The sequence below is a fragment of the Furipterus horrens genome, unplaced genomic scaffold (assembly GCF_987537825.1).
Source record: "Furipterus horrens unplaced genomic scaffold, mFurHor1.1.pri manual_scaffold_10, whole genome shotgun sequence".
Taxonomy (NCBI): Eukaryota; Metazoa; Chordata; class Mammalia; order Chiroptera; family Furipteridae; genus Furipterus; species Furipterus horrens.
In genome coordinates, this window is record NW_028327180.1 from 87,731,263 (window position 1) to 87,792,210 (window position 60,948).

General features: G+C 42.2%; 1 protein-coding gene across 1 annotated transcript; it reads left to right on the forward strand.

The window, feature by feature from the left end:
• The first annotated feature begins 6,526 nt into the window (after positions 1 to 6,526).
• On the forward strand, positions 6,527 to 60,604 carry ITK (IL2 inducible T cell kinase). The gene is made up of 17 exons (XM_090288490.1): positions 6,527 to 6,722; positions 24,630 to 24,734; positions 26,214 to 26,295; positions 27,827 to 27,955; positions 31,393 to 31,433; positions 34,140 to 34,291; positions 36,457 to 36,522; positions 38,890 to 38,944; positions 46,240 to 46,322; positions 48,131 to 48,264; positions 48,613 to 48,687; positions 50,329 to 50,500; positions 51,569 to 51,785; positions 52,731 to 52,795; positions 52,889 to 53,007; positions 55,654 to 55,811; positions 58,959 to 60,604. Exons 1-17 carry the CDS (start codon positions 6,585 to 6,587, stop codon positions 59,028 to 59,030), a joined length of 1,863 nt encoding a protein of 620 aa, XP_090144616.1. The 5' UTR covers positions 6,527 to 6,584; the 3' UTR covers positions 59,031 to 60,604.
• Positions 60,605 to 60,948: the final 344 nt, after the last annotated feature.

A 60,948-nucleotide genomic window follows, 5' to 3' on the forward strand; every position in this document is an offset into this window, starting at 1 on the left:
AGATTTCTAATTTCTTGCTCTTTCTCTCCTCCTTCTGGCACCCCTATGATGTGAATGTTAGACTTCTTGAAGTTGTCCCAGAGACTGCTTATACTGTCCTCGTTTTCTGGGGGGGGGGGGGGGGAATCTTTTTTCTTTCCATTATTCTGATTGGTTTTCTGCTTCTTCTTCTTCTTCTTCTTCTTTTTTTTTTTTTTTAGAAACAAACAAAAATATTAGTTTAATTACTGGTAAACTAGATTGAAAAGCTGTATTGCAGAACATCTGGAAAACTGCAATTTATCTTCAGATTAAGAGCCTGAAAAGTGACATATTTAAATTTTAATATCAATCAGTTAAAGATAATCTAATAAAATAGAAACAATTGAACAGGGTAGCAAGATGTATATGCACATATTGAAATGAATTGACTGCGTGGTAGTTGTGATAGCTTGTAGTGCTGTGAGCAAATATTTTGTTTTCTCTCCCTTTTGTGCCCCTCCTTGATGGAGTTTATACACCACTGTCCTACTAAACTTAGGAGCAAGGACACAGATAATATTGACAATGAAGTATGGTGAAAGTGGTATGTGTTACTTGCCGAAGGAAGCTTTAAAAGCTTGTGTGTGGTTTTCCATGTCTCTCTTCCCTCTGCCACCAGATAAAGGCTGCTTTACAAGTTTGGATCTTGAAGTGAAAATCATGTAGAGCAGAGCAGTGACTGACCCTTGATACACAGGCACCTGTCTGGACGAGTACATCTTCTTTATATCTTTATTTGCTGAACTTCCATGCAGTTTGATTTTCTGGAACTTCTGGTGGTTTCTAGTTTTGAGGTAGTTGTATTCCTTCTTAGTTGTGGAGGGAGATGCAGTGTATCTGTCTATGCCTCCATCTTGGCCAGAAGTCGATTTTTTGCTTCTTTATGTTCCATATCATTGATTGGATTCTTGGCTTCATCCACTCTATTGTTGTTTCCTTGTAAATTGTTCTTTATTTCAATTAGTGTATCCTTTGTTTCTAACTGGATCTATTTCATGCTGTTGAGGTCCTCAATAAGTTCATTGAGCATCCTTATAACCAGTGTTTTGAATTCTGCATATGAAAGATTGCTTATCTCCATTTCATTTAACTATTTTTCTGGAGTTTTAATCTGTTCCTTCATTTGGGCCATCTTTATTTGTCTCCTCATTTTGGCAGCCTCCCTGTGTTTGTTTCTATGTATTAGGTGGAGCTGCTTTGACTCCATGTCTTGGTCGTGTGGCCTAATGTAGTAGGTGTCCTGTAGGGTCCAGTGACACAGCCTCCCCTATCACCAAAGCTCAGTAATCAAAGTACACCCTTTGTGTGGGATGAGTACTCCCTCCTCTTGTACTGAGCCTTGGTTGCTATAGGCAGATCAATGGGAGGGATTTACCCAGGCCAATCAGCTGCAAGGACTGGCTGTGACCACTGACCACCAACCTCTGCCCTCTGCGGAGGATCAGTTGTGCAGGGTGAGGGTGGTGGTGCTCCAACATGGTCTGTAGCTATCCACTGGGTGCGCTGGCCCTGGGGTTTCCTGGGTGGTGTAGGCCAAGGTCAGCCCCCACCTGTGTTTTGCCCAGGGCCACCCTGCCTGAGCTATAACACAATCTGAGATGGCTGCTACTTGTGCTGGGCTTGGAGATTCCCAGGCAAAGCCAAGCTGGGAATCTAGGTTAGCTTCTGCTAGTGCCAGGCCTGGGGCTCACTGAGGCCAGCTGTTGCTTGTTTGAGAGGTTTTAGGAAGTTGTGTAGTATGAACCAAGACCACCCATTCAAAAACAGCTTGGGTGGGTCCATAAGTTGCATGGGGTAGGATCTCTGGGAGTTTCCAAGGTGGGTCAAACAGTGTGAGCCAGGTCGATGGAGTCTCAGATACGGCACCAGCTTGTCAGTTCTGTGGCTCTATGGGGGAAGGGTTTAGAAAAGGGACCATGGGCTATTCTGATTTGATGCCAGACACTTCAGTTTCTCCCAGTATGCCACTGGTCCCTTTCAAGGTGCTACCCCAGTGCTGGAGCTCAGAGGGAGTGAATCTGAGTCAGGGAGTCCATGTGTCGGTTCTTTAAGAAGAACTGCTTGGGGCTTCAGCAGTTTCTTCAACTGATTCAATCCCTGCTGGTTTTTGCAGCCAGAAGTTGTGGGGACTTATCTTCCTGGTACTGGAACCCTGGGCTAAGGGGCCTGGTGTAGGGCTGGAACACCTCACTCCCAAGATATTCCTCCTGAATTTTTATCCATCACACATGGGTGAGGGACCAGCCTGTTCCATGTCTGTGCCCCTCCTACCCGTCTGGATGGTTGTGGTTTCTTTAATTCTGTAGTTGTCAGACTTTCCTTCAACTCAATTTCTGTCAATTCTGAGTGATGGTTGTTCTATATTTTAGTTGTAATTTTGATGTGGTTTTGTGAAGAGGTGAGCCATGTCTTCCCACACTGTCTTGACCAGAAGATCCCAGCTTCAACTTTCAACTCATGGACAAAAAGTTTTCACCCCCTTCCCTACCTATTTCTCCCTCTCCACTGAATTCTAACAAAGCAAATATAAGACAATTTTATTATTTTATCAATACTTATTTCAGTATGTTTCTGTGCAAAATAAAGGCTCCTTTATCATAGTAACAATGCCATTACTACACCTTTAAAAATAACAATCAAATATTGATTAATAAATAATGATGATAACTAATCATCAAATAAGCAGTGTTCTGATTTTCTAATGGTCTCATAATGTCTTTATACAATTAATTTCTTTGACTCTACATTGAAACAAAATTATTCTATGCTTGACATGTCTCTTAATCTATAGGTTCTCCCTCTGACTTATTTGTGGCAGACATGGGTTATTTGTGTATTTTGGTTTATCCACTTCCATCTCCATGTATCTGTTATGTTCCTCTGTCTCTTGTATTTCCTGCAAAATTGGACATAGATCTGGAGGTTTAATGAGATTCATGTTTGATTTTTTTTTGCAAGACCTCTGCGTAGGTAGTTTCCTGTGTTTCCTATTGCATCATATCAGGAAGCAGAATGACAGAATGTCTAGTTGTCGCTCTTTGTATGATGTTAAGATTGAGCAATGTGTTACAGTGTTATCAGTCTAATATATAAATTATAAATTTTCCTAGTGGCTTTTTACATAATGATTTTAGTACTTACTGATGCTGGTTGCCCAGATCCATTATATCATCAGGATTGCAAAGTGGTGATAGTCTGTCACTTCTTTATTTATCTGCTGGAATTCTCTCTAAAGGACTTTCTCTTAGTAAATATTTGATTACTAAACTGAGATAAAGTTCCTCAGGAAAAACAGAAATAGAGTTTATTCATTTCTTTTATTTCCTAGCTTTCAGAATAATAAGTTGGTTCTTCAGGATCTTCCAAAAGTGATCGATGGGTTGGGATGTTTCTTCAAATATCTTATTAACTCATGATTTTACCATTTTGGCTGTTATTCAGTTCATTGCCATTATTGTTCCTTTTGATGCCCAAATTCTTCCATCTTTGATGAGTAGGAGCTACTTGAATTTGGCTCCTGTGAATTGAACTTTAAACCAAAGTAATGGGAGTATTTATCTTTATGTATATTTTCCTGAAAGTAAGACGGAAAATATTGGGACCTTAAGGTTACATTTAAGTGAGGACAAAGACAAATCCTAGTGAGTAAATTTGAAGGTACTATGAGAGGGAGAATAAAATTACTTACGACTGAACTCCATGGAGACTTGCCAAATGAAAGGTTCCTATCCCAATACCTACTGATGATATTTTGCTTTCCCCATAAGATACTTTATGAAGTCTGTAAGTCTTTCAACCTGAACGAACCATGTACAAATCTTCCCTTCTCAAAGGAGTTTATAGTCTAGTTTGGACTATAGCATTGCATTAGTTGGAATTAGGTTTGTTGCTTATGATAGAACTTCAAAATAACAGAAGCATAGAAAATAGAATTTTATTCCTTTGTATGCTTAAAAAAAATAAGTGTTCCCAGGCTGAGATAGAAGATTCAAGGTCATCAGGACCCCAGGCTCCTTCTACCTTGTATGTCATTGATCTCAATTTATAATTTCTACCTCATGATATAATATAGCTGCTCCAGCTGCAACCATCACATCTGTATCTTAGTCAGGATACATAAGGAAAAAGAGAATGAAAGTGATATGATGATTACCCTTAAGGAAAATTTCTTAGAAGCCAGGCTCATCACTTCTGCTATGTTCCATTAGCTAGAAAACAATTACATGGCTGAAAAATGTAACCTTTATTCTGGCTGGCCAGATGTCCAGGTAACCTTTAAGGAGTCAGTAACCTGGGAAAGAGGGGAGAGTAGATACTGTCTCAGGCCCATATTAAGAAGAAAGAAAAAAAAAACCACAAAAATAAAATAACAACAACAATAACAACAAAATCTACCTCTTTTGGGAATATGTCTTAAAACCATAGAATGGGGGAGGAGGGCTCATTTAAAATGTCCCCTCCCCCACCACCCTGAGTACCTTGATTATGCTGGGGCATCCAGTATATGAAACAAAATTAAGTTGTCATCTGCTCACCAATCATTCACATTTTAAAATAAATTTTAGATGAGTGCACTCCTGTACAGCAATAATGGTTGTTTTGTTTCATTATTCATCTCTGTGCAATATATGTCATCTCTGCTTACGCTGAGATTTCTTGGTCACTCATACTAGAATTAGGACTCACACTCTATACTTCAAACATGTACTAATTCTAAGGCAAGATATCTAGCATCCACCACTCACAGAGTTTATGGGATTTGGTTCTCAAAAGGACCCTCACAAGGAGGCGAAGGATAAGAGAGGGTAGTAGCTCACTCCAATAGAAACAGCTTGGTGCAAGACAGAATCGTGATTCCAACATACCTTTGTGTTTGGAGCCCATACTTGCCATTCTGGAGGGTTCACTTATTTTCTGCTTTTCCACTAAGTTTTGGGATAGAAAAGCAACTATCTATAGCTTAGAGAGATTTCTACAGGCTTTTACTTAACTTCTTAAAAATAATAAACTTCAATATATTTTTCTTAAGTGTTTTATGGTCCTTGTCTCTTTTAATTGTCCCATCATGTGTTTGGTGATGCACTCAATGCATTCTTCTTAACATCCTTTTTATGTGCTAGGCACTGTGAGGGTTGCTGAGTACATAATGGTGAGCCAAACCACAAATAATCCTGACCATCATGGACATTCTAGACTAGCTGTGGAGACAGACACTAATCCAAAAGTCACCCTTCGAAATGTACAATTACAACTGTCATAAGTGGTGTGGAGAGAAACCTACAAAGTGCCATCTGTGTATAATCGGTGGATTTGACTTAGGAAAGCCAGGAAGACTTCCCTGAGGAAGTGACATGTAGGCTGAGACTTGCAGTATAATTTAGAGTTAATCAGGCCAAGTAGGGAGAAAGGATGTTTTTAAGCAAAATGAACAGATGTCGGAAGCAGCGTAAGAAGCTTGGATGGGGGCTGGAGTGAGACTGGGTGAACAGGTGTGAGGTAAGGCTGGGAGCAGTGCTGCAGTGCCTTGTGTAGGAGCTCTGTTATTCCTTTTTAGAGATGAGAAAAATGGGGCTCAGAGCTCTTGAGTACATTGCCTACAGTCTCACAGCTAGTTAGGTGATGGAGCCAGAATTTGAGCTGCGGCAGGTAGAATAATGGCTCCCCTACAGGTACCCATGTCCCGATCCCAGGAACCTGTGAATATGTTAGGTTATATGGTAAAGAGGAATTAAGAAATAAAATGCAATTAAGGTTGCTAATAACTGACCTTAAAACAGAAGGGTAATTTTATATCATCCAGCAGTCTTAGGGTAATCTCAAAGGTCCTTAAGTACAGGAGAGGGACGCAGAGGAAGGGCTTATAGCTGTATGAGATGAGAGGACTTGGCCTGCTGTTTGTTGTTGGTTTTGAGAGGGGGGAGAGGGCCATGAGCCAAGGAATGTGGGTGGTCCTAGAAGCTGGAAAGGGCAAGGAAACAGATGCTACCCTGGAGATCCTCCAGGAAGAATCCCAGCCCTGCTGACATCTTGATTTTAGACCAGCGAGACCCATTTTGGACTCTGACCTACAGAATGGTAAAATAATAAATTTGTGAGCCACTGAGTTTGTGGTCATTTGTTACAGCAGCAAGGGGAAACTAATACACAAACTACGTCCACTGGCTGCAGAGCCCACGTTCCTACCCCTGGTGCTCCATGCCTTGACTGTCACATGGGCTAAACCAGGAACTATAAAGATTAAACTCTAATCCTCATATCATTTTGAGCCTAAGGTTTTTCAAGTATCATTTTCAAACTATATAGCCAAGAGTATGTGTATTTTTTTACATATGCCTCTTAGTTTCATGAATTTCGAAAGGATGTGGTTATGGCTTTGACATCAGAGAAGAAGCTCAGTGATGTTGACTGAACATTGATAGACAGATAACGCTGGAGGCAAGTTGCCTTTGGCCAACTCTCTCAAGATCAACTGCCTCCCCACTGCATTCCTTGCTCCAAAGCTGTTTCTTCTGCTTGTGCTGAGGGCTGATGCTCAAGAGGCACCACTTTTCAAGATCTGGATCATGAACAACTTTATCATCCTAGAAGAACAGCTCATCAAGAAATCCCAACAGAAGAGAAGAACTTCTCCCTCAAACTTTAAAGTCCGCTTCTTTGTTTTAACTAAAACCAGCCTGGCATACTTTGAGGACCGTCATGGGGTATGTGAGAACTTGGTTGTTTTTGCCTTTTTTGTAAACAGTATTTTCTATTTCCATGGGGCTGAATCATGGAATGAAATTAGGACACCAGGGGACACAGACATGCTTGTTATAACAACCTAGAAAGTCCAACGAGAGTGATCTGAAAGAGAATGTGGAGAAAAGTCAAGAGGTGGTTTGTTTGTATTAGGTGATTTCAGTTCTAAAAACTATACAAGAGTAAATTTAATATTTATTAGCTTCTTTCCCCTTCCAGTTTGAGTTTAATGTTTAAATTATAATACTTCATGTGGTAAATTTATGATTAGATAGAATTTAAACTTCATTTGAAATATGTTACATTTTATGAGACAGAGATTAATAAACTACCAGCACCCATTGGGACCTGAGTGATGATCTTGCCCAGTTTCCTTAGTGTTATACTGGGTAAAACTAGTATTTGGAATGGTTAAGTGATGAATTTGGTGTCAACATTTTTCTGAATTCACTTCTGTTTGTCTCAATGGTCATCACTCACCTGAGAGCTTGGGAAAATATTTTCTGGGCATTTAATTGTCTAAAATTTGCAAGGCACAGTGGTAAACCTTTTTGTCCCTGAAAAACTACTCAGGAGACTAGGATTATCGTACACAAAGTGTTATGCAGTACAGACCAGCAGTTCTTATCCAGAAGATTACAGCTCTTAGCTAAGTCACTCTTTTTATATATCTAAAGACATCCTTATATTCCATAACATCAATAATAACAAAAGCAACATGAATGATCAAAACTGTAGTTTGGTACAAAAAGCACCTGGCAGGGGATCAGGAGACCAAACTTGACCTCCCTCTAGGTAGGTAAGCACGGGCAGATGTCTCTTCCTTCTGTGTCAGGTTCCTTTCCTACAAAATTAAAGGACTGGAAACACCACCTACAAACACTGCTTTCCTCTTTAAAAATCCTTTGTTTCTGTGAAGTAGCACTTCTGTAGCCTTCTTCAGCAATTTTTTAAGCATGTTTGATTTTTTACTTTATCATTGTATTGTTTTTCTGTAATGAGGGAAGAAGACATGTGTTTTCCACCTATTTTTTACTGAAAGGGAAATTACATTAGGAGGTCACTTAGAGACCAAGGTGCTCCAATTTTTTGTTGGGACCAGACTTAGTAGGTGTAGGCATGATTTGGGATTATTTTGAAGTGTTCGATGAAATACAATCCTGAGTGAGGCAGGACTGTCATAAAGTTTCGGGTGAAATAATACTGCCTCTTTTTAAAGGGGAAAACACATGCTTACTTTCAGCAGATTCTTACTAATAACAATCAACAATTAATCAGAAAACATATGGAGTTTCTTATGTGCAAGGCTCCTTGTGTAGGTATTCAGTAAATATTTGTTGATTAAATTACTAGAGAGCCAGTCAGAAAGTTTTTTGCTTGGAGGATTCATCATATCGAGCTGATAAAACATATGCCATCGGTCAATTTCTTATTGTACATAGGATATTAGAAGTTCTTGTTTCATATTGAAAGTGCAGTCATTTGCCTTTAAATATTTTTAAAGCCCGCTTTACAGTTTTCATCCATTTGTTTTCAGACTCAAAGGAGCATCATCTTATTGTGTTAGTGTAAATTATTTCTGAGCAGCATCGCTGTTTGTGAACTCTTTAATTGCAAATTCAAGACAATATTAATTGCAAATAATCTCACAATCAGAAGGTTTTGATTCAAAATTGCCTTGGTTGTAATTTGTATGACAACAATGTTGTAAAATCACTCTGCTTTTTCATTTGATCATTATGAAATATCACAGGGCAATTAATTCATTCTGGGGAGCCCTGAGCTCTAGTTTCTAACATTTCTGTGTGAAATATAGCAGATATATGATGCACAATCATCAAATTTCTTGTTTTTAATGTCTATGGCTTATATTCATGCCTTAGATATGTGCCATTGTGTAGTGCCCTTGATCTACACACAAGAGTGCCTTGTGCATTATCAGTAAATAAGAATAGCACTTACACTTGTGGGAAGAAGTGTTTTGTTTTTATTTGTTATTTTTAAATGTTTATTTATTGATTTTGAGAGAGAGAGAGAGAGAGAGAGAGAGACATTGATTTGTTGTTCCACTTATTTATGCATTCATTGGTTGATTCTTGTATGCGCCCTGACCACGGTTCAAACCCACGATCTTATCTTATCAGGACAATGCTCTCGCCAACTGAGCTACCCATCCAGGACGAAACTTTCTGTCTTTAAATTAAAGCTTTGTTCTTCCCATAAAATGGGTATGATAATAGTATTCACTTCATGGGATGATGGTAAAGATTAACAGAGAGAATGTATTTAGACTGAACTATTTGAAATCACCCTTTGGTAGATCAAAAAAGGTCTGCTATTAACAGTTTTATGTAGCTCAACCTAACATATAAAGTGCTTAAATAAGTCCTGTCACCTAGTAAACACATAATTAAAAATTATCTATTTGTGACATCATCATGTCTCTGAAGGAACCAGCAGACTGGAATAACATATTTATTTTCAAATGAACAGAAACAACAGAGGATTCTTTAAAGTCAAGCTTATTATCAGGATTCTGGAGTCCTTCTATTCTGTGGCTAAATTCAAGTTTGTTAGGGAGAAATAGACATGCATCACGAGATATGTGATGCTGAGCTAATCATTGACCCTCTCAAGGTTTCAGCTTCTTTCTCTCTTTTCTCAGTTGTAAAATTATGTTCCTAAGTTTGCAGCTCTAAAATCCTAGATTTATGACATTCTATGAAAAATAGTCCTTCTGCCTCTTCAGCGACAAATTTTGTAGTTTTTTAAGTGAAGTATGGTTTTCTCTAACTTTAAATATCAGTGTCTACTGTCATTAAAATACTGGCTGAGCATTTTACTTTAACGTGGATTTAGTTCTGGTGTCTGTTCCCTCTACTGAGATGTGCAGGCATTTGCAGCAGGGCCAGAAGGCCCCTCCGTCCTGCTACAGCAGTGGCCCAGAAAGAAGCATAGAGCTGGCAGGTGGTCTCACTGGCCGGCATGGTATCAGCTGCTCCCCTGTGCTTGCCCATTTCTTTGCTAAGTGCTCCCTGATGCTGGACATGTTTTAACAGAAGACAATGAAAAATTAGGGCCTGGTGGTGTGTTGGTAAATGTTCAACAGCCATGGTAGTGGTAGTGACAGTAGAGTATTGGGGAGCCCCGATTCACAGTGTTTGCTGCTTTCTCTGGTGTAAATACTCCCATCACAGCCAATGGCAAACTACTGATGTGATGTCTACTGGCTCACAAAATTCCTGAAAATTAACAGTCAGCTCTCATGAGCCACTAACAAGCCATTTCCAGCACACCATTGGCCGCTAAATACAAATAATCTCTGGAGAGGTAGGCATTGACTGAGCAACATGCATAGCTGCACATGACCAGCACCAGGTCCTTTTCAGGAGTCAAAGAGAGGGCCTTGGGTACTCTGAGTCAGCACAGGCCAGAAGGGGCAGCATGGATGCAAACAAGCTCAGCCTGGTGAGGCCAGTCTAGACAACCAGACCTAGATTCAAGTCCTGCCTCTATCACTTTCTTGATATGGGCAAAATATTTAACATTGGAAAGCCTCTGTTTCCTATTTATAAGAGCCCCGATACTACCTACCTCAAGTGATGTGAGTATTTCATGACAAAAGTATGTCGTAAACTTGGCATGATAATAGTACCATCTCAATCTTCTGCAAGGTCCTCAGGAGAACTGGAAAGTTTTCCCTGTTTTCATGACTCTGCATCTGGCTCACTATGTCACTGAAGCCATTACCATTTACGTGGGATGAGATGAACCATCAGGATCACCATTGTAGTCGCTGTCTGAATAAGGGTCACCACTCCTCATGGACTCTTCCCTTTAGCCTACAGTCTGATCTAGCAGCAGAACCAGCTCTTGTAACATGCATCCATCCTGAACTTAAAATGACAGGAGGGGATGACTGTATCGTGGTCAAAACCACATACAGCTCCTGGTGTTAGACAGCTGTCAAAGACCAGCTTCGCCACTTTAAAGAGCTATGTGTCTTAATGTAAGTTGCTTAATGCTGTGTGACCCTCCAGAAAGCTATTGGCATGTTTTAAAATGATTAAACGGCCCTTCTTGATCTTGTTTTCTTTTCATGAGATGGGGAGTCACCCATTATTTTAATAATAATAATAATAACTAATATTTACTGAGCACTGACCACTTGTCAGTCACTGTGCTAAATGTGGGTTATTTCACTTAATTCTTACAATCACCCTGAAAAGTAAGCACTATTATTACTTCTGTTTGCAGATCAGGCAACTGAGGCAAAGCAAATTTAAATAACTTGCCTGAGGTTCCATATGTCTCCAGAGCCTACACAGCCTCCCTGTTTAACAGAGCCTCTTACTATTAGCAGTTGCTACGTGTAGGTGTCTCAGGACTCCCCTGGGCTATTACAAAGTGGGCAGTGCCTTCTTGCTCTGAGGTCCACGAAGTAAGAACACTCCCATGCCACAGGGTTCTTCTGCCATGAAGTATGTTATGAGCGTTATCATTTCCACATAGACTCCACAGCACACCTTTGTCTTCATTCACTTCAAGGAGCGCCCTCCTTTGTGCCCACAAAGAAATGAGAGCCTCCTAATTTCCTCTAGACTCTGTCCACTTCTCTCCATTTCCTCCAGTTACCTTCCTCATGGAAGAGGCCAGAGCTCTTACCTGGGACCACAGCCACCTCCCGTGTCCTTGTGCACACTCCACACCACCCCCCACTCCATTCTCTGCACAGTAGCCAGTGTGAGCATTTAACACGTTGACAGTGACCATGTCCTGATGCCCATCATCAGAAGGTGACTTGTCCTTTCAGTGGTTCTCTCCTTTGCCCTAACAGTGAACACCAGAATCTATAACATGGTCTCCTTTAACTCAGTTCATGTCCCTCTTCCTCCCGCCTTTCTGGGCTACAGCCAGACAAGATTTTCTTCAACTTTAAGGCCTCCATTTTAAATGTCACTTGCTTGGGAACACCTTCTTTGATTCCCCTAGACTAGATCATCTCCTTTTGTTAGGCTCTGCCATAGCAACATATACATACCCTTTCTTCAGCGCACATGCAAAAGTTGTAGTCACCCACTTATTAATATGACCATTGTATTAATGTCATTCCCCCACCCTACCCTCTGTTAGGTAATAAGCTTTATGAGGGCAGGTACCCAATTTGCTAAAGATGGCACCAACAATGTCTAGGACTATGCCTGACACATATTATTTATTCACTAATTATTTGTGGAAGGAAGAAAAGGAGGGAGGGACGGAGGGACTAAAGAAAGGAGAAAGGACATGAGGTATAGATACAGTGGGAGATGTCAGGGTTACACCAATGAACCTTAACAAAACCAGGCTCAATGACAAAGAGTAGAGAGCAAAGCAAGTGATATAGGACTTTACACAGGAAATCCCTGAGTATAGGAGTAAGTAAATAAGACCCTGCAGAGGTAGCAGTTCATGGCCTAGCCTTGGACTGAGGAACAGGAGGATCAGGAGACTGGAATTTTCAAAGCCGGGTCAGAGAGCTAGGTGAAGGAACCAGGAGGTAGGCCAGCCACACTTACCCCAACTCTTTTTAAGAGAACCCAAGAACTTTGTTCTTTTCTGTCCTTAACCTCATCTTCCCCTTGCCTTTTACAGCTAAACCCTTTGTAGATAATACTCTTAAAGTCACCTGAGCATTTTGCTTGAGACTTTCACCAGCCATGGTCTCTCTCTACCTCCCTCCTACACGATTGACTTGCCTTCTAGCTGGGCTCTTGCTGACACTTGACACTCCATACGATCTATATCCATGCAAAACCTGGAATAAACGTTTAAAATGATAAAGCAGGTATTTTCCCCTACTTTAAAGCCCTCCATGGCTATTTTGAGTATTTAAATAAATTGTATCACCTACAAAACTCTTCATCTTGTGGTCCCTAACCACCTTTCTGATTTCACTTGACATCACACTTTCCTTTACCCATCACTCTCCTGTCCCATCGACCTTCTCTTTGAATTTTGGATACCCCAAGATAATGCTCCTCCTAGGGCCTTTATACAGGGTCAGAACTAGGGTGGCCAAGGGAGAAGTCCACTTGAGGGGGCACTCGCTCTTGGGGTCCTGCAAGTTCAGGATCTTTGCCTTAGCCTTTCTCACTATCAGGAACACCTCAAATTTTTGCAGTGCTGGTTCTTTAGTGTTTCCCATATCTTTAAATATTTTCCCAGGATTCTCTTTATTTTTTTTCTTCTAAAACAATAGATATGTCAATACATCTACTGATGTGCCTCCTTGTTTGTTTTCTGTCTGCAAACCCACTGGAAGTTGTTTTCTGAGACCAGGAATCTTGATTACCTTGCCCATCACTGCATTATCAACATGAGATACAATGGTGGTCAGCTAATACTCAGTGAGTGAATGAAGGTCACATAACTCAAACTGAATTCAGAAGAGCTTCTGGGGGCTAAAACTGTGGGCCTTGTCTAGCCAGACGAAGAAAAGTAAGAATGCAAAGCAGAGTTCTTTGCAATTCAAGCCACTTCCATGTCGGCCTTAATGGAGTTTCTTTGTGAATTGATATCTGCCTGTGTGATGTGATGTTGCTGATTTATGGAGATAGGGCTAGAGAATTTTTGTTTTGGAAGGAAATACTCCCACATTAAAATTAGACTTGATTCTCACTGCTCAGGGACTGGTGCATCCGTTAATGAGTTTCTGCAGAAAAATAGGTCACAGAGCAATACTAAAAATCTGAAGGTTTAGTTCCTGACTCATTTTAAATAGAAAGCACAAGAGTCTCCTGAAGTATGAGGTCCATGGACTACAAGACATCTTCATTTCAAACTTAGTAATGGAGCCCATAGGAAACCCTTTTAAAGTTCTTAAATTTTCATCAGCCAGATAGAAAATTCTTTCTCCCATTTTCTTAACAAACCAGTGATAAATTCTTCCACTCATCCATGAGTTATTAGGCCTGCTGAAGAAAGCTCTTCCAGGACCAAAGTTCCATCCAGACATCAGTCTGGGGTTGTCTTCATGACTCTGGGGACCTCACTTAAAGTGTTCCAGAGAAGGAAACAGAAGCCCTGAAATGGTTTACCATGCATACAAAATTCCCTTTTTAGATCAAATGTCTGCTTGGTTTCTTGAAATTCAGTAAAAATTATCAGTATGTTAATAAAATAAAAACCTGATCCCAAGTCTTATGTTGCCACTTTATCCCCATTAACCTACAGTTATTTATAAGTAGGTTTCTCACTATATTTTAATATTTGTAAATTTATAAATATAAATTTGTTTGTATTTTTATATATAAAAAGTCACAGAAATTATATCTACCTGTTAATAAAAATTCCAATAGTATAGTACTTTTTTCCCCCAAATATTACATATACAGTGTGGGGCAAAAGTAGGTTTACTGTACAGTTATTCATATGGAAAATAATACAATAACTAATAAGTAATAATATAAAAATAAACTCTGCAGGGCAACTGGATTGAGCAATAAGGGGATTGCGGCTCAAACTCAGGAGGAACAAGTTAGTGAAAGGACTCAGAACATGTGAAATACCTTAAGTAAAAATTTATTAACTTAAAAAAAAAAAGGAATAAACTCTGTTTCTTTTCCTGTACTCACAACTGTAAACCTACTTTTGCCCCACCCCGTATGGTGCCAAAGCTTTTTTATGCTTATGTATTCATTTTTACTTAACACGGTATCTAAGAAACGTTTCTGTTTTGGCATATTTAGATTTATTCATTTGTTCAGCAAACATTTCGTGAGCACCTACCAAGTGCTGAACTCTGTGTTAGATGCAAGGATTACAGTGGTTAAAAACCAAGATAAGGTGTCTGCCTTCAGAAGCTCATATGCTAGTAGAGGAGGCAGACAACATACAAGTATATAAATACATGGGGCAGATACAGACTGGTAGGTTCTGTGGAAAGAACTAAGCAGTAAGCTGGGGCCGACGGGGAAGAAGGATGGTCAGAGCAGGAATTTATATCTGACGCCTGTGGGGATGACAGATTATACAAGGGGTAAGAGTAGAAGCCGGGAAGCCGGCTGAGGCCACTGTGGTGCTCTAGATCAGCGATTTTCAACCTTTTCCCTCTCATGGCACACATAAACTATTCTAATTACTAAAATTCTGTGGCACACCAACAAATATATTTTTTACCAATCCAGCAAAAATAATTGGTATAATTCTGATTCAGTCACACCAAATGGCACTTGTTGTGTTGGTTTTTGTTTGTTTGTTTGTCTACAGTCTAAGGGAAAAGAGGTCAGTGCCCTGACTAAATAGTCAGGTATGGCATGTTTTAAAAATTCTTACAGTACACTGGTTGAAAAATCACTGGTCTATACTGATGAATTCTTCTGATCTATTGTGTAGTATGCTATGGGCATCCCTGAGTTGCCTGTCAGTTATTTTATGTTTTAACTTCATTATAGCATCCCTCTTCCTGGGGGGCACTTGGTCCAGAATCATTCCACTCCACATTTTGGTGGGAAAGCGCCTACTGGCTAACCTGCCTCAAGACCAACACTGAGCCCAGGCAGTCTAGAGCAGCGAGGACCAAAAACAAGTTAGAATCTGGTTAAATCCACTTTGATTAATCTGAAAAGACAGGGCAGCGAGCCTTCATATATTGTTTTAAAAAACGAACAAAACAATTACACACAAAATGTCCCTCATAACTCTTTTGGCTGAAGACATCAATTTTAATAATTGAGTTGGTTCACTTCAGAGACATACTTATCTATTTCACGTGTCTGAACAGATTGATGAATTTATCATCTATGGTTTGACATTTCAGGTTGTTTCCAGGTATAATGAACACATTGAAAAGTAATAGTATACCTAAAACAGGACTGTCTCCTTTTAAAAATCAGCCCCTTAAGATAGAGTACCACACATTAGATAACAGTGTCACAGGATAAGAACACTTACGGCCTCTATCATTTGCTGCTACATCCTCTTCCAAAGAGACTGAAGCAATGCAAGGGGCCACCAAAAGTTACCAGAACCATTAGAGAGTGTTTCTAAGAAGGAAGTATAATTTTAAAAAATCCATTGTTGTGGCAGTTTTCAAGTTCACTGTTTTCATAGGGTTTTAGTGTTAAGATAAAAGAGGGGGGAAATATGTAATATTTTATACATGAGTAAGATGATTTGATTTCAAGTCAGTCATGTATATGTAGATGAACCCACCACCTGTACAGTGGGACTTAAGGGGTGTGGAAAAGCCTCCTACTCTGCAAAACATTGGTCTCCCTACTTGATCATTTTGAGGGATCTGAAAGATATGTATGAATGAGCTCTTTGGGTTAGATCATCAAGTGTCTTTATTTAGAAGATAATGAAGCACAGAAAGTTATCACATAAGCCATTTTTTACTGCTCCATAGAGGTCATCTTTAATTTTTAAAAAATATTTTATGTATCTATATTTAGAGAGAAGGGAAGGCAGGAAGAACGAAGGGGAGAGAAACATCAATGCATGAGAACATTGATGGGTCGCCTCTCATGAGCGCCCCGACTGGGGACCAAGCCCGCAACCCAGGCATGTTCCCTGACTGCGAATTGAACCAGTAACTGTTCACTTTGCAGGATGATGCCCAACCAACTGAGTCACACCAACTGAGCCACACCGGTCAGCACTCAGTTCTAATTTTAGATATGGCCTAAAGGACTGAAAGTCTCAGACGTGCTGTAATTCTGTAATTTTAGAAAAGTGTGATGAAGTGACAAAGCAACCACATGGCAGGTTAATAGGCTGAACACCCGGCACTAATCAACCTGGGTGACCTTGGTCAATTCCTTATTCTATCTGGGATTTAGTTTTCTTGTCCATAATATCAAGGGATTGGACTAGATCAGTGGTTTTCAAACTTCCTAAAGCATGGAACCCCCTCTCGGTACAAAATTATACATGTCATCTCCATGCTCACATATGAAACAGATAGAAGAGGAAAGGCTGTGCTTGAAGTGAGAACACCACAACCCTACCCTCTATGCCTGCCCCTTGACCTGCAATAGTCTCCAAGGTGCCTTCCAATTCTATGACCTCAGTCTCCTCAGAGTGTAAATTGATTAGTAGAAATGAAAAGAAAGCTAATTTAGAAAGCTGTTTCACCTTGAAGTCAAATATTTAATATATAAAGTTAGATGTTGATGGAATGATGTCTAAAGACACTTCGAGCTCAAAAAAAATAGAAACTATGTGATTATATCTCTCTTCAAAGATATCATGAATTTACAGATAGACATCGACATTAGCTAAAAATGCATGCCTTTCCATTTATAGTGAGAATTTTGTCTTAGTTCTACAAATAGACTTTCTGCTCTACACTTGGTTTTATCTGCTGTTCCCTCAATAAACCAATTAACAAATATTAATCAAATGTCACCTCTGGCACAAGGAGTTATTTCTTAAAATGCAACAAAATGGTTATTAATTTGCATTCTTTGACAACCAACTCTCCAGCGCTTCAAAAGTACATACGAAAATATACTCTTCCATATTTATTTAAAAATCTCATATCATGATATTCTGAAAAGAAAGAGGGCTTTGAAAGAGCGTTCACAGGCCAGAGACACAGATATAAAATGTACAGGATGCTGTGATGCCCTGCTTTTTACTGGCGCATAGCACTTAGTTCTTGCTCTTAGTTTCTGCAGAAGTCCTTTTCTTCCTGCCCACGTTTGTAAGCAAATTTAAACAAACATGCTTTTTAAAGGTGAGGCTCACTAATATCTTGATCAAATATGAATGAGGCTTGGAAGTTACTCCTGAATTATTGCTTCACTTCTACAATAAATATACCCACATAAAAGCACACAGAGTTGCTTCATTCGAATTTATGAAGAAAATGGCTATTGCTCAAGAAGAACATAAGAGCGCCTGTCATGAACTCGAACCTCCATGGATACAGAAGAGCAGGTGACAGGTGCTTCCTGGCTGCTGCTTACTGCTAATGAGGTCATGAGGCTACAGGGCAGAGCTGCATCACTTTGCACACCCAGTGTTTGATATGTACCCCTGATAATTCTCCCCTAGTCACCTGCGAAATTGGTATTACAGTGTGGTGTTTTAAAATTTTCTGACTGCCTTAAAATAGTGTTTTAATTTTTCTGCTAAGTAAACTTACATGCTCACTGTAAAAACTTCAGATATTATAGAAATATGTCACTTACATTGCAAAAGTCTGCCACATTGCCACCCAGAAGGGAGAGCCGGTGTTAGTAACATTCCTTCCTGTATTATTTCTTTGAGTTTTGCATAAACTAATATATATTTGGTTATTCTTTCCAAAAGCAAGATGATGCTTCAGCTATTGTTCTAAACTTGTTTTTTACATTATACACTAATGTACACTAATTACATACACTAATATTATGGCTACAGAGCAGACACAGAATGGATGGACTATAACTTAACCATTTCTCTTTGATGGATATTTAAGTTTCTCTAGGTTTTTTAGTGTCATAAATAATGCCACTATGAACATCCTTTTTTTTCTCCATCTTTATATATTTTAAACAAAAGTTTCCACAGGATAAATCCTATAAGGGATGTATATTTATATATTTTAGTTCGCTGTTTTTAAATACAAGAAAAGAAATACATAGTTATGGTAAAATAGTGAAACAGTATAGAAGGATATGAGATAAAAAGAAAAGCTGTCTTTCCACTTTCAACTACCAAACCTCTGGGCCACTCACATGAGTATCTGATCTTACTGATTTCTTATGGAAAAAAATACTTTCATCATTTCAACAGAGGATCACAAATTGCCTTGTGGACATTATGAGAGTACAGAACTTTTTCTTTTTCTTCTTTCCTTTCTTTCCTTTTTTAAATTTATTTTTTCTTTTTTTTCCCCTAAAATCCTCACTTTTTTCTTTTAGGTAGTCAGGGTACTACTACCAACAAGCTGACAGACTTGAAGAGAAGCCGGGGTGTTCCCCACAGCACAACCACAGTGTGAAAAGAGAGGGCAGGAAGACCAGTTGACTCGGGTTTCTCTGACTAAAAGGTCTTGTGAAAAAGAGAAAAGAAAAAAAAAAGGCAGGTGGGGGATGGATCAGAGTTTCCTGGCTTGAAGTCAGCCCAGGAGCCTCAGAATCAGCTGCTTCCTTAGTTCCAGATCTTTCCAGAACTTCAGAGTTTAATGGAGGTAGTTTTCAGGTAAAGATGGGGGCTGGGTAGTGAGGAACAAGCAGCAGCTGATTACAAATTGCACTTGTGGTTTAGAAGGGGCTACTTTTTCTATAGAGATAGTAATACATACGTAGATGTGCATGTAGAAGAACCTACCACCTATATAGTAGGATTTAACATATATTGGGTATCAAGCAACGTGTCAGGTGACTTCCTATAGCGTAATGTGGGTCACAGTAGTCCTGAGCTGCCGCCGTCCTACTCCTGTATCCCCTACTCCTGAGAAACTAAAAGAACCAGAAAGACTCGGAGAATGAAGCTCAGAGCACTGAGACAACTCTTTACCAGTCATAGGACTTTAAGCCATGCCTTCTCCTTCTTCCAAATCTCTGCTTCTCTCCCCGGCAGCATGAGGGTTCGCTTGGTCATAAAAGACGGAAGGCTGAGAGAGGAGACCGGGAGGGAATTTGTGGATGGCCTCCAGCACGTGTTGTGGAAGGGATGAAACTGGAGTCCAGGGAGGTCCCTGAAACTAATTTTAGAACTGATATCAGCCTTCTGCCGGAGCGTGGCAAACAACCCCCAAGTCAGTTACTGTGTTTCATCTCACGTGACATCAGTTTTAATTTCTATTGTGTCATTGCGGGATTTTAGATTGGTACGATGGCTATGCTACAACCCAGTAGAGGCGATGAATAAAATATGTGAAATGCGTTGTTAAAATCATCATCAGAAAGATTTTCTGATCCTAAAGAAACTCTGATAAAGGCAACATGTGGCTACGTTTACACTGTGATCCAGGAGTCTTAAATACATCACTCCCCTTTGAAAAACACTCTCTTAGCTGATGCCTGAAGTTCCTCTTGGCTTAAGTTCTCTCATGCCTGTCCTCATCCCAACTCCTATGGAAGGGGCTAAGCATTAAGCTCTCAGTTAACTAAGCCTTTGGCGAAGGACTACGTATTTGAGAAAGGCCTGGACAGGAGAGTAGGAGAGGAAGCACAAATCTTAAGCCCTCACATTGTAACAAAGTTGGGAAGACCAGGAAACAGGCCCCTTTCATTGCTTTGCTCTGTGTTTACAGAAAATTGGCAAAGTAAACAAATGACTCCAGAAGGTCAAAATCACCAGTAAAAGTAATCAAAAATTAATTCTATCTTTTCAAATGGTGGTTCCTAGTTACATATTTGCCCCCCACACCACCCCCCAAAAAAATCCCCAAAGAAAACATGGGCACATAAAGACAAGAGAACAGTCTTGTTTTATGGGCAGCATTTAGAGAAGGAAAGTAACACTTGAATGATTGGTTTATCATTTGAATGATTTTATTTAGCTAGTAGGTTTAGGTTATTTATTTATTTATTTATTTATTTTAGAGGGAGGAAGAAAGGGAAGGAGAGAGAGATAGAAAAAAAATTGATCCATTGTTGCACTTATTTATGCATTCATTGGTTGCTTCTTGCATGTGCCCTGACTAGGGATAGAACCCATAGCCTTGGCATATCGGGACGATGGACTAACCAACTGAGTCACCCAGCCAGGGCCTATGTCATTCTTTAAAGTCCTCTAAACTAACCCATGATTCTAAGACTGTTATTATTCCCACTTAAACACATAGCCACACACAGAGCAACTGAGAAGTTAAGACACTTGTCCCAGGTTGCACGATTGGTCAGACAGATACGGGTCTTCCTGACCTAAAAGCTCTGTTTCTGTCCCACTCTGCCCCACCAGAACACAAGCTCAAATTCTGCTGATTTTAAGACGGGCAGAGATGTCCTCTTTCATGGATATCAGGCATATAACTTCTCACTAACGTAATCTGCTGGACTGGCTGAACAGCCGAAGAGCCAATGTTATGGAGTGAAGAGGACCTACATTGTTCTGAGGAATGGGAAAAACCCTCCCCCTTTGAAATCCAGCATAAGAATCGCATGACCAAATGGGGCAGAAAAAGATCTCTATTGGCTTGGAGAATTCGGTAATGCAATTGATTGTTCAGTATTGGTTGGAGAAGGAGAAAGTCTCCTGAGGAAAGTCAGGGCTAGTGCAAAGCCATGAGGCATAGTCACTAAGACTCTGGAGTCATAGAGTTGAACTTGTGTACTGCTCTTCCACTTTCAGAGACTCAGCCCCTCTGAACCTCAGTTTCACCTTTAAAATGAGGATTGTGATTAAATAAGATGGTGCATTGAATGCCTGAAGTATAAGTGCGCAAAAGCATACTTTTTTGTTTTTTTTCCCCCTGCCTCTTTCTTTGAAAAGTCACAATCCAAAATTCTATTTTACACAACAATTATCATAAGGAGAAAGGAAATATAAAAGCCATGCTCACAAGCTTGCCTTTGTACAAATACACAGGGTCAGCTTCTTGTTGGATGGTGTTGGGCACATGTCAGGTGTCCGGGGTGAAGCCTTGGAATGTGAGGACAGCTTTGAACATGGCCAAGAAAGGACACAAGGCCAAGTGATACTCAGTGGCTCACCTCGAGTGATGCAGACAGAATAACAAGGAAGAATGAAGGCATGTTTTACTTGGTGTGTCTCTTTCTCTGGTGGCTTTTGTGGCTTCCTTGGAGGCTTTTACCCTGGCATTTTTCAGAAATAGCACAGTTGTTTGGGATAATTACAGGCAATCACTGTTTCCCAGAGGAGGAACTATGTTTAGCTCGCTGCCTGCTCCCTGGTGCCGGCCGGGGCAAGGTACAGCTGGCCTGTTGTTTATCACCTGTCTGATCTTGTAAGATCCAAAAAGAATGGCCTGAGGGCTTTTGGAGAGACTGACTGAGAAGGATGGATTGTGAGGGGTGAACCCAAGCACCTTTTAGGGAATAAGAGTGAGTTTTGACAGTGGAATATAAAATTCATCCAACAGAAAAGCAAACCTGACAGCAGGTTCACCTGACAGACAGTTAAGGCACAAATGCCTCTTAAAATCCATGTTTGAAATCAACAAGTATGAAGAAATCAAAGGAGATCATCTGAGTTTAGAGAATGTCTCTTGGAAATCCTGAAGACATACTGTCCAGTAAAGTGGCTGCTGAGCACTCGGAATGTGGCACTTCATGTTGTAATGTGTTGTAAAATAAATGTTTTCCAAAGCTTAGTATAAAAAAGTAGTATATCATTAATTTTTTGTGGTGATTACTTGTGGAAGTGATAATAGTTTAGAGATATGTATTAAATTAAACAAAGTACATTCTTAAAATTAATTTCACTTGATTCCTTTTGCTTTTCTTAGTGTGATTACTAAAGAATTTTAAATACATATTTGGCTCACATTATGTTCCTATTGAACAGTGTTGTTTTCAAATTTCATGTAGAATTTTTAATCCCTGTTCATGACTCCAGTTACTGTTTGCCTCCACTTTATATCCTGGTTATGATGATTTCAGGCTATTGACAACCAGCACTTACCCCGAACTTTTCTACCCCAGAGCTTTTGCTCTTGCTGTTCACTCTACCTGGGATGCTCACTCTACCAGACCTTCTCATGTCTGACTCCTTTTTCAACTTCTGATCTTTTCTCAAATTCCCTCCCTCAAGAGAGGCCTGCTCTGATCACAAGCTGATTGCATCAACCCGTTCCTCGGTCTTCATAGCACTTGCTGATATTGCCTGCCTTCCCAACTAGACTGTGAGCTCCCTGAGAAAGTGTGCTGTGACCATCTCTCTGTTACCTGCCCTCAGAGCAGTGCCCCGCTCATAGCTGGCCCACAACGAATATTTCCCAAATGGGTAAATGCATTAGCCTTAAATATGATTGAGACTGGTCTCTACTCTCGGGGAGCATAGGACTTAGTGGGTTCCGAGGACAAAATGTCTGCAAATGGAGTCGTCCTATTACTGCTGTGAGCCTTTTGTTGCATTTCACTGTATGTACTACCAAGGAAATAACCCAACAGAGGTCAAAAACAAGATAACCTCAAAGCTTAGACTCCCTGTTTACCCGTAGTGGCAGATGGTTATTGAAATGGCTGCTCCCTTGTGCTCTTCTGTTTTTGAAAACCAGATTAAACATTCCACAGACTGTGATTATGGGTAGGATCAGCGTATATGTTTCTAGCTGCAGAAGACTCTACATGTTTTCAGAGGGTTTTAAGGAGTGGCTGACCTCTTCATACATTGCTAGATTACAAAGTGGTTTTAGACCACTGTGTGGAGCAGAGGCTCATTTTCATTTGTATATATCCTATAAACATGTGTGGGAAAGACAAATGCATTACAAGTGGCTAACCTTGACTACTTCAGCATTGTGGAAAGGGGTACTATAAATATTTTCTTCATATACCTCCATATTGTATTATTTCTCACAATGACCACGGATAGATTTTGTACTTTTAAAAAGGAATAAAGTAGACTTTTAGAGAGAAATGTTAAAAGAGAAATGCTAGAAAGCTTCCCTGTATTTGATAGGAGGTACTTCTCACATCTTGACTTTTTTGAAATCTCAGTTCTGTGCCTCAGCTAACATACAGGCCAGCACCCAGCCTGGGTATCAGAAAATGGAAGGTAAATGGTGATCTCATTTCTGGAGACCTCATTGATGTCATGGCTCACTGACTACCAACCAAGTGCCCTCATATATCACAACTCTCTTGCCATACAACTTCCTTAAGCTCTTTAATTGAGAGGATACCCTTTATTGAGGGCACCTATTATAAATGACATAATTACACTTCCCATTGTGTTTTCTAATCAACCCTTAAAAAGTAGGAATCACTATCACCACTTAGCAGATGTGGAAATTGAAGTTCAGGGAGGTTAGATGAATTGCCCAAGGTCATGGAGCTACTTCGAGGCAAAGCACAACTTTGAACCTAGCCTTTTCCAACCTTTTGCCCAGTTCACCACCACTCGCTATTTCCTTCTAGGAAGTGAGAGGTAAAGAAGTGTCTTGCAACTGGTTTCACAGACGAACAAAACTCTATTTTCAATGGAAGCCTAATTTTAGGCACCTGTGAAAGGCTTCTGCTCTCCAAAAGGTTTTCTCTAACTGGCCTTCCATGGAGCCTGAGAGCCCACTAATAGAATCAGTCCTACTGGGTAACATCCCCTGAGATCCACTCTCCAAGGACAAGGACCCTTACAAATGCGTAACACGTAACATCATTATAAATCATGAAGACCATTGTATTAGTTAGTTATCAAGGAAATACATCTAACAAGCTTCCCAATGAATGAGACACGGGGTCCAGAAAGACTTGGTAGAGGTGTGGAGAAGGGATAGTGATAGAGCAGAGTTAGGAATGTGCTACAGGACTGTCATTGTGGGGCTAGGGATAACTAAGGGACACAGAGAAGCCAGGTATAGGAAAGAAAGGGGCCACTAAAGGTATATGTCACCATCCAGGTCAGGCCTGAGCTCCATCACTGAGTTGATAAGGTGACAGATAGGCACAAAGCAGAGAAAACAGGTACATGTGTGGCTGTTTCCTATGGAGTGCATGACCCATCCCAGGTCCAGGTTCTGCATACGCTGCTGTTTATCACGAGGTCATTGGGATATAAGATGCCATGGCTCAGTGAGTGGAAATCAGTCACCCCATCAAGAAAATTCAAAAAGCATGTTCTCCTAGGAGTCTGCTCAGCGTGTCCTTCTCAGCCACTGAGGTAGCTTCTGGACATTTGGGATCTTACTTAGCAATGGATTTCTGGAAAGAACCTAAACAAAAATATTGTCTTCTCTCTTTTTAACTGGGATGTGCATTTTCTTCCCACAGAAGAAGCGCACATTGAAGGGCTCCATTGAACTCTCCAGGATCAAATGTGTTGAGATTGTGAAAAGTGACATTAGCATCCCTTGCCACTATAAGTATCCTTTTCAGGTAAGTCCATCATGCCTGGGGGCACTAGTTTCTCATATCTTACATGATGGTTGAAATCCTCAGTCTTTATAAGAGAAGGTGAGACAGGGAGGGGGTTAGAAGTTAGACAAAACCAAAAGAAAGCTGCTGTGTCCTTTCAATTACTCATTCATTCGACACAGATTAAGCACAAAACCCTGAAAAAGTTGTTATTCCTCATTCTCCTTTCCCTTATCTCTTCCCTATCTCAAGGAAATTCCTAATTACTCTGTTCCGAGGTGGCAGGGTTTGGGGGGGGACTACCAAGGGCCCCAAGTCTTTGGGTCTTTAAGTAGTTTACTCATGATTTGGGGTGACTGATTGTAATTCTTGGTTAGAAAGTATTTGGAGGTTCTGGGGTTAAAAGGAATCAGACTTTCCCATCTGAGAAATATCTGGAATCATGCTGTTTAATACAGTAGCCACCAGCCACATGTGGATGTTTAAATTTCAATGTGAATTCATTTAAATTAAAGAGTATTCGAACTTTAGCTCGGAGTCATATTACAACACATTGAATGAATGAACATTTCACATGTTTAATAGCCATGCATGGCTAGTAGCTACTGTATTGGACACCACAAATGATAGAATATTATCACCCCTGCAGAAAGTTCTATTGGACAGAGCTGGTGGATGGTATCTTTAGTCTGTAGGTTGTCACATTGTCTAAATCTTATTCCTACCCTTGGCATTTGTGGCTCTCGAGAAGTGGATAACTCCTTGCATACCTATGGTATCATTCTTGTTTAACAATCTGAGTGTTAGAGAAAAATACTTTTTCCCTACTAGAAAGGTGACTTCCATGGGTTGGAATTTTTACGGCTGAAAGTAAAAGGAATAACATGTATTTTTCTATCCTTAAAATTCCAATTACGAATGAGTGCATGGAAAAACTGGTGAAATTTTAGATCTGTAGTCTAGTTAAAAGTAGTGGACCAGTGTCAGTTTCCTGGTTTTGAAAATGTGCTGTGGTTATGTAAAATGTTAACATTGGGGAAAGTTGGGTGAAAAGTCCCCAGGAACTCTACTATTTTTGGAACTTCTTGGGAGTCTTACATTATTTCAAAATCAAGAGTTCTTAAAAATCCCATTTATACAGTTGTCATCTAATATCTTACTCTTTTATATGACAGAAAGATTTTATTTTCTAAAAAATTTATATGAGAAATAAAGGTGTTGTCAAGAGGAGAACTCTTTCATCAGCTGTTTTAACTTAGTGATGGCTTACTGATGACATTGAACCTGAGACGAGTAGCCTAAGCTGTGGAGGTTTAAGCTGTGTCTGCACAGCACCCAAACATCTGGATGAAAAGGACACAGGTCCCATGATCACCCAGAGTTTCCATTTTTGACAACAAACACTGAGACCCCACTCTTGGCCCAATGGCCAGATGTGCCAGCTATCAGTCATCCATCTCCGGGCACACTGCTCACCTTGAACTCTGTGTGTGTCTCCAGGTCGTGCATGACAACTACCTCCTGTATGTGTTTGCCCCAGACCGCGACAGCCGGCAGCGCTGGGTGTTGGCCCTTAAAGAAGGTAATTTATCTCCTGTGTGATTGAGTCCCTGAGACCCTTTGATCCTCAGTAGGCTTGGGTTCCACAGTAGAATAAAGGGTAGCTGATGGTCAGACGTTTCTCCCTTTTGGTGTTGGTGGAAGATCCCAACCTTTTTTCTGGGCCCAAGAGGTAACAACCAGTACAGGGCAGGGTCAGCCGAGCCCAGCCCACCACCTGTTTTCATAAGGCTCCATGCTAAGGATAATTTTTATATCTTTAAATGGTTCCATTTTAAAGGGTTATACAAATACCTACACAATATATACACTTTGCCTGCTGGGGAGCAACCTAAATATTTACTCTCTGGCCCTTTAAGAAAACATCTGTTGACTTCTGGTATGTTGTGACGAATATAAACATGGACCCTCCAGTTAGATGACCTGGGTTTGAATCCTGGCTCTGCCACTTACTAGCCATGTGTGCTTAGGCAACTTCCTCAACCATTCTGTGCTTCAATTTCCCCATCTATTTTTTAAAGGGGGTGTAGGAGGGAATAATAATAGTGCCTGCTTCCAGAACTTCTGTGAGTAAAGCCTGGCCCATCATCAGCACCCAATAAATGTTAACTAGCTTTAAACATCTTCAGAGGATCAGTGAGGGTATTTCTTAAGGCTCACCTTCCTGAGAGTATAATTAGAACCAGCATGGTGTTTAGGTCCCTGGGATGGGGAGCCAGGCAAATGCAGGACAACTGAGTTTAAATATTAATCTGTCTCAAAGTAGCTATGGGGACTCAGGGTAAGCAAGCCATTTGAAATCTCAGCAGCCACAATGCCCCTCTCTGAAAAATAAGATAAAAACCGCAAGCCTTATCATCTTTCAAATGGTACATGAACAGCAAGTTCTGGGTCAACTGGAAAGTGATCTCAAGGATAAAGTCACGGGGCACAGAACAAACACTAAAGTAAAAGCAATCAAAGAACTCCCACTATGATCATTGGCCCTTCTCCCTCTGTGAGGGGGGTTTAACTCCTGGGATGTTAAAACTAGAAGCATTGAAGATAATCTGTCGAGTTCTCTGGCTTTACACTTTTTTCCAGCAGTAGAGCCTTTTTTCTCCCGACCATAACCTTACTTTAAAGCTACAAACCGAGAAGCGGTAAAAGCAAAGTTGCTGCGGTTGCAGGTGGGAGAGATGGAAAGTGGGAATCCCACCTTCTCAGTCTTCCCAGTACCCACAGGCACTTTGGTGGGCCCACTGATCCAGTCTAACAACCTCATTGCGCAGTGGGGAAACTGAGGCTCAGTTGAGGGTTTTGCCCAACCTAAGGACCTGCAACTAAACCCAAGGCAGAGCCAGACAGAAACCCAGATCTGCTGATGCCTAAATCCAACATGCACTCCTATGTATATGTATATGCCTGGGAAGAAGGGCCATTTTTTCTGACTATTCTGAGTACTGGTCACTCAAACTCGCACAGCTTGGTCCAATCTCAAGGAGTTATCCAGTTGGTGGCCCTCAGTAGACTGATCTGGAAATAACTCTTCTGCTGGTTCCAACCCCTTTCAGAAACGAGGAGTAATAACAGTTTGGTACCCAAGTATCATCCTAATTTCTGGATGGACGGGAGGTGGAGGTGCTGTGCTCAAATGGAGAAGCTTGCAGTGGGCTGTGCCCAGTACGATCCAACCAAGAATGGTAAGACACCAATAATTCCCTTTCTTCCTTACAAGATAAATGACCTCTCTACTAGTAGGAAGTAAAAGCTCTCAGCTTCCCATCATCACAGATATCATAGGTTAAATGTAAAATTCTACATTTTCAGAAATTTGAGAGGGAAATCATCTGCCTTTACTACCAGACTGGTGATTTTTCTCTTTTTCCATCTCTGTATTTCCTTGCTACTCAAAGTGTGGTCCTTAGCCTGGCAACATCAACATCACCTGAGGGCTAGTTCAAAATGCAAATTCTCTGGCCCCATCCCAGGTCTTCTGGATCAGAATTTGTATTTTAACAAGATCCCCAGAAGATTTGTATGCATAGTTATGTTTGAGAAGCGCTTCTATAACTTCAAGTTAGGAAATTTCAATGGCATGGTCTACTTAAGTCTTAAGATCAGAGACTGTGTTAAGAGGTACATAACATTTATTTTTTACACTGTCATCACATCACACAAATGTTTCATTACACAAGTTCAACCCTATACACTTGGAGGGGGAAGAAAGTAAAAACAAAATAACTTGTTTTGCTCAGTGGCTTCTCCCCACCTCCCCTTCAAACTTGCCCACAATCTCAAAGAAAACAGACCACAGCTTATCTGCAAAGTGAAAACAAAAGAAGTTGTTTCTTGGCTTTTGAGGTCAAAGGCCCTGGTCCTGGGGATTGGAGGGCAACTCAATTTTACCTTGTGTGATGGCTTTGGGACCTGAACCCACAACGAAGGGCAGCTTCACTCTAATACACTTTCGTATGCAATATTCTCCCATTTCCCTCAACCATCTGGGGTACACGATGTGATGGTAAAGAGAAGAGTTGAGCAGTTTGGTATGTTCCAGGTCACAGAGCTAGGAAGTGCTCTCTCCAAAGCCACTGTTGAATAGGGATGATGGATCGATCGTGTGGATTATTTTGCTCCCATTCCCCTCTGCTCTCAACTTCTCTTTCCTTAGTTACCTTTTCTCATCTGTCAGTTTCTTTTTGGCACTAAAACCTAATTTCTCAGATCAACAACCCAAGGCGGATGTACTAAATGTAACTCATGGCTGGATTTTCCGTGGCTTCTTGAGTCATAGCCCCTTTTAGTACCACTTTAAACACCGCTACTTCTCACCTTCCACCCTGGAAGAGAAAGTTCAAGGTGGCCAGTCCCTTGACCCAGAAGAAAGCAATTAACCTAATTTTAGAAGTCAATGATCCTCTGCATTAGCCCTATTGACCATATTCGTGATGATGAGTAGTTATTGGAAAGGAAATGGGAGGTTTTATAAGGCTGGAATCCACCACAATGACAGGGTGGCATGTGCTGGCCTCAGAGAGTGCACAGCGTTCTTCCAAAGTCAGAAATTTGGTTTCCAAATTCCTGCCAGTACTTTGCTCTGGGCCCTCGGATGAGTCCTTTGGCCATTCAGGACCCTAACGCCCTCATCTCTGAAATGGTAAGAGAAGTTTCAGGGGACCCAAGATGAAATATTCACTAAGCCCCCTTCCATTTTGAAATTCTTAGTGTTTCCATTTGCTGTTTCCACCATGCATGTCACAGCTGTTCCCCTTCCGGGTGTGCAGTGTCCCCCTGCACTGAGTGGTGGGCACGTGACTGGGGTGTGAGTACCATCTGAGTGACTCACCAGGATGACACTTGGGGAGGCTGGTCATGCTGAGCTTCTCCCCATGTGATCCAGGGCCTCACCACCGGACAGTCACTTTGTCAATGGCCCTGTTTTTGCACTGCCACCTACGATCATGTCCCCTTCTCAGCATGTACTCATGCTACTCTTTCTGACCTGTCTTAAGTAACCTCATGCACCACAGCTCTGAAAGAATTGAGGGCAAAATGTCTGAGAAGCACACCACACTGTGCACACAGCACATGATCATTGGGTCTGGGCGAAGCCTTGTAGAATTCTGGTGTTGAGCGCACTTATAGGGCAGGGTTCAAGACCACAGATCTGCGGGGTGAAAAACACTTGGGGGTGAGTCTCAGCCCCATCACTTCCTTGCTATGCGACTTTGTATATGTTATTTAACCTAGCTGAGTCTCTGAGCCGGTTTCCTGGCCTATAAAATGGGACAATGGTAATAAGTAGCTCCTTTGTCGGGTTGTTGGGAGCCTTGGGTTGTGCTGACACTTACTGAGCTCTCGATAAACGGCAGTTGAGTCTGCTGGTCTTTCTCATGTGTGGACAGAAGAATGGGAAGCTGAGATATAGATATAGTAGTATGTGTGTGCGTGGCTGGGAAGCAGCAGAGGTGATTGAGTATAAAGGGACCCTGCTACACCCAACCCACAGCAACACTCATTTCTGCAACCAGAACTGGCCCTGATCTCGTCACGTAACAGCTTCACATAGGGCGAGGTAGGAAGGGCAGAGCAAGGCCAGAGGAAGAGACGAGTCACAGAACGTTCATGGCCAGAAGGGGCTCAAGGCCACACAGCCGGTATGTGGTAGAGCTGGGGTTAGAATGCCAGTCTCCTGGCTCCCAGTTCAAGGTTGAATAGGAATCATGCTTCCTATTGTGTTGGTTTTCCTTCTGTGAATTGCATTCCCAATACCCCACCCTGCCTTTGCTCAAGGAGTTAGCTCACGGGCTGGGCCCCAGGGTCTGTGTGAACCCTCTTCCCACATCCCTCCCCTGGGCTGTCCAGCTTCAGGTCAGCCTTGTGCAGAGATGAGGACTCACCACCTACTTCTGCAGTCCACTCCCTGGCTCCCATGGGACACCTAGACACCCACTCTTGGTCCATTGATCCCAGGCCTGATCTTTCAGTGTCTCAAAGGGGAAATACTGAGAGGCAGAGGTAAAGAGATGGTAGGAAAGGGGGAGGAAAACGGAGAGAAAGAAGAGAGGAGGAAGAAGGAACAGAGAGAGGAGAGATAAAGAGTGGGAGACATGGCAACAGGGACACACAAAGGTAAGCAGAGAGGCGGTGTTGGGGCGTGCTGTTTGGAGGCGTTAATGTAACTAAAAGTGGATTTCAGCCTCTCGAAATGCAGCACGGTGACCTCCCCCTCACCACCCCCACCTCAGACCACAAGAGCATCAGGAAGCCAGTGAGTCACAGTGCCCCTGACTCACCCATTCCCACTCCTGGGCACAGCAGGTGGCAGGTGCCCCTGTGGAAGTCTCTAGGCCCTGCCCCCGGTCACAACCACGGGAGCAGGCTTTGCCTGGGAACACAGCAAAAGAGGCCCAGAATATTGGCTTCTGGAAGTTCCTGGTGTCTCCTGGAAAATGAAATCGGGCACCCGCAAGCTGGGACGGACGCCACAGAGGCCCTGACGGAGCCGATCCGTGTTTCTCTGTCTCTCGCCATCTCCTCGGCGCCCCTTTTCTCTGAAAAGCCCCCTGCCTGCTCACCTCCGGTGGGGGATGATCAGTTTCAGGCTCATTTTCTTTTTCTGTTTTTCTCGTTTCAGCTTCAAAGAAGCCTCTTCCTCCTACTCCTGAAGACAACAGGGTGAGTGAGCACAGGGCACTGGGGGCCCACCATGCCGCCGCGGGCTGCTTGACTGGCCTGTTCCCCTCTGTATTTTTTTCCTGCCTGCTCAGATTTCTCAAATGCTTGGTGAATGCCATAAACTGTTGTGATTCAGCTGAACTCAATGCATCGGGCTTCTTGGGCCTGACTGGTCCCGTGGGTCTGTCCATGTAAAAAGCCTCCTCAACTGCTAAATCTTCACGTTGTTTCATCCACCCAACAAACACTTACATATTGGTATCAAATTGTGTGTGCAGCCACCTGACCACCTGGGAGCCAGAGAGGCACTTCGGAAGCACACATTTGATACTTTATGTTTCTCAAAGCACTTCCACACTTTTACTCTCTGTTCTAGACACTTAAGAGACTTAGAGTCTTATTCTCTTGAAAGCTTGGGAAATCAAGTCCCAAGAACAGTTTTGGGACTCTCCCAAGGCCATTCAGCCCTTTAGGAGTCAAACTAGTAGGCTGCTGAGTTTCAGGTGGGGTGGTCTCTAATTCAGGTGGCGGGTCTCAAAGTCTGGTCCCTAGGCCAGCAGTGTCAGCATCACCTGGAAGCTTGTTAGAAACTCAGTGCAGATTCTCAGGCCCCACCCCAGACCTACTGCATCCAAAACTCTGGGAAAGGGGCCCAGAAATCTGCATTTTAATAAACCTCCGGGTGATTCTCAGGCACACTGAAGTTTAAGAAACGCTGGCCTAACATAATTTCTTACAAGACTTAGATGATATCAAGCCAACTCTGGGGCAGCTGTTTAGTCAAGAAGACAAAAAAAAAAAAAAAAAAAAAGAGAGAGAGAGAGAGTGAGAGATATCAGCCCTCCTGTTATGGTCATATCAACACCAAACCACATTTTAGTAACTGCCCTCTAATTATAGAACCTATTGATTCTGCTTCCTCATGCTTCTTCCTGAAGAATGAGGTCTTTTCTTTTTCCTCCAGCCCATATGTGGACGTTTCAAAGACTGGACGTTTCAAAAACTGGCGGCTTCCCCATGAGAGAAGTTCTAAACATCTCAAAGTCTCAGGCTGGTTTTTAGATCTGTCATCAGCCTAATTCCTCACAAGAGGAAAGAAGTGTACTTAGGTTGTAGCAGAAAGTGAGCTCTTTTCCCTCTCCTGCCATTGATCTTCTAAAGAATATTTCACCCTATCTCTAGAAGACATGGTTCGGAGCCTCACCACCCTGGCGTGCAGATGGTTCTCCCCCACAGTCTTATCTAAACCCACACCTGTATGCCCTAAGCCAGTTTGTCCTTGCCTTACTTTACCATCAGTGAAGGTGAAGGCCAAAACCACTGCCCACCCATCTCTCTTTGTATTCTGCCACTTGGCCCTTGAAGACTTCTTGGAGGAGTAGCATCCACGCTGTTTCAGCGCTCTGACCACAGGGCCTTTGCAATCATTGTTCTAGTTTCAACCACACGTCTAAATCCATTGCGACGTTTCTCACCATGAGCCACTTGAATTTATTTCTCCCTTCACCTTTGTGCTCTGTCCTTCAATGGGTGACAGCATCTTGAATGGGCATCTAGAGATGCTATCATTTCAATCCAGTCTGAGCTAATAGGCCTGATGCTCTGTGTGAGAGAGATGGTGGAACAGTCATATCCCTCCTTTGTCTTCAGGAGCCCTTGAACATAACTCCTTCTTCCATTAGCCTTTAGGGTAAAAGCCTCAGGCCCAGCAACTCTTATTCATAGAACCCAACTCATTACCTCATAAGCTCCATAAATATCGAGGCTTCAAATTCCAATCTGGACTCAGCTGGGATGACATACTGCATCAGTATGGCAAGTCTTTATTATTATCATTATTTTAGTAATAGTATTTTTAAGCTATCAAATAGTTCAAGCCCTCAGAGAGCTTTTCACTTTTATAACAACAAATCTCATTCTGCCAGTAATTATGATCTCTTCCCTTATTTACTCTCTCACAAAAATCTGCCACCCCATAGCAGGTGTGCCCATCCTGAACTTGCTTGCCTTAGTCTCCTCTTCAGGTCCTCTATAGCTCATCGAGAGAAAATTACTGAGAAGTAGCGATTTAGGCATCAGAACCCACAGGAGGAAAAGGGGAACCCATGTGCTATAGTAGAAAGACCTTTAAGACTAATTCAAGTGCTAAACTGGGCCACAACCATTTCTCCATCCGGGCCTCAGTTTCCCCATTATAAACAAAAGAGTGAACTAAATGATCGCTCAGAGGATTTACAGCCTATGATTCTATGGATCCAGACAAACCCACAAATCAAATCAGAAGAGCAGGGATGAAATGACTTAGTGTTGATTATATCACCTTTGCTAAGAATGTGATGCTTCCAGCAGAGAGGCTGCAACACGTGACACGGTACAAAGAGAGAAATCAGCAGACTTTTGCGAAACGCTTGTGGCTGCTTGGAATTCACCTCGGTCAGAATTCACCTCATAGAATGGGAGGGGTGATGAGTTCCAGGTATTGAATGTCTCTGTGTTACCTTCAGCACCATAACCCTAACACAGAGTGAAAGCCAACAAGAGGAAGGCGCCTGTCTAAGAGAATAAATACCCCAGGGGGTTGTAGGAGCTGGTGTTTGACCTGGCACCCATCCAGGAGCAAGCTACAGCTCAGGGACTCGCTGACCTCGCTTTGCAGTTTACCTCCTTGCTACCTCTCTGCTTGACTTTGTCGTCTGCCTCCTCCAGCGGTCACTTCAGGAACCTGAAGAAACACTGGTCATTGCCCTGTATGACTACCAGACGAACGACCCGCAGGAGCTCGCGCTGCAGCGCAACGAGGAATACTACCTGCTGGACAGCTCGGAGATTCACTGGTGGAGAGTTCAAGACAAGAACGGGTAAGGCATCTCTGTGGCTGCTGACCAGCGTTTGAGGTGAGGCGGGAACGAAGAAAATACTGGGGCGATTGGTCCTGCCTCTCTCAGCCTGACCACTGCACTGAGTTTGGGGAGGGGAACGGAGGCGGAAGGAAGAGGAAGCACGCATTTGTTGGGGGAATGCCCCCTCTCAGAAAGGGCTGGGAGGCAGTCACTTGCTGTGCTTGCTCCCCGCATCCCATCAAGCACTCCTGGCCCCTCAATTCATCTAAAAATCTCCTGGGTTTTCCTACTGACACCCACCGTTGGGGAGAATGGCAATTCGTTCCACAAAGAAGCACTATTGTGCCCATATGGGGAGGCCATCTCAGAAACAGGTTCAAGACTGCCTGGCTCTGCAAACACCAGAGGACCCGCCTCAGAACTCCATCCTGTCAACCAGCTGACACTTATTTAGCACACCTGAGGTGGGAAATTTCTTCCCCCAGGTCTCACTTTCTCAAGTGACAGTTTACCCTTTGTTCAGTGGCCCGTGGAAAGGCTCAACTGCACTTCAAAGGGCTTTGAAGAGAACACCCCAGAGGTCAATGGGCATATGGGAATCCCCCCCACACCCCGCCGACCTTTGCTTTGTAATAGTGCCATGTAGTGGAAAGTATGCAAGATGGCAAGACAGAGTTGGACTTTAGTATCGGCTGCTCTTGTTGCTCTGGCTTAAGGGACTTTGAAAAAGTCCCTTAACCTCTGTGAATGCTTTTCCTTATCTGTAAAATGCAGATGGTTATGTAAGCTTTGACTGTCTCCGAATGTTGAGAAAAGCAGCAAGATGATGAAAGGGATAGGGCTTTGTAAATGCTATATCCACACACAAGGGAAGACAGTTACCACCATTCATGTAGATAACCCAGCTTTGGTTGGCATAGTAAAACACAGCCATTCTATTTGAAAGCAAAAATAGCATTGACCTATTAATACATAGTAAACATATGGTGTGGCAAAAACCGATGTAATTAAGGGGAATTCCCAAAGAGAGATATGAAAGAACTAACAAATCTCAGAACAAGATGACTCCCATCAATTGGCACTGACTGAAGTGAGCACTGTGTTAAGGAGGATTCTGAGGCTGGATGTCCAATTCTCAAAAAAAAAAAAAAAAAAAGCGCATCATGATTGACTTGCAATGTCAGCCCGGGCACGAGAGACGAGATAATCATCCCATATTTAACATCCCCATTCTTGCTTTCTTCAAACCTCAAAACAATTCTGTGAAATAGATTACATGTTCCCCGTAAACATAATCACTAGATTGAAAAATGGCAAAAGCCTTGATGGAGTAAACAGTAAGAAGCTATCAGGCATCTTTTGATAGACTGGCAGAGTGTGGAGGGATTTTAGGTGTAATCTAGTATAGGTCCCTTGTTTTACAGGTACAGAGTCAGAGGCCAAGAGAATGAAGGATGCTGTTCTCACCTTGTGGTATTAAATACGATAGTGAATGTGAAAGTGCTTTCAAAAGTACAAGCCTACATGCAGATGTGAAGTATTTTGATGCACTTATTCGTCTCTTAATCTTTGGTTATGCACAATTATTTATTCCTGCCCACAAGAGACTCCACCCCCAAATCCAACATGACTTTATCCTTTTTTTCTTGTGTTTTATGATTTATGTCGGAAGGACTTCAATTAACCAAAAATATGAGGGAGGCCTTAAATTAAAACTTACAATGCTGACTGGCAGTATCTTTTGGCACCTGTGGTTGGAAAGTGATTTTTTTATATTTCAATTATTTGGGTTTCCTGACTATAAAATAGTAGCATTAAAGTGGAAAAAGTACTGATTATCACACTCAGAAAAATGTTTCCTTATAGAATATAGACTGCACTTTTTTTTTTCCAGTAGAGGAACTTTCACAATGAGGGCAAAAGCAAGCAGTGCTTTTTAAGCAACATAGCCAGGTCTTATTTATTACGGTTCATATTTTAGTAGTCGATCTATTGCCTTTAACAGATAGCAAGTTGTTATTTTTAGCAATGCGTTTCTCCTAAAACTTTAATATGTCTTATCAGGAATGACAAATAATGTAGGGCTCTCCCACCTATAACTGACCGTATGGATATACACTTATAAAATGGAAATATGAAAATCAGTCCTATATTAGGCTAAACACTGATTTCCCCTTTAACAGGCATGAAGGATATGTACCGAGCAGTTATCTGGTGGAAAAGTCTGCAAGTAACCTGGAAACCTATGAGTAAGATATTTTATTTATTTTACAAAAATATGGTACTAAGGAGTCCTCCTTAGATCAGAAGTAAGTTATTGGTTGATTATAACATTACCAGGCATTTTCTCTTCTCCCCATACTCTGATCCCTAAATAACAGTAGAGATACACTTTAAATAAGAGAAGGGGGAGGGTACATGTACTCACCTGCCCTTTTATCAACAGGATGCTTCTCTGTACCTGTGCAGATTGTAGTAAAGGAAAAGGTTCTTCTGGGAATCCCAGGAATATTGGTCTTAATTGAGAAGGAAAAAATATATATTATGAACACTGAATCATACAAACTGACTTAAAACATGGTTTAATACATCCAATATCAAAATAGCAGACAAATAGGTATTAAGTATCTGCTTAGTTTGTGTTGTTTATTTCAAGGTATTATTTAGAAGAGTTCACATGGATATGATTTTAATGGAACTACTTAAAGTTTAATAAAATCAAGTTGTAGTGTACAGAGTACTCACCATATATGTAGATTTTCTAGCTCAGCTGGTGGAAAGCATGGAAGCTATCACCCCAAAGTAGCAATGTGCACACCTAGATCTTGTTTTCTAAATGACATTTCCTGCTGTAAAGATCAGGAGTTCTTGGAGAAATGGCCTGGGGATTCAGAGGTGGGGCAGGGAAAGAACAAGATGAACATGGAACATCTTATTACATCAAAATGTAAAGAAGTACCCACCAATTTTTAAACATGATGTGGAACAAGCACAGAAGTCAGCTTTAAAATGCTCCTTCTGACCATATCTGGGACAATTTGAGTATTAAAATAAATAATGATAATTATTTAATGGACTATACTCCATTGAATAAAATAAAAATTCACAAGAAAGAGATAGCTTGATAGGTAAGTAAATAAAAAGGAAAATAAACGAGAAGAGAAAGCTCTTTCTTGCCATAGGATTTCAACTAAAAAATGTAGAAGGAATGGTACAGTTTTAAGAAAATCAGTATTTTGTAACTCAAAGTATCAACAGATTCAAGCAAGAATCATCAACGAATGTCACAACTTGGGGGTGAAAGTTCGATATTTACATAGTTTCAAAGTATCTTCTGACAAATCACACATTAATAAGAAAGTGACAATACCTGGTAGACCGTATCTTAACCCAATGATCAATAATGGGACAAACAGACATTGTGCATCTCCTGATGTGATGCACAGAGGACAACATCACTTTCATGATATTCCTGCCCAAATGTGCATAATCTCACTTTAGTTACAAGGAAATAAAAGACAAACCCAAAGGGAGGGATATTTCATAAAATAATTGGTCTGTGCTCTCAAATATGCAAATATCATGAAATATAGGAAAAGCTGAGAAATTGGTCCACATTAAAGGAGACTAAAGAGACATGGTAACTAAATGCACCAGTAATCCTGGATTGGATCTTGAATCACTCCAAAAAAAAAAAAAAGTTACAATACACACTTTTGGGGTAATTGATAGAAGTTGAACAAGGTCTTAAATTAAATAATAATATTGTATCAATGTTAAATTTTCTGATTTGAATAATTGTATTATGGTTATCTAAGTGTATACTCTATTTCTTCAAAATACATACTGAAGTCCTTAGGAATAAAGGTCTATTTTCAAATGACTCAGGAAAAAGATATTTATCTATCCAGAGAGAATGGTAAAGCAAATGTAAGTAATTGGTTTATCTGAGTGAAGTTTTTATGGGAGTTCTTTTATAGTGGCTTATAACTTTTCTATACATTCGAAATTATTTAAAAATAATTTTTAAGTCATCACCAAATATATAATACCAGGATTGAAGAATACTAGCTATGAGGACTTCTGTGAACTCATGTGATGCTTATTAGGCCAGATATGGTCAAGTTTTTTGTTGTTGAAATTTGAATACCTTCCATAGTGAAGAGCTATCATTTATTTTCTGAAGAGTCTCTCAACCTGAGATTCATTTTGATGAAGTACATGTGAGTAGCCCCTGCCCCTCAGCTAAAAGACTCAACAGTTGCAAGAATCCTTAAGCCGCAATGAAACATATATAAAAATGCTTAGAGTTCTTTTCTTTTTCTTTTTTTTATAGTCAATGCCTTTAGAATAAATAAGCATTTATTTTAAGTGCTCATCAGGCTGGGAAGTCTTGTTTATTTTTGTGTTTAATTAGAATCTCTTCATTTATGATAAAGGAGACAAATCCAAATTTCCAACTGACTAAACAATAGGGAATGGTGGAGCCTGGAGCAAATAAAAAAGTATAGTCCCCCTCCTGAAGGTATTTCTGGCATTAATTATCTTTCATAAGTAAATCATAAAAAATGTTTAAATGACATTGACATATGACTTTTTTTTTTCCCTGCTTTCAGGTGGTACAATAAGAGTATCAGCCGAGACAAAGCTGAGAAACTTCTTTTGGACACAGTAAGTCTTCTTAACTTTCCTTTTGACATAAACTAAATTGTGAGCCACGCTGTGGTTTATGCCAATGCATGAACCAGTATATTGGATTATCAGTGGTTTTTGTTTCTGGTAAAAATATCCTGGGGATTTATGGGACAAGCATACAACAGGGTAAGAAATCTGGCGGGATGGGTGTCAAAGACCTTGGTCTTGACAGGCAACCGTTGCCACAGGTGTGATGGTCTTTTGGCTGTGAAGGCCGAGACCAGGGGGCAGTGGGGTTGTCCTCCCTGCCCACTTCTCCAGCTGGGGGAGAGGAGGCTGTGACTCAGGTTCTGCCTGCTTGAGCTGTGGGAGCAGAGGAAATACACCACTGTTTTAACTTATTTTTCATGCAACAGTTCTCAAAAGCCATGCAGTGTGAGTGGCAGCCCTGACCTTACCCAGGGACACAAGGATAAAGGGACAGAGGGATGAGAAGAGAGAAAGCATGGTGGAGTGGGAAAAGGACTGGGTCTTGGTCCCTGCTCTGTCACTAATTCAGGGTGGGACTCTGGGGACCTCTCATCTTTCTTCTGGGCCTCCGTTTCTCAATGAGAAGGAGATGAGCCTTGGACTAAATCAGGGGTGACAATTACTCAGCACTCACACTGCTCATCTTTGCTCCTGTCCCATGACCGACATGGTTGATCACAGTCCACAGCTTTGAGATCCTTTTCAGCACAGTGTTCCAGCAGTGGCCATTGATTCACTGGCACCAGAAGATTTTTCTTTATTCTAGGGTACTGCCTCTCAAAATATCTGTGTTGGATCCCTTTTTGTGGTGGTTCGTTTTTTAATTTCCAATTTATCACAAATTTCTGTTTTCTAAAATAAACTAAAATGAATTACTAGAGAAAAATTTAAAAGAAGCAAAGACAAAAATGCAAGTCCAATTTTTTAAATCATTGTTAGATTTCTTTGACATAAACTTAAGCTACCTGATTGCTATAAAAAGTTTCTAAACGCTTACTCCCGGCTTCTCCTTTTGTCTGGGGGTGGACCAGTAACAATTCGCCACAGGCACCCAACTGCAGACCACACGTTGGTAGCGCTGAGAACTGCAGCTCTATGACTCTTGCAGAGAAACCAAACCACGGAGGTATTAAGAGAAAGCCACCTCAGAGCAATCGATTAATTCATCAGGATGGATGCCTAGAGGAGTTCTCAGACCTGTCTGCACATTAGAATCACCTGGGACACATTTGAAAAACCAGAGCCCAGGCCAAACTCCACATTCATTAAATCAGCATCTCTAGGACTGGAAGGATCCGAGCATTAGTAATTCAGAGAAAAATCTCTCTGGCCAATTCTAATATCCAGATGTTGCTGGTGGCCAGTGCCCACCCTAGCCTTACCAGTGAGGTTTGTCAACAGTCGGTAGGAGTTCCTGAAGGCATTAGCCTCCTTATGCTAAATGTCAACACTGCCTCTGTCATTTCACCATTTTCCAGTTATGGTTTGAAAGTATTTCCTGTCTTTAGGAATCATCAACTGCAAATCTCTCCTGATGGGATAAAGCTGGAGTGGCCAGCTCATCCTGGTTTGCCTGGGACTGTTGACTTTTATAAGGGAAACTCCTGTGTCCCAGGAGCACCACCCCTGGGCCAGTACCAGGCCAACCCGCCAGTTGGCCACCCTAACCATCCATGATTATGGGTGGTGGTTGGGAGTGAGCCTGAGAGAAGGAAACCTGGGAAGATGTCAGGAAGCACATGAAAGGCTGTGATGGGAAGGGATAATGAGTATTGTCAAAGAATAATTTAAAGATGTAGAGTTCATTATTAATGTCTATTTGCTTTTGCAGAAGAAAGACTAATAATAGATTGATTCATTCTATCAGAGGGAAAAATATAATATCTGTAAGAGGAAAATGGGAGGGAAGGAGGAAAACCCACAGTCGTTTTCGGGAGCAGTGAGCTCCATTTCTCTTCTTTGGGGAAGTTGCTATTAGCAGGCAGCTAACAAAGGGGACATGGTGAGAAGTTCTGCCCTTGGGCATCTTGTCTTCATTCAAGAGGAGGAGCTGAGTTGTGGATTCTCCAAAAGACTCTGCATGTTTACCAGTGAAATGAGAGAAAGGCAGTCTATTCTGTCCCCTGTCTCACTTATCACCCATCTCAGTTATGGTGTGGTTGCATCATTTCCTCTATCAGGACATCTCAATACAAACTCGGGGACCTTACCATTTTGCTGAGCACGGGACTAAGTACTTAGGGGTGCTTGAGATAGGACCTTTGACCTCTGTGAGCTTTACCCTCTGTTGGGAAACAAAACAAGCTCTGAAGAAAGACTTAGAGGATAATCTAAGGTAAACTCTGAGCATATGAGGCAGGTCTCAGTGGTCTCTGAGTCCAGGGAAGATGCTAGAGGAGTTGGATTTCATGGAAGAGGAAGAATTGAGCTGAGACATTTCTGGACCCTGGTTTCTACTTGGTTCCACACTGACTTAGCATTTCATCTTTTCCTGTGGTTCCCAATAGAACCACTGGGAAACATTTAAAAATTCATATTCCCAGAGCCCACCCCAGACCTAACCACCAGACTCTCCACACAGAGTTTCTGGGAATCTGCATTTTTTCAAGTCAAACTTGGGGTGCACATGTAGCCAGTGCAGCACCTAGGTCCCCCAACCCGGGTGACTGGATAATACAGTGAAACTTGACCAATTGAGAGGAGTGCAAAATTATTTTAAAACCTGGATTATACAGAGTTTGAACAAGTGCAGTTGTGTTAATTTCAATCACACCTTGGTTCACGAAGTGTTGCCCATGCTCACTGTAACAGCCCACACTAGCCGTTCTTTGGAAGGACTTAAATATATACATTCTGATTGCCCTGACAGCTGACACAGTCCTTCTTACTAACACTCTGAACTACTTGACCAAATCCTCTTTGCCTCCTTAGGTAATACAGAGGTGAATTTCAGTGGGTCCCTGCCCTATATTTAATGTCTCCTTACCAAACAAGTATAGGACCATTAAGACATGGATCAACTCATGTCAATTAACCAATAATGGATTTATTTCATTTATATTACCTAAATCTCCTGATGTACTGCCCCATACATATTTCTCCACTAGGACAGAAACCCTTTATCATGTAGCTGCTGTACCTAGGAACCCAAAACTGTTTCTACGACAAAGTAGTTGCTCAGTAAATATTTGTTGAATGGATAAATACATCAAATGCTTAATAAGTGATTTTAAATTAACAATCGTGCTTAAGGAGAATCTGGCTGATTGTGAGCATTATTGGGGAAGCTTTTTAAAAATACAAATTCCAGTACTCCAGCCCTCGCCAATCAGAACCTCTCAAGGTAGCACCCAGGGGATTCTGGGACCTACCCAAGTTTGGGAACTGCAGAAAAGCATTTCCTATGGTGTCTTATTGGTTCTTCGGATAACACCTCCTCCAAGAAGCTGCTTATGCTTTCCCTCTCCCTTTGAACCCTTATGGGTTTTCCTCACCTTGAATCCTTATGGTGCAATGTCATTACTTCTCCAGTGGCACTGCTCTCACTCAGCCTTGGACCTCAGCTGTTTCTCTTCTGCCTAACCCTATTTAGGCAGAGGGTCAATTCCTCGCAAGCAGGCCCTCCATACCTCCCAGCATTGCACACATTGAGTGGCCTGAATTTCCGGCAGGAGCCTTATCTTACACATCGATTTATCTCATTTCCATGCTTCTAAATTGTCATTAAAAATGCAATAGTGACTTATTAATGGGTTTGTTTCAAGAGAAGAAAAGAGCCATCTCCAGAATAAAGAGAGACTATGTGTCAGACCCTCTTAGAGTATAATGTGGCGTGATAAGGCTATGAATTATCAGTCTCTTTTTTTTGCAGTAACCTAACCTGTGTGTCAAGATTATCTTCTGTAAGATCACCTTCAAATCTGTGGACAGAAAGAGAAAAACATAATCCTAATCCAATCAACATGTCTCTTATGAAAACAGAGAGTGGAATTAATGCTTCCAGCAGATGCTCACTCATAGCACGTGGTGATGAGCGCAACAATAGTGCCAATAATCCTTGTTCTGGTATCATATCCCAGGAACTATTCGATGGACTTTACATGAATTCTCCCAGCAATCTTATAAAGATCATTTTACAACTGAGAAAACTGAAGCTCATACATTTAATCAGGAAACATCTAGAAGTTACAGAACTAAAGACTGTTAGAATAAGAATTCCCTTTAAAAATATCTGTATTATCCCTTTTATGTTGTAGGCGAGCAAACTGGAGCCAAGTTCAGAGCATAGCATAGTCTAGACTAGAGCCAGGTGCTTCTCACACACCTATACACACCTGCACACACATACAGAGTTAATAAGAGGATAAAGGAGTTAAGTTTTATTCTCCCATTCCTGTATTTCTTATCCATGTATTTCACCTCCTTGGTGTTATTTTTTTCTCTTGTTGTCTGTTTACTTATTTTTTTTCCAGATAAAATATAAAAGGTAAATTGAGACCTTGAAAATGTCCCACGGGAGTGGGGTTCTCCCTCTCCCACCTGCCCAGGGCTGCATTGCCCAGGTCAGTGCCCCCTTGTATGATGGAGATATGAGCAGAGACCCTTCAGGCTCCTGTGTTCGTGGTGGTGGTGAGTTCTTTTCAGGAAGCAGGTGGTACAGCATATGCTGGATGCCTCATTTCCTCCAGAACACAAAGCCTCCTCAGCCCCAAACCAGTTTCCTGTCACCCTCACTGACTGTTGCCTAGGACAACTGCAATGGAGGAAGAGCTCGGAACCTCGTGTGCTCGGAGGAGCTGACCACAGACCTCACCTCTCCCTCCTCTCGTGTCTGTGGATTGCTCTTGTTAACAACTGAGCCCTGCTCAGATTACAAATTTTTGTCCAAAAGATAAATGGCTCCTTTGAAAGCCATTGATTAAGGACAAAAAAAAAAAAGTGTTCTTAATAGTAGAGATGTTTACACTCCCTTCTTCACAAGACAGTAGGTAAATTACTAGTCTTGTTGGAGTAGTTTCTTCCCCTTTAGAATAAGTTGCGTATGCAAATAGAGTCGAAGTTTTGTTTCTTCCTGCCTTGAGTTTAACCCATCACATTGCAACGAGGCGAGAGCAAAAGCTTCAGTATTTGGCAAAAGGAGAGAAAGTTTGAAGACAATCTATGCTACATGTAATGCCTGGATGTATATCACAAACATGATGAGAGATAAAATTAACATATAACAGTGTACGACAAAGCGATCTGATATATGTGTATACATTGCAAACTGATTGCCACAATTAGTTAACACCCAGCACCACACAAAATTACAAGGTTTTTTTCTCATAACTCTTAAGATCTACTCACAGCAACTTTCTAATACACCACAGAATCTTTCAAATGTGCAATTCAGTATCATTAACAATAGCCGCCATGCAGTACAATACAGCCACACGACTTATTTGTCTTACAACTGTGAGTTTGCTCCTTTTGACCACCTTCCTCCACTTGCCCCACTCTCCACCATCCCCCTCAGATTTCAAAAGAGCCTCTTGAAACTCCCAGCAGAGATAAGAAGAGTTTGGGGAATTTCACAAAGTTTATGTTTGGCAAGAAGGAGCAATACTGTAAGAGCCAGTTATCCCCCACCCCCACCCCCACTCACACATACATCCTGCAGGTTTAGGGCCAAGTTAGAGGAAGCAGGTTACGTCCCTGAGCAAGCTAAGCTTCGTGACTCTTAGTGCTGTTTGGTGAGACAGAGACTGTTCCTCAGGACTGTTATAAATAAGAGCTGCGTGTTTAGCTGAGTCAGTGGAGATCAGACCTGAACGTCTATAAGGATCATAGGGCAAGCTTTTGAAAAGTTCGGGTACCAAGGGTCCCAGTCCTGGAGATTCTAGTGCATGGACATGGGTGGGGTGAGCATGGTCAGCTGTTTGCTGTTGCTGGTCTGTTTTGTCTCGGGGAACTGTGATAATCAACAATGTCTAGGACTCAGGGGTTTAGGTGGTTAGACCAGATCAGTCATTCTCAACCAGAGGTGATTTTGTCCACCAGGGGATTCCTGCTAATGCCTGTCATCCAGTTGTTAGAGACTAGGGATCCTGCTAAACATCCTGTGAAACAGGAAAGCCTCCTACCACACAGAATTAAGGGGCCCAAAATGTCAACAGTGTGGAGGGTGGGATAACCCTGGACTAGATAACGTTTATATGGCCCTTTCTGACCCTGAGATTCTAGGATTCAAACAATTAGCATGCCCATCGGTGTGTATTATTTTTATGTGTAGACAACCCACCTCTGGTGTTTGGGGGCGGAGGGGCCGGTGTTGTTCTAAAATTTATGTTCTTTGCACCACATGCTCCAAGTGTAGGCCCACCTCACAAGGCTCCTATCTCTGCTGGCTTCACTTAAGGACCATGCTATATCTAAGTTAAATAAATCAACTAATAGATTTTGTAAATATGTATTACCGGCAGAGATTTATAGCTGGGTGGGAACAGAACATTAGACATGAAATACTCAAAACAGAGTTGAGATTTTAAAGTTCCCACCAGGAATGAAAAACTGGTATATCCAGTTGCTTATACTGATTTTATCAGTGCTAGCAAAATTGTCGGGGGAAGTGAAGGATACATATCTGGGTCTTTCCCTTCTCCCTACTTCCCTTGTGCAACCAAAAGCTCCATGGTTTTATTTTTTTCCTTTTACCCTACAGCAAAATCAACACTTTGAAAAGGGCCTAAAAATATTTTTTCATTAAGGACTGATGAAGCTTCCAGGACAGCAAGCTTATGACCTTGTAGAGGAATGGAGAAGTGACTCTTAACATTTGTTAATGAAGGCATCATGGAGTAATAGAATGAGCATAGGATTTACTCACAGGCCAAGTTTAAGGTTCAAATTCCAGGTTGGCCACGGAATAGTTGTGGGTTGTGAGAAATTCACTTCAGGTCTCTCTCAGTATCCTCTTCAGGGTATTGAAGGCAGTAGTATCTAGATTGTAGTGTTGTGGTGAGAGCTGGACAATATCTGTAATGAATCTGGTACATGGTGAGCTCCAAGATGGGAGAGCATGTGTCTGTTTGTCTTCATTACTACTTCTGTCATCACTAGAATAGCCTTTGGCCTATGGTAAGAGCTCAAGAGATATCTACTGAGTGGATATATAAAATGGTGGCCATTATTGCTGAAAGTCTGCTCTATACCAAGCTGGCCTACAGAATTCCCCCTGTTCATGAGCAAGGAAGTTCACAAGTTGGGTATGTGAGCCTGACTGTCTGGGATCACCAAGCTTCCATTCTTTCTAACCTTTCCAGGGCAAAGAAGGAGCCTTCATGGTACGAGATTCCAGGACTCCAGGAACGTACACCTTGTCCGTTTTCACCAAAGCCATCGTAAGGTATGGTGTTAACTTGCTTATCAGCGCGGAGAGAGACAGTCCTGAAGGGGGCAAGGACGGTGGCACACACAGCAACAGCAGGCAGAGCAAGAGGTCAAGGGGTCACTGGGGATGGTGTGTTTTCCCTGATCCTGCTGAGAACATCAAGGCCAGAGAGATTAAGGACATAAATGTGGTGACTTAGCTGGCAAGTGACAGCTGGGACTGGATACCAGTTTCTTTTCCCAGTTAGTATCCCTGAGTGCAGAACTATAAAGAGCTAAAATACCTGGCTCTGTACTTGTTGAGTTTGTAATTAATTACAGAGAAAAATAAAAAATATATTTCTGGCTGGAAGCAATAAGATATGAATTCTAGTTCCAGCTCCACTAATAAAGCTACATCTCTACCATTTACTGAGTCCTTGCTACATGCCAGAACTTTATAGACCGTTTCCAATCCTAATAAGCCCTGAACTCAGGTGTCACTATAATCCTCTCACAAAGAAGAAACTGAGGCTCAAATTACTGCTGGCACCTCCCTGGGGTAGTGGAGATGGAGTGATCCAGCCCCATCATGCTTCCTCCAGCTGCCTGCAAGTCCCTCCCTGCATGTCTGCCCCTCTCCGGACCTCAGCTTCCATCCTTGTAAAACCATGTCCAATTCTCTTCTAATTAGAAAATTAGAAAGAATAAGAAGTTGGACAATGACCAAAGTGAAGGGAGAATTAAGAGAAGAGAGAAAAATAATTATTGAGGGTCTTTGGGAGGACGGCGGATGTGAGCAAGACTCAGAGCGAGAGCCAGGGTTTTGACAGGTGACAAAGAGGAAGCGTGCTGTCCAGGGACGGGGAAGCAGGCAGTGCACATCACAGGGACGAGAGAGACCTGCAGCTCCATAAGACAAGGAGGAGAGCAGTGAGAGCTGTGTGGGATCCCCAAGATCAGCCCAGGTTTGGTGATTCACTGGGAAGACTCACAGGGTTCGGCATATAGTTGTACTCCAGGCTCAGACTTATTACAGCAAAAGAAATCAAAGCAAAATCAGCCAAGTGAAAAGGCACGTGGGGCAAAATTCGGAGAAAACCAAACACAAGCTTCCAAGAGCCCTCCCCCAGCGGTCACACGGGGCGTGCTGGATTCCTCCAGCAACCAGATGCAACAACAGGGGCGGAGCGGCGTCTGCCAGGAAGGTTCCTGAGAGAGAGAGAGAGAGACGCAGCGCCCAAGGTTTTCACTGGGGGCTGGCCACGTAGGCAGCTCTGCCCAACACAAAGCAAAATTCCAGGCTCCCAGAAGAAAAGCAGGCAGTGGCAGAACCACATTGTTTATACAAACAATTTAAGCAACAGAAACCACCCACATTCATTAAAGAATGGTGAGAATCCTCCCCAAATCCAAGTTCTCAGACACCAGCCGAGGGCCAGCCTTGTAAGCTGCCCTTTCTGGAGACAGCAGTCAGGGCTGCTACATTAACTGCTGCACGCGTCAAATGGGTGCGAAGGGGCTCACAATGCTTGCTTAACATATGCTAATAACTGGTTAAATCTGTAGAGTGGGGAAGGCAAACATGTAGCGCATATGAGACCACTCTGCATTTTGTGGCTGTGGAAGAAACATCACAGCACTGACTCTAATTGGGTCCCCACGCAGCCTCCGAGGCCTTAACACAGAACCCAGGGCTAACCTGTCAACGCTGACACACGTGGACGTATATTGGTCCTCCTTGTGAGAGCGTGGAAAGCATAGCTAGTAGGAATCAATACCAGTCAACAGCTTTGTGTCTAAACATTGCTTTTCATCACTGCATTAATGTTTTGTTTATTTAAGTGAGAACAACCCCTGTATAAAGCACTATCACATCAAAGAAACAAATGACAGCCCCAAGCGATACTATGTGGCCGAGAAGTATGTGTTCGATTCCATCCCTCTCCTCATCAATTATCACCAGCACAACGGAGGAGGTGAGTCCTAAAGGACAAGGGGGGAACCTCACACGGGAACTTGGAGCAAAGTGACAAATGCCTAGCCTGGTTTCTTCGTGTCAAACGAGCTGACCTTAAATAATAATTAAATATACAAACCAAAAAGGATGCCAAATATTGGATTATATTACATATTTTCCATTAGCTGTTGGAATCATGGGACTTCACCACCTGCCCACCTGTGTTTCTGACCGTTCTCGGAGAGGGTGTAATATCAATGATTGGGCTTCATATTTGATTGGGTTGTATTTCTTCCTGGTGGTTTAAACTAGGATGGTTGGTACACTAAAGCTCTAACCACAGCCTTTTGCTTTTTTGTCAACCCAGGCCTGGTCACTCGGCTTCGCTACCCGGTTTGTTCCTGGAGACAGAAAGCCCCCGTCACAGCAGGGCTGAGATATGGTGAGCAGCGCATTTAGGAACATTAGACATTTGTCCTAAAACTCATGTCCCTAAACATCTGGGACACATCTGAATGGACTTTCCCAGACTTAAAATGACCATTGGAACAGGTGCACTGTAATATGTGGAGATGGTATGCACAAATAAAACATCTATGTGTGTAAGAGAGTTACCTATATAAGAACATTTATCGTGGTCAAATCAATGTCCGTTGGTTTTAGTTAAGAGTACATCAATGACATGTTTATTGAGCACCTACTTTGTACAGAGCACTCTACTAAATGTTATTAGAAAAATAGTAGGTAACAATGCCTTAACACTGTGCTCCCACCTTTTTTTCTAGATTTTTGTATTATCTAGGTTGTCAGGTACTGGTCTATTGCAAGAGCTGGCAGCTGGCAGCACCCATAAGGGTTTGTTTCCGCAGAGTATGAAAATGCTTTTTGAATGACATTATGAAGGGCATGAGTCTCCAGTGACATAGGCCTTACTGTTCCTTCTTGTCCTACGGAACTGCTTCACCCACTTGTGGTTTCTGCCGGGAACCCAAAGGCAATGAGTTTGCATCCCTTGTCCAGACTGTGCTGGCTGAGAAGGCTGCGTAATTTTCATTTGGTTTCTCCCACACGGGCGGTTCTCAAACCTCAGTGTGCATCCAAGTCATGTGGGACCCTTATTCAAAATGCTGACTCCTGGACCCTCCCCAACACTTACCAAAACAATCTCTGACAGAGGGGTCCGAGAGTCTACATTTCAAACAAGTGCCCAAGGTGATTTTGACCCAGGTGGTTAGATGATAATGCTTTACTTACTAGGATCTCCCATTCCTAACAAGCATCATATTTGATCCGCAGCAGGTACTTAGGACTGTTTTCTGCTGAGTCTCTGCTTCCAAGGTAGACATCGAGCTGGCTGTGGTACTAGACCAAGAGTCAGGAAAGGGCCTCTTTAGTCTCCTTATGAAAATTAAGTTTTTCTAATAACTGCAGAATCCCAATATATCCATGCTGGATGGGATGTCAGAGGTTAATTTATGAACCCACTCATCTTTGTCAGTGTGAAAATTGAGACTCAGATCCCTTTTATTTGTTTATTTAACATTTATTGAGAGCCAACCATGTGCCAGACACTGTACTGGCTGGCCCCTCTGTCCCAGTCCTTTTAAATCCAATCCCTTAGCCCCCGCCCCTGCTAAGACCTAGCAGACTGCTGTGTATATAGTAGGTGCTCTTGATGGTTAAATGAACGAATGAACAATCAGCTTAAATGAAACTTGCTCTGTGAGAAAACTGACAATAATAAATTTTCATCCAGGTATAGGAAATGGCTAGGACCTTATAAGAACCCTTTTGCTTACTTTCTTTAATATCTTGTTTAATGCTATTCTCCTTCTTCTTTCCATGTAATCTCCTCCACATACAGTTTTCATGGTTTTAAATGCATATCCTATGTTTTATTTGGAAAAAAGATAATAATGTTATCTATGTACGATAGTTGTCGATCTGGGACTTATAACATTTGCCATTTGGGGATTATATTAACAATAGGCTAACATTCTCTATAGGGTTATACAATTTCTTGGTAGTCCTATACCTCATATCTGTTGCTTACCAGCCCTGGTAAACCCTCTGTCTCCTCCAGGGAAATGGGTGATCCATCCCTCGGAGCTCACTTTTGTGCAGGAGATTGGCAGCGGGCAGTTCGGATTGGTGCATCTTGGCTACTGGCTCAACAAGGACAAGGTGGCCATCAAAACCATTCAGGAAGGAGCTATGTCAGAAGAGGACTTCATAGAGGAGGCAGAAGTCATGATGTGAGTGGTCCAGACAAGGGTACGCAAAGATGCTTTGGGAAGCACGTTCTGTGCTGTGTTCTTTAAATAGCACCCTGATGCCAGGTTGCGCCAGCTCCCTGCTCAAACCCAGCAATGGCTTCCTGCGGCAAGAGAATAAAATCCCATGCTTACCATGGTCTGGCCCTGCCCACTCATGCATCTTATCTCCTACTCTTACAGAGCAAAAGGGGTTCTTTCACATGGTGCCTTGGTGTAAAACCTAACAACTGGTGTTGAGGGAAAAAGGTCTTTATTTATAATATCCCAAGCTGGGGAGGGTAGTGAGCACTTCAGCTCAGAGCCCTGTTCTCCCCTGGGACCCAGTACTTCCCTTGCTCCCCAAAAGGCAATAAGCCAAAAACATGCCCAGAAGTTCCCCATCCTTTATGTCAGCTGTCTCCTTCAGGATCTGGGGTGTGACATCATCAGCCTCCATATAACAGTCCAGGAGAACATGTGCTGTGTCGCACTGAATCATGCATAGTTCTCTTTGCCTTTCCCTTCAAAGCCGCATGGATCTTTCTTTCCTTCTAAAATCACATGGTGCCCTCCTGCCTCCTTACAAACCGCATGGTTCCCTCCCCTCCAAAATGGCTGCCGCCTTATATTTAAATCCCTGACCGTGGCATGTGATACAGTGGGCACGGTAACCTGTTCTGACCAATCACAGAACCTTGCACAGTCCCTGTGCTCTTTCCTCACCATTCAATGTTCAAAACCCGTCCCATCTCCTTGGGGCTTTGGAAGAACCAAACCATTTACATAACTAAGACACTAGCTACCAGCCATAGACATGCAAAGGCTTCCTGAAAGCTGTCCCCTTCTCCCACCCCTCAACCACAGGCTCCAGGGAATTCTGGGGACCCTGCTCTGTAACACTACCCATCTTTCCTCTGGTTCAGGTCCACAACATGCCAGGCACACTGGCCTCTGTTCATCCTCACATATGCCGGCTGACTCCCTGCTGTCCTTCTGGTCTAGGCTCGGGTGGCTGCATTTTAGGGAGACTGAGTCTGGAACATCTCCCGCCTTGCCTTTTTCCTCCAGGAAACTCTCTCACCCCAAACTGGTCCAGCTGTATGGGGTGTGCCTGGAGCAGGCCCCCATCTGCCTCGTGTTTGAGTTCATGGAGCACGGCTGCCTGTCGGATTACCTGCGCAGCCAGCGGGGGCTCTTTGCTGCAGAGACCCTGCTGGGCATGTGCCTGGACGTGTGTGAGGGTATGGCCTACCTGGAAGAGGCTTGCGTCATCCACAGAGACCTGGTAAGAGGCTGCAGGGCAGCCACCTGCAGGTCTAGGAGGAAGGACCCTGGAAATGCAGAGCTACCAGGACTGGAAATACATTGATCAGGAACAAGTCACAGACCCTCTGCCCTTCCCTCCCAACTTCCTTCTTCCTCTGCCAACTTTGGGATTTCCTAGCGGGAAATGTTTCATGAGGACGCAGATCTGGGCTCTAATCGCAGCCCACCTCTACCTTTAACCTTAGGAGATTCAGTTTAACCTTAGGAGATTCAGTCTACATTCTTCCAAAGTGAAACCAACAGCCTCTTTTCACCTCTCTGTGACCTTCTGGTAAAACAAGCAGTTTTTCTAAAAGTGTTATCCCAGGAGCTACCAGAATCACATTGGGCTAATCCTAAAAACATCCTCAGAATCTCTGAGGGTTGGGGCTCAGGAATATTTACTTTAACATGTCCTGCCATGGGATTGCAGGCGTGTTAAAATTTGAGAGTCACTGGGGTCTTTTATTGCTGTGGGTTCTTCCGATGCAACCTTCTGTGATATTAATTGGGGACCAGGTACTCTCCCTATTGAGAAGTAGTTGTAAGAGAATTAGCAACCTCAAAATATTCCTATTGTAGTCAAATGGGCAACAGTCTCTTCCCAGCAGCCCTAATGTTAACATTTTTTAAAATCATATCAGGTTGCATTAGAGCATATCATTGGTTAGACAACACCGTGGATTTCTCTTCTAATTAGGATACCAGAAATGAAGATAAAAGACCTAACTTACTCATCCTGATAAAGGATCTTACACTCAACTTTCTTGCTAGCTTTCAACATGGGCTTGTGAAGCTTAATTAACATTTGTAAAGCTCCTCAGTGTCCTTGTTCAACAGCACATAGAAAAACAAAGGACCCTGATTATAAAACAGTGCTTAATTACTGACCATCCACCCTTTTGTTGGTCCCTCTCTCCTCCAGGCTGCCAGAAATTGTTTAGTGGGGGAAAACCAAGTCATCAAGGTGTCAGACTTTGGGATGACAAGGTAATAGGGGGATGTGGTGTCCCTGGGCACAGCCTCAAGAATGGGACTCAGGCCCCCAGAACCTTCGGACATCCTCTGGCCTCTCTCCCCCAGGTTTGTCCTTGATGATCAATACACCAGCTCCACAGGCACCAAGTTCCCAGTGAAGTGGGCGTCCCCGGAAGTCTTCTCCTTCAGTCGCTACAGCAGCAAGTCGGATGTGTGGTCATTTGGTGAGTGTCGTCTTGGCCTGGCCCCACACCCACGTGATCTGGGTCTACTTGCCCTTGAACTCTCTGGGTGGTGAAGGAGTTCTGCTGGTAGTCTGTATGAAGGGGTCCTCAATATTGTATATATTCTTAAAGATCTTTGAAATGGTGGAGGGTAAAAATGCCAGCGGAAACGGGATTCTGTTGACGGCTGCTGTGAGAGCAAAAGCGGAGGAGTCAGATTAGACTATGGGCTCCTTGAGGGCCAGGACCATTATTTTGTCCAACATTATATTCCCACACTTAATCCTCAATAAGTATTTACTCATTCATTCAACAACAATTTATAGAGCATCTACTCTATGCCAGGGCCTAATCTAGGCGCTCACAATACAGTGGTGGGTAGGACAGGAAAGATTCTTCTTGGAGCTAAGTATTAGGAGACAGATTATGTAAACAAGCTAATTCACGTGTCTGTAAGATAAAGCCCCTGATAAGTAAGTGTTATGAATAAGACAAAGTCATGGGCCAGAGAGTGATCAGGATGCAGAGAGGGTCTGTTTTACATTACATGATGTGGGAAGGCCTCTCTGAGGAAGTAACTCTTGGGCAGGACTCTGAATGATGACAGGGAGCTGCCTCCATTCGAAGATCCAGCGAACAGCGTCCCTGACAGAGGAACCAGCAAGTGCAAAAGCTTGGTGTGTCCAAAGAGAAGGGGGTGAACAGCAGGCGATGAAGTTGCCAGGCCATGATAGGAGATTAGAATTTCTAATAAGTGAAAATGGTCATGAATGGTGTTGCTGTGGCAGGATGTCCTAAATATTCTTGCTGGATTTGTCACAACACCCTAAGCTAAAGTATGCACAAAAATATACCAGACAACCTCTTTGATTTGAATTACAAGAAGGATCATATCTTAGACAGGAACAAGTTGGAGTCTGATTTTGCCATTATCTATAAAGGGAAAGTTTACCAAGGGTATTGACTAGTAGTAAAAACCAGGAAGAAGCTGGCTAATGAAATCTCTTAGGAGAATAACGAGTTTTAAAGTCTTCTCCAGGATTTTAGAATATCCATTTTCAACAACCAAGTGACTTGTGAATTCAGAGTCCTTCTGAACTGTTTCTTAAAATGGTTCCCCTAGTCAATAGGCCTAGCTATGACTTTATTAGCCAAATTTAAGTTACAGAGTGAACTTGGAAGAAATAAAATTGCACTAGAGCAGCAGTTCTCAACCTGTGGGTCATGACCCCTTTGAAGGTTGAACGACCCTTTCACAGGGTCGCCTAAGACCATCGGAAAACACATGTATAATTACATATTGTTTTTGTGATTAATCACTATGCTTTAATTATGGTTGGGGGTCACCACAACATGAGGAACTGTATTAAAGGGTCACGGCATTAGGAAGGTTGAGAACCACTGCACTAGAGCAACCTCAGAAGATTCTCCTTCCCCCAGGATAACTAGAAAGGGTAGGGCTGATGTGTGGCCCCTCCCTGTGGGTGATGCAGCTGATCACGCTTGCACCGTGCTGGATGTCCCATAAAGGGATGTTTGCAGCCATGGTCACTTTGGCTCATTCTCCTTCTGACTCTGAATGGGGTTTATTCTGCCACAGGTTGTCAGCCTGGGAATTTACTGCTGCATCTTAGATTTAGAGGGTTCAGCTAAAGTCCATCCCTGCCTAGGATGGGTCATCTGGAGTGTCCCAAGATGAGTAGACAGGGCGACAAGACTGGGGGGGGGGGTAAACCTGAGAAACAGAAACCTGGGTGGTCTAAGAGCTTGATGCCTGCCTGAAGCCATTGAACTTGGTCATGCATTTTAAGGTATTTGGTGTGACATTTATACCTTGGGTAGAAGAGGAAAAGGGATTAGTTCAGGTTGTCAGAAAATGGACAACCTAAAGATGTGTTTTGCTTGGTCTACATAGTATTTTTTAAACTCAAATTGCGTTTATATTTTAAAACTCTCCATATAGGACTTCTTTTGAAAAATCAGAAAATATAGTAATCCTGAGCCCTCATTCCTTTGTGTCCTACCTTGCTGGAGCTAAATCACAACTGTCCCATTAAGACAGAATTTTTGATCTTCAGTTTTCCACAGTCCTCACTAGTCCCTATTACCCTCATCCACTCCACTCACTTATATCATGTGTAGACATGTAAGTTTATTATGTCCTTGCAAATTTTAGTAGCAGCTTTTGAGTTAGATATAACAAAGGGCTGAGCATGGCAGGTCTTCACCATTAACACGTTGCATACCAGGGTATTTAAATGCCTTTTAATCCTCTGTTTCGGCAGGTTTTAAGATTTAAATATGGTTATATAGCTAATATTAATGAAATGACTTCACGAAATTAACAATTAAGCTACTACTATCCTTAATTAATAAAAAAAGCAAATGAAAAATTGCTACTGAATGTCTAAATAACCTTAATGGTTTAAAATTACACGATCATATGATGCGGATTCTAGCCATCCGAACGCAACGTGTTAAGAAGATTGGGAAATCACTGTTCTTTAGAAATAGTACCGGCCTAATAACCCTCAGGGGTAGGGACTTGAATCTTAATGTCAGCGCATCTGTGATTTCTAGATGCACGTTTATTTGCTCTCTGTAAACATTGTCATTTTCTGTGCTCTGCTCCCCACTTTTTTGTAGGTGTGCTAATGTGGGAAGTCTTCAGCGAAGGCAAAATCCCATATGAAACCCGAAGCAACTCGGAGGTCGTGGAAGATATCACTACCGGATTTCGGTTATACAAGCCTCGGTTGGCCTCCTCGCATCTCTACCAGATCATGAATCATTGCTGGAAAGAGGTCAGTAAAGAAAATGGTTTCCTGCTGCATTAGATCCTACAGCTTCAGGGTCTGCCCCTTTCCCTAGAGACAGGAACCCTTTTAGAGGATGAGTCAGCAGGGAGGAATAAAACAGATTAATAGGAAAGTGACTTTGAGTGTGTCTATTAACTAGAGGTTCCCCACCCATAAAAGATCTGGCAGTGACTTTAAATATCATCTGATTTGTGACATAATGTCAGAAGCCATCAATATATAGTGAGAGAAAAAGAGGGGGTGAAGTTATGTCAATGTTTTTTGAGAGAAAAACATTTGTGTAGCATTGTAAAACCATTAAATGTACATAAAGTTAGTTGTATAAATTGGGGGTCGTAAGTTCACTTGTGCTATATTAAAATGACTTAGTTCATTTTATTTATTCAACAATTCAGAAAGGGATTCCAGTGACTCTGAACCCTCCCAGGTGCCTGTAATCCCACACTTGGGCTGCAGGCTATGCCTTGAACCACATCAGCAGGAGTCTTACAGGCCCTTCCGTGAGTTAGGAAGCTGTAAATTTCAACCAAAGTTGAAAGCTGCTGAAATAGGGAGCTAATACAAATTTAGATCATTGAAGGGAAACAAGATAGAATTGAAAAGCTGTAGAATACTTGGGTTTTGTCTCAGCTTTGCCCTGTCTTAGTCATTGATCTTAGACAATTCTCTACACCTCCCCCTTCGTACTGGTAGAGAATTAAATAATGCTTGGTTTATAATTTCATAGCTCTGAGTTCATAGACCTTTTATAATCAGCAACAAAGACACAAACAAGGGCACAAAGCAAATCTAGTCCACTTCACAAGGGTAACTACAATAGCTGACACGTCTTTGACACGTTTGTTTTTTTTAACTTAACGAACTTTACTATTTAAAAGTTTTAGACGTACAGTATTCCCTCACTTATCACAGGTATTACGTTCTAGACTCCCCTGCGATAGGTGAAAATCCACAAAGTAGGAACCTTACATTTATTTTAGTATTTATAGATATTTTAATGCTTTATAAACCCTTCCCACACACTTATAAACCATTCCCAGTCTCTTATTAACCTTTCCCACTCCCTTATTAACCTTTTCCACACTTTCATAAACAATACTTATGTTCTTAAACATATTCTACACTCTTAAACCTACATAACATTAACAACATATGTATACAGTACCGCAAAATCCCGCAATATAGCAAAAAATCCTTGATAAATAATTAAATATAATATGTTTAAAAGTCCCACGATACAGTGAGGCTGCGATAAGTGAACCGTGATATAGAGAGGCCCTACTGTACAGAAGAATTGAGCAAATAGTACAGTTCCTACATACCCTCTTCCCCTATTAATGACATTTTGCATTAGTGCAGTATATTGCACAGTTCTATGAGTTTTGACAAATGTATGTTTCTACCATATAGTATCATACAGAATAGTTTTACTGCCCTTAAATCCATCGTGCTTCACCTTTATTTATTCCTTCCCCACTTGTCCCCAAACCTCTGGCAACTATTGATCTTTTTATTATCCAAGTTTTGCCATTTCTAGAATGTCATATGTATAGTATGTAGCCTTTTCAGATTAAATTCTTTCACTTAGCAATATGCATTTAAGATCCCTCCATGTCTTTCTGTGGCTTGATCACTCATTTCTTTTTATCACTGAATACTATTCTATTGTATAGATAAACCACAGTTTGTTTACTCATTTACCTACTAAAGGACATCTTGATTGCTGCCATTTTTTGGCAATCATGAATAAAGTTGTTATAAACATTTGAGTGCAGGTTTTTGTATGGACCTAAGTTTCAGCTCAAATTGGGTAAATATCTAGAAGTGTGATTACTGGATCCAGAGAAGGAAAACTCTGACTCCAAAAAACCTCCGCTGCCTTGCGGCATACCTCTTCAGGGGAAAGGCTAAGGGAGTAAACCCCGACAGAAAATCCGGAGCCGGAGTCCCTAAGGCGGTTTGATGTTGTAGTCAACACCGGCAACTCCTGCGGCGCACCTGAAGCCAAGCTGTATTGACTCCGTCTTTCCCTTGGATCCTTCAGCTGCGAAGAGAGGGGGGGTCTGCTGCATGGGCAACAGCAGACCCTCCATATCACCATGCCCAGGCTCTGTAGCTTCAGCTTCACTGGAGAGGACACTCCAGCGTCATCGCAAGATGTCGATTCAACACGGGAGGAGACAGATACCGTGTCACTCCCGAGTCGGACTGCACAGCCATTCTCGGCAGTGCAGATAGACTCTTAAGAAGCTACACCATCGTCTCTCGAGACGGACGGCTGCCTACGACGATTACTGGATCACATGATAACACTATGTTTAGCTTTGTAAGGAACTACTAGGTTGTCTTCCAAAGTGGTTGTACCAGTTTGCATTCCCACCAGCAGGGAGCGCTCCTGTTGCTCCACATCCTCATCAGCATTTGGCATTATCAGTGTTTTGAATTTTAGCCATTCTAATAGGTGTATAGTGGTATCTCCAAAACAAGTGGCATTTTGTTTTAATTTGCAGTTCCCTAATGACATGATGTTGAGCAATTTTTCATTATACTTGCTTGCCATTTGTATATCATCATTAATGAGGTGTCTGTTTAGATCTTTTGTCCATTTTTAAATCAGGTTACTTATATTCTTGCGTTCAAGTTTTAATAGGTCTTTGTATATTTTGGATATAAGTCCTTTATTAGGTACATGTTTTGAAAATATTTTCTCTCAGCCTATAGCTTGTCTTTTCATTCTCTTAACAGTGTCTTTTACAGAGTGGAAGTTTTTAAATATAACAAAGTTCAACATCAATTTTTTTTTCTCTATGAATCATGGTTTGGTGTTGTATCTAAAAACACATTGCCAAACCCAAGGTCATCCAGATTTTCTACTATTTTATCTGCTCAAATTTTTATCAGTTTTTCATTTTACATTTAGGTCTATGATCCTTTTGACTTAATTTTTGTGAAGGGTATAAGGTCTATGTCTAAAATCACTGTATTGCATATAGTTGTCCAATTGATCCAGCACCATATTAAAAGTATATTTAAAATCAGCAGAGGGTATTGCTATTGAATTCCAGCTTTCTTTTGGAGTTAGCTATGACACACAAGTACAAGGCACTTAGAGTTCTTTTCTTCCCTCTCCAGAAACCAGAAGACCGGCCACCTTTCTCCAGACTCTTGAGTCAACTGGGTGAAATTGCAGAGTCAGGACTTTAGCAGAGACTCAGCTGCAAATCCTGAGTAGGGGAAGAAATCTTCCCTCCACGGAGCATTAAAAGCTGCCACCAGCCCAGGACTCCCCGGAGACAACTGGCCTGTGGTGTCAGCCCCTGGGCTGCCATGGAGGCAGCACCCTGACAGAGGCTGGCACTCAGCCACACGCAAGAGGCCAAAGCCAATAAACTGGGAGCAGGGCCAGAGCAGTGGCCATGCCTCTACCCGCCCTCCAGCCTCTTATCTCGGGTGGTGCACAAACCTCAATGTGACAGCTTTTAGGCAACATTTCCTGCCCTTCTCAAGAGAGACAGGGTAGGACCCTGGATTGTTACTTTTATTATTATTTTAAACATGGATCTAAGGTTAATGATCAAGGGACATTTTATTTGCCCTGACAACATAACTCTCAGGTGATGGGGCATGAAGACCAGGAGCATGACTCCCCATCAAGGAGAACTGTGAGTTAATTAAGGTCAGAAAGAGCGAGCTCCTCTGGTGTGATGCTGTTAGCCACCGCTTCCTGCCACAGGACCAGGCAGCAGCCGCTCACCTCAGAGCCGGATATCCTGAGAAGCAGCTTTAGAGGCTTCCTGAGGGTACACTGCCTCCCTTCTCCTTGAAGGCAGCATTAAGGACTTGGGTGAACAGCTTCGATCCCATGGTTGGAGCCTTGGGTATCTGGTGTCTGGGCAGACAGAGGGCATCTGATGGTAGGGAACCAACTGGGACAGAGAAAGACCTTAGGTTGTAACCACGCCAATGCTCACCCGTAGTACCAGGCCAGGCAGGTGACTGTGCCTTCCCTTCTGCACAGAACGCTTCTGCAGGCATCCTAAGAGGAAATGGTTGCTTCTGAACACAAACTCTGACTGAGGACTCCATCATCCTGTCCCCTGCCACCCCCCACCTCCAGGAACCAGCCCCCTCTCTGCATTCTCCCATCAACAATAGAGGGCAGCATTGTGTTGAGCTGTGTGGCCTTGCAGAGAAATGGAACCTTGTTTAAGCCATGTAGATTTGCAGCTTTAAGGTTGAGAGCTAATGTCTTCCAAAATTCTGGGAGAGGAACAAGGGGTCTCTTCTTGTTCAAACCATCTGGATGGAAGCTGAGCCAGGCACTAAGTGGGGTGCTCCTAAGATGCATAGTGATGGCTACTGTGGATTGAACACCTAAATATGCAAAGTGAATATGTCCTGAGCTACAAACCTTCTCTGCAGTGTATCCTGAGTTCACACCAACCTCATGAGATACACTATTCCCATTTTACAGATAGTAAAACTGAGGCTTTAAAAAGCCAGGACACCTGCCAGAAGTGACAGAGCTAGGAATTAAGCCCAGGATTCAGACACATTTGTCTGACTCCAATGCACAGTTTCTTTATTCCTATTCAACACTGTCTTTTATTGAGGGCACAAGGGGTTGACTGCAGAGGAGATAAATACAGCAGAGAAAGCCAATAAGGCAGAGAAAGCCAATAAAGACATCAACAAGGCCCCACCAGAAAGTAATGTTGCTCCTGCGTAGACCACTGTGGTTGGCACTGTAACCCTCCAACTTGGAATGAGGTCTTCTCTTACCTCATCTGTAGCCTCCCATTTGTCAGAGGCAGTGAGTTTGGACTTAGTTAATTCACCCTTTGATTCACCCAACCCACCAGAGTCATGTCGCATGAAGCCATTTAGATGAGCTTCAAAGCAGCTTGGAAAGATTCTCCTGCAAAGGTATAAAAGGCTTCCCTTAACTATTCCAACTCTGAGCTGGCTGCAATCTTCTTGGACACTTGTGGTGAAGGGTATTCCCTGATGTAAGAGAGAGTTCATTTCCCTACAGTGTTCAGCGAAAACTCTTGGAGTGATTGTTGGGTGGCGTTGCAATCAGCTCTTTCTAAACCATGTAATATTTTGACTGGCTGTAGTT

Bases quoted from the DNA above. Each gene is read 5' to 3' on its own strand.
- ITK (XM_090288490.1), top strand. From the start codon at position 6,585: ATGAACAACTTTATCATCCTAGAAGAACAGCTCATCAAGAAATCCCAA. The intron at 38,945-46,239 runs GTAAGTCTTCTT...TAACCTTTCCAG, and splicing joins AGAAACTTCTTTTGGACACA to GGCAAAGAAGGAGCCTTCAT. The intron at 48,265-48,612 runs GTGAGTCCTAAA...TTGTCAACCCAG, and splicing joins TCACCAGCACAACGGAGGAG to GCCTGGTCACTCGGCTTCGC.